This window comes from Rhinopithecus roxellana, chromosome 10, assembly GCF_007565055.1.
Source record: "Rhinopithecus roxellana isolate Shanxi Qingling chromosome 10, ASM756505v1, whole genome shotgun sequence".
Lineage (NCBI taxonomy): Eukaryota > Metazoa > Chordata > Mammalia > Primates > Cercopithecidae > Rhinopithecus > Rhinopithecus roxellana.
In genome coordinates this window covers 1,741,225-1,802,172 of record NC_044558.1, presented here as the reverse complement: position 1 = coordinate 1,802,172, position 60,948 = coordinate 1,741,225, and the positions used below count along the sequence as shown (strand labels likewise).

The window sequence follows — 60,948 nt, the reverse complement described above, 5'->3', positions numbered from 1 at the left end:
AGCATGGAGAGAGGGTCTGTGTGCTTAGGGGAAGAAGAATGAAGTGAGTATGAGACTTTGCATTGGAGCTCAGTGCCACCCTCTCACAGTGGACCTCAACACCAGGCAGCATTCTATCAGTGCCCACTTACACCAGCACTGGGCCAGAAGGGAATCCTCAATCCCAATGGAAGAAAACTGAGTCCCAGCTAGGTTCACCACTGGCTGACTACAATGGCCTGGGAACCCTAATAAATTCAAGTGGCAGTCAGGCCACAGTGACTGCAGTCTTTGGGCAAACCTTGGTGCTGTACTGGTCTTGGAGGCAGTGGGCTTGGAATATGACCCAGTGTGACACAAGCTGTTGTGGCCATGGGAGTGCCTGCATCACCTCTCCCTCAACTCTGCAGACAGTGCAGTATGTGGAGAGACTCCTTCCACTTCGGGGAAGAAGATGGAGGAATATGGAGGACTTTGGCAACTCGGGTACCTGTTGAGCCACAGTAAAATAAAGCACCAGACAGATCCTTGAAGACCTCAGTTCCAAGTCTTTCCTTCTGAATAGCATTTCTAGGCCCACCACAGGACAAAAGGGAATCCACTGTTCTGGTGGGACAGACCCAACCCTAGCAGAATTCCCCACATCCTGACTACAGGTAGCGGTGGATTTTAAATAAACATCAGTGGTAGCCAGGTAGTAGTGTCCTCAGACTTTGGGTGAGCCCAAGTACTGTGTTGGTCTGGGAGGCCATTGGCCTCAGGTGTGACTCAGTGTGGTGCCAGCTGTGGTGGCCATGAGAGTGCCTCAATCATACCTTTCACAACTCCAGGCAGCCCAGAATCCATCTGGGAACCGAGGGAATTCTCTTTTATCTTTCCCAAGTCCACCAAGGCTGTGTATCTGAGTCTGCAAACATTGTAGCATCCTGAGGCTTAGGGTGCCCTCTAGTGCTCAGAGGCTGCCATGACCACAGGCTTAGGTAATAATCCCATTTGAATTCTCTCTCTCTTTTTTTGTTTAACTTTTATTTTAAGTTCAGGGGTTCATGTGCAGGTTTGTTACGTAGATAAACCTGTGTCATGGGGGCTTGTTGTACAGATTATTTCATCACCCAGCTATTAAGCCTAGTACCTGTTAGTTATTTTTCCTGATCCTCTCCCTCCTCCCACCTTTCACCTTCCAAAAAACCCAGTGTGTGTTGTTCCCCTGTAAGTGTTCATGTGTTCTCATCATTTAGCTCCTACTTATAAGTGAGAACACGTGTCATTTGGTTTTCTCTTCTTGACTTAGTTTGCTAAGGATAATGTCCCTGCAAAGGACAGTCTCACTGCATAGAATTCCTTGGTGCATATGTATCACATTTTCTTTATCCAGTCTTCCATTGATGAACATTTAGGTTGATTCTGTGTCTTTGCCATTGTGAATAGTGTTGCAATGAACATACACGTGAATGTCTCTTTATAACAGAATGACTTGTATTCCTTGGGTATATACGCAGTAATGGCATTGCTGAGTCAAATGGTATTTCTGTCTTTAAGGTCTTTGAGGAATCGCCACATTGTCTTCCCCATAATGGCTAAACTAATTTACACTCCCACCAACAGCATTCTTTTCTCTCCACAACATTGTCAGCATCCGTTATTTTTTGACTTTTTAATAATAGCCGTTCTGACTGGTGTGAGATGGTATCTCATTGTGGTTTTAATTTGCATTTCTCTAATGATCAGTGATATCAAGTTGTTTTCATATGCCTTTTGGCTGCATGTATGTCTTCTATTAAGAAGTCTCTGTTTATGTCCTTTGTCCGCTTTTGCATGGGGTTGTTTTCTTCTTGTAAATTTAAGTTCCTTATAGATGCTGGATATTAGACCTTTGTTGGATGCATAGTTTGCAAAATTTTTCTCCCATTCTGTGGGTTGTCTGTTTACTCTCTTGATAGTTTATTTTGCTGTGCAGAAGCTCTTTAATTAGATTCAATTTGTCTATTTTTGTTTTTGTTGTAATTGCTTCTGGCATCTTCATCATGAAATCTTTGTCCTGCCCTTGTCCTGAATTGTATTGCCTAGGTTGTCTTCCAGGGTTTTTATAGTTTTGGGTTTTGCATTTAAGTCTTTAATCCACCTTGTGTTAATTTTTGTAAATGGTGTAAGGAAGGAGTCTAGTTTCAATCTTCTGCATATGATTAGCCAGTTATCCCAACACCATCTTTTTTTTTTGAGACAGAGATTCACTCTCTTGCCGAGGTTGGGGTGCACTAGTGCGATCTTGGCTCACTGCAACATCCGCCTCCTGGGTTCAAGTGATTCTTTTGCCTCAGCCTCCCAAGTAGCTGGGATTACAGGCACCCGCCACCATACCTGGCTAATTTTTGTATCTTTTGTAGAGACAAGGTTTCACCATATATATTGGCCAGGCTGGTCTCGAATTCTTGACCTCAAGTGATCCACCCACCTCAGTCTCCCAAAATGCTGGAATTAGAGGCCTGAGCCACCACACATGGCCACAGCACCTTTTATTGAAGAGGGAATCCTTTCTCCATTGCCTGTTTTTATCAGGTTTGTCAAAGATCAGATAGTTGTAGGTGTGTGGTCTTATTTTTGGGTTCTCTATTCTGTTTCGTCAGTCTATGTGTCTGTTCTTGTACCAGTACCACACTGTTTTGGTTACTGTATCCCTGTAGTATAGTTTAAAGCCAGATAGCGTGATACCTGCAGCTTCATTCTTTTTACTTAGGATTGCTTTGGCTATTCAGACTCCTTTTTGGTTCCATATGAATTTCAAAATAGTCTTTTTCTAGTTCTGTGAAGAATGTCAATGGTAGTTCAACAGAAATAGCATTTAATCTATAAATTGCTTTGGGCATTGTTTTAGTTCATTCTGACACTGCTATAAGGAACTGCCCAAGAGTGGGTAAGTTATAAAGAAAAGAGGTTTAATTGACTCACAGTTCTGCATGGCTGGGGAGGCCTCAGGAAACTTACAACCATGGTGGAAGGGGAAGCAAATACGTCGTTCTTCACAGGGTGGCAGGAGAAAATGAGAGCAGAGCAAAGGGGGAAGCTTCTTATAAAACCATCAGATCTCAAGAGATTCACTCATTATCAGAACGGCATGGTGGAAACTGCCCCCATGATTCAGTTATCTCCACCTGGTCCCACCCTTGACACGTGGGACCAGGTGGAGATAACTGGTCCCACATATCACCTTATTGATAGGTGATATATCAAATATCACCTTATTACAATCCAAGGTGAGATTTGGGTGGGGACACAGAGCCAAACCATATCAGGCACTATGGCCATTTTAATGATATTGATTCTATGCATGAGCATGGAATGTTTTTCAATTTGTTTCTTTCATCTCTGATTTCTTTAAGCAGTGGTTTGTAGTTCTCCTTGTAGAGATCTTTCACCTCCCTGGTTAGCTGTATTCCTAGGTATTATATTCTTTTTGTGGCAATTCTGAATGGCAACTGTGTTCCTGATTTTGCTCTCCGCTTGACTGTTGCTGGTGTATAAGAATGTTAGTGATGTTTGCACATTTTGTATCCTGAGACTTTGCTGAAGATATTTATGAGCATAAGAAGCTTTTGGGCTGAGACTATGGGGTTTTCCAGATATAGGATTATGTCATCTGCAAAGAGAGATAGTTTGACTTCCTCTCTTCCTGTTTGGATGCCCTTTATTTCTTTCTCTTGCCTGACTGGCCTGGCCAGAACTTCCAATACTATGTTGAATAGGAGTGTGAGAGAGGGCATCCTTGTCTTGTGCTGGCTTTCAAGGAGAATGCTTCCAGCTTTTGCATAGTCAGTATGATGTTGGCTGTGAGTTTGTCATAGATGGCTCTTATTATTTTGAGGTATGTTCCTTCAATAACTAGTTTATTGACAGTTTTTAACATGAATTGATGTTGAATTTTATTGAAAGTCTTTTCTGCGCCTATTGATATAATCATGTGTTTCTTGTCTTTAATTCTGTGTATGTGATGAATCACATTTATTGATTGCATATGTTGAAGCGATCTTGCATCACAAGGATGAGGCCTACTTGACCGTGGTAGATAAGCTTTTTGATGTGCTGCTGGATTCAGTTTGCCAGTATCTTGTTGAGGACTTTGGCATCAATGTTCATAAAGGATATTGGCCTGAAGTTTTCTCTTTTTGTTGTATCTCTGTCAGTTTTTGGTATCAGGATGATGCTAACTTCATAGAATGAGTTAGGAAGGAGTTCCTTCTTCTCAATTTTTTTGGTAATAGTTTCAATGTAAATAGTACCAGCTTTTCTTTGCACATCTGGTATAACTCAGCAGTGAATCCCTCTGGTGCTGGGCTTTTGTTGTTGTTGTTGTTGTTGTTGTTGGTTGGAAGGCTATTTATTACTACCTTAATTTCAGAGCTCATTATTGGTCTGTTTAGGGAATCAATTGTTTCCTGGTTGTCTTGGGATGGTGTGTGTGTTCAGGAATTTATCCATTTCTTCCAGATTTTCTAGTTTATGTGCATAGGGGTGTTCATAATATTCTCTGATCATTGTTTGTATTTCTGTGGAGTTAGTGGTAATATCCCCCTTGTCATTTCTGATTGTGTGTGTTTGAATCCTCTCTCTTCTTTATTTGTCTAACTAGTGGTCTATTTTATTAATTTTTTCAAAACGCCAACCCCTGAATTTCTTGATTTGTTTTGGATGTTTTTTCATATCTCTATTTTTTTTCAGTTCAGCTCTGACTGGTAATTTCTTGTATTCTGCTGTCTTTGGAGTTTATTTGCTTTTGGTTCTCTAGTTCTTTTAGTTGTGATACTAGGTTGTTAACTTGAGATCTAAGTTTTTGATATGGGAATTTAGTGCTATGAATTTCCTTCTTGATACTGCTTTAGCTCTGTCCCAGAGATTCTGGTATATTGTATCTTTGTTCTCATTAGTTTCAAAGAACTTCTTGATTTCTGCCTTAATTTAATTATTTACCCAAAAGCCATTCAGGATCAATAAACATGTCCATCAAAAAGGTAGAAAGACTTCAAATAAGCAACCTAATCATGCATCTTAAAGAACTAGAGCGAAAACAAGAGTAAATCAAAGCCAAAATTAGAAGATGAAACAAAATAATAAAAATCAGAGCAGAAATAAATAAAATTGAAATAAAGAAAACAATACAAAAGATCAATGAATCAAACAGTTGGTTTTATGAAAATTAAACAAAATTAACAAGCCTTTAGTTTAGTAAGCTAGACTGAAAAAGAGGGGGAATCCAAATAAAGTCAGAGATGAAAAGAAAGACATGAAAATTGATACTGCATAAATTCGAAGGATCATTAGTGGCAACTATGACTATAAGCTAATTAATTGGAAAATCTAGAAGACATGGACAAACTCCTAGACACATACAACCTATGAAGATTGAACAATTAAGAAATCCAAAACCTGAACAGATCAACAACAATAATAAGATTGAAGCCATAGTAAAAAATCTCCTATTTAAAAAAAAAAAAAAAAAGTCTGGGATCCAATGGGTTTAATGATGATTCTACCAAGCATTTAAAGAAAAGAACTAATACCAATCTTACTCAAACTATCCCCAAAAATAGAGGAGGAATGAATACTTCAAAACTCATTGTATAAGGCCAGTATTGCCCTGATACCAAAACCAGACAGAGACACACACACACACACACACACACACACATGTATATATATATAAAACTACAGGCCAATATCACTGATGAATATTAATGCAAAAATCCTCAACAAAATACTAGCAAACCAAATTCAGCAATATCAAAACCAGACAAGGACACATCAAAAAAAGAGAAAACTACAGACTAGTATCACTAATGAATATTGATGCAAAAATCTTCAATAAAATGCTAGCAACTCGAATTTAACAATACATTAAAAAAATTATTCATCATGATCAAGTGGGATTTATCCCTGGAATACAAGGATGGTTCAACATATGCAAACCAATCAATGTGATACCTCATATCAACAAAATGAAGTATTAAAACTATATGATCATTTCAATTGATGCCGAAAAAGTGTTTGATAAAATTCAATATCCCTTCATGATGAAATTTTAAAACTTCATGATAAAAACTTTCAAAAACCTGGGTATAGAAAGAATATATCTCAACATAATAAAAGCCATATATGACAGACCCACAGCTAGTATCATAGTGAATGGGGAAAAACTGAAAGCCTTTTCTCTAAAATCTGGAACACACAAGGATGCCCACTGTTACCACTGTTATTTAACATAGTACTGAAAGTAACCAACTGGAATGTTCATACACTGCAGATGGGAATGTAAATTAGTACAGCCACTATGCAAAACAGTATGGAGGTTACTCAACAAGCTAAAAATAGAACTACCATATGATCCAGCAATCCCATTCCTGGGTATATAACCAAAAGAAAGGAAAGCAGTATATTGAAGAGAGATCTGTATTTCCATGTTTATTGCAGCAGTGTTCACAACAGCCAAGATACAGAGTTAATCTAGCTGTCCATCAGTGGATTAATGAACAAAGAAAATGCCATCCAATGAAATATTATCCAGCCATCAAAAGAATAAAATCCTGTCATTTGCAGCAACATGGATGGAACTGGAGGATATTATGTTAAGTAAAATAGGCCAGGCACAGAAAGAAAAAATGGTATATTCTCGCTCATATATGAGATATAAGCAAATGGATCTCATAGAGATAGAGAGGGTGGAAGGGGAGGGGGGAAGGGGGATAAAGAGAGATTGGTTAATGGGTACAAAACTACTTTTAGATAGAAAAGATAAGATCTAGTCTTTAGTAACACAATAGTGTTCCTGTGGTTAACAATAACATTGCATGTTTCAAAATAACAAATTATATAATTGATTTTAATCAATTACATTTTAAAGACTATAATACATTTATATATTTTTAAGAATATAGTATAATTATATATAATATAATTAATCAAATATTAAGAAATAATATTCAAGGTGATACATATCCCAATTACCTTGATATGATTGTTATATGTTGTATGCATGTATCCAAATATCACGTGTATCCCATAAATATGTACAACTATTATATATCCAAAAAAAAAGACTTTAGTGTAAGAAGTGAAAGTGTAGGGGGCGGATCCAAGATGGCCGAATAGGAACAACTCCAGCCTCCAGCTCCCAGCACGAGCGACACAGAAGACAGGTGATTTCTGCATTTCCAACTGAGGTACAGGGTTCATCTCACTGGGGCATGTCACACAGTGGGTGCAGCCCACTGAGTGAGAGCCAAAGCAGGGTGAGGCATTGCCTCACCTGGGAAGCACAAGGGGGAAAGGAATTCCCTTTCCTGGCCAAGGGAAACTGTGACACATAGCACCTGGAAAATCAGGTCACTCCCACCTTAATACTGTGCTTTACCAAGGGTCTTAGAAAACAGCACACCCGATGATTATATCTCACACCTGGCTTAGAGGGTCCCATGCCCACGGAGCCTCCCTCATTGCTAGCACAGCAGTCTGAGATCTAACTGCAAGGTAGCAGCGAGGCTGGGGAGGGGTGCCCACCACTGCTGAGGCTTGAGTAGGTAAACAAAGCGGCCGGGAAGTTCAAACTGGGTGGAGCCCACCGCAGCTCAAGGAGGCCTGCCTGCCTCTGTAGACTCCACTTCTGGGGACAGGGCATAGCCAAACAAAAGGCAGCAGAAACCTCTGCAATTTAACTGTCCCTATCTAACAGCTTTAAAGAGAGTAGTGATTCTCCCAGCACAGACTATGAGATCTGAGAACAGACACACTGTCTGCTCAAGCGGGCCGCTGACCCCTGAGTAGCCTAACTGGGAGACAGCCCCAACTAGGGGCAGACTGATACCTCACACTTCACACGGCCAGTTACCCCTCTGAGATGAAGCTTCCAGAGGAACGATCACGCAGCAACATTTGCTGTTCAACAATATTCACTCTCCTGCAGCCTCCGCTGCTGATACCCAGGCAAACAGGGCCTGGAGTGGACCTCCAGCAAACTCCAACAGACCTGCAGCTGAGGGTCCTGACTGTTAGAAGGAAAACTAATAAACAGAAAGGACATCCACACCAAAACCCCATCTGTATGTCACCATCATCAAAGACCAAAGGTAGATAAAACCACAAAGATGGGGAAAAAACAGAGCAGAAAAGCTGAAAATTCTAACAATCAGAGCGCCTCTCCGCCTCCAAAGGAACACAGCTCCTCACCAGCAATGGAACAAAGCTGGATGGAGAATGACTTTGACGAGAGAAGAAGGCTTCAGACGATCAAACTTCTCAGAGCTAAAGGAGGAAGTTCGAACCCATTGTAAAGAAGCTAAAAACCTTGAAAAAAGATTTGACAAATGGCTAAGTAGAATAACCAATGTAGAGAAATCCTTAAATGACCTGCTAGAGCTGAAAACCATGGCACAAGAACTATGTGACAAATGCACAAGCTTCAGTAACTGATTCGATCAACTGGAAGAAAGGGTATCAGTAACTGAAGATCAAATGAATGAAATGAGGTGAGAAGAGAATTTTAGAGAAAAAAGGTAAAAAGAAATGAAGAAAGCCTCCAAGAAATATGGGACTATGTGAAAAGACCAAATCTATGTCTGATTGGTGTACCTGAAAGTGACGGGGAGAATGGAACCAAGCTGGAAAACACTCTGCAGGATATCATTCAGGAGAACTTCCCCAACCTAGTAAGGCAGGCCAACATTCAAATTCCGAAACACAGAGAACGCCACAAAGATACTCCTCAAGAAGAGCAACTCCAAGACACATAATTCTCAGACAGACCAAAGTTGAAATGAAGGAAAAAATGTTAAGGGCAGCCACAGAGAAAGGTCGGGTTACCCACAAAGGGAAGCCCATCAGACTAACAGCAGATCACCAGCAGAAACTCTACAAGCCAGAAGAGAGTGGGGGCCAATATTCAACATTCTTAAATAAAAGAATTTTCAACCCAGAATTTCATATCCAGCCAAATTAAGTTTTATAAGTGAAGGAGAAATAAAATCCTTTACAGACAAGAAAATGCTTAGAGACTTTGTCACCACCAGGCCTGCCCTACAAGAGCTCCTGAAGGAAGCACTAAACATGCAAAGGAACACCTGGTACCAGCCACTGCAAAAACATGCCAAAATGTAAAGACATCGATGCTAGGAAGAAACGGTATCAACTAACGAGCAAAATAACAAGCTAACATCGTAATGACAGGATCAAGTTCACACATAACAATATTAACCTTAAATGTAAATGGGTTAAATGCTCCAGTTAAAAGACACGGACTGGCAAATTGGATAAAGAGTCAAGACCCATTAGTTTGCTGTATTTGGGAGACCCATCTCACGTGCAGAGACATACATAGTCTCAAAATAAAGGGATGGAGGAAGATCTACCAAGCAAATGGAAAACAGAAAAAGGCATGAGTTTCAATCCTAGTCTCTGATAAAACAGACTTTAAACCAACAAAGACCAAAGAGACGAAGAAGGCCATTACATAATGGTAAAGGGTTCAATTCAATAAGAAGAACTAACTATCCTAAATATATATGTACCCAATACAGGAGCATCCAGACTCATAAAGCAAGTCCTTAGAGACTTACAAAGAGACTTAGACTCCCACACAATAATAATGGGAGACTTTAACACCCTACTGTCAACATTAGACAGATCAACAAGACAGAAAGCTAACAAGGATATCCAGGAATTGAACTCAGCTCTGCACCAAGCAGACCTAATAGACATCTACAGAACTCTCCACCCCAAATCAACAGAGTATACATTCTTCTCAGCACCACATCACACTTATTCCAAAATTGACCACATAATTGGAAGTAAAGCACTCCTCAGCAAATGTAAAAGAATAGAAATTATAACAAACTGTCCCTAAGACCACAGTGCAATCAAACTAGAACTCAGGACTAAGAAACTCAATTAAAACCACTCAAGTACATGGAAACTGAACAACCTGCTCCTGAATGACTACTGGGTACAAAACAAAATGAAGGCAGAAATAAAGATGTTCTTTGAAACCAATGAGAACAAAGATACAACATACCAGAATCTCTGGGACACATTTAAAGCAGTGTGTAGAGGGAAATTTATAGCACTAAATGCCCACAAGAGAAAGCAGGAAAGATCTAAAATTGACACCCTAACATCACAATTAAAAGAACTAGAGAAGCAAGAGCAAACACATTAAAAAGTTAGGAGAAGGCAAGAAATAACTAAGATCAGAGCAGAACTGAAGGAGACAGAGACACAAATATCCCTTCAAAAAATCAATGAATCCAGGAGCTGGTTTTTTGAAAAGATCAACAAAATTGATAGACTGCTAGCAAGACTAATAAAAAAGAAAAGAGAGAAGAATTAAATAGATGCAATAAAAAATGATAAAGGGGATATCACCACTGACCCCACCGAAATACAAACTACCATCAGAGAATACTAAATGCCACACCTTTATGCAAATAAACTAGAAAACCTAGAAGAAATGGATAATTTCCTAGACACATACTCTCTCCCAAGACTAAATCAGGAAGAAGTTGAATCCCTGAATAGACCAATAACAGACTCTGAAATTGAGGGAATATATAATAGCCTTCCAACCAAGAAAAGTCCAGGACCAGACGGATTCACAGTCAAATTCTACCATATGCACAAGGAGAAGCTGGTACCATTCCTTCTGAAACGATTCCAATCAATGGAAAATGAGTGAATCCTCCCTAACTCATTTTATGAGGCCAACATCATCCTGATACCAAAGCCTGTCAGAGACACACACACAAAAAAGAATTTTAGACTAATATCCCTGATGAAGATCGACACAAAAATCCTCAATAAAATACTTGCAAACTGAATCCAGCAGCACATCAGAAAGCTTACCCACCATGATCAAGTGGGCTCATCCCTGGGATGCAAGGCTGGTTCAATATACACAAATCAATAAATGTAATCCAGCATAAAAACGGAACCAAAGACAAAAACCACATGATTATCTCAATAGATGCAGAAAAAGCCTTTGACAAAATTCAACAGCCCTTCATGCTAAAAATTCTCAATAAATTTGGTATTGATGGAACGTATCTCAAAATAATAAGAGCTATTTGTGACAAACCCACAGTCAATATCATACTGAATGGGCAAAAACTGGAAGCATTCCTTTTGAAAACTGGCACAAGACAGGGATGCCCTCTCTCACCACTCCTATTCAACATAGTGTTGGAAGTTCTGGCCAGGGCAATCAGATAGAAGAAAGAAATAAAGGGTATTCAATTAGGAAAAGAGGAAGTCAAATTGTCCCTGTTTGCAGATGACATGATTGTATATTTAGAAAACCCCATCATCTCAGCCCCAAATCTCCTTAAGCTAGTAAGGAACTTCAGCAAAGTCTCTGGATACAAAATCAATGTGCAAAAATCACAAGCATTCTTATACACCAACAACAGACAAACAGAGAGCCAAATCATGAGTCAATTTCCATTCACAATTGCTTCAAAGAGAATAAAATACCTAGGAATCCAACTTACAAGGAAGTGAACGACCTCTTCAAGGAGAACTACAAACCACTGCTCAATGAAATAAAAGAGGACACAAACAAATGGAAGAACATATCATGCTCATGGATAGGAAGAATCAATATCGTGAAAATGGCCATACTGCCCAAGGTAATTTATAGATTCAATGCCATCCCCATTAAGCTACCAATGACTTTCTTCACAGAATTGGAAAAAACTACTTTAAAGTTCATATGAAATCAAAAAAGAGCCTGCATTGCCAAGACAATCCTAAGCGAAAAGAACAAAGTTGGAGGCATCACGCTACCTGACTTCAAACTTTACTACAAGGCTACCATAACCAAAACAGCATGGTACTGGTACCAAAACAGAGATATAGACCAATGGAACTGAACAGAGGCCTCAGAAATAATACCACACATCTACAAAAATCTGATCTTTGACAAACCTGACAAAAACAAGAAATGGGGAAACGATTCCCTATTTAATAAATGGTGCTGGGAAAACTGGCTAACCATAAGTAGAAAGCTGAAACTGGATCCCTTCCTTACACCTTATACAAAAATTAATTCAAGATGGATTAGAGACTTAAATGTTAGACCTAAAACCATAAAAACCCTAAAAGAAAACATAGGCAATAGCATTCAGGTCACAGGCATTGCCAAGGACTCCATGTCTAAAACACCGAAAGTAATGGCAACAAAAGGCAAAATTGACAAATAGGATCTAATTAAACTAAACAGCTTCTGCACAGCAAAAGAAACTACCATCAGAGTGAACAGTCAACCTACAGAATGGGAGAAAATTTTTGCAATCTACTCATCTGACAAAAGGCTAATATCTGGAACCTACAAAGAACTCAAACAAATTTACAAGAACAAAACAAACAACCTCATCAAAAAGTGGGCAAATGATATGAACAGACTTCTCAAAAGAAGACATTTATGCAGCCAACAGACACATGAAGAAATGCTCATCATCACTAGCCATCAGAGAAATGCAAATCAAAACCACAATGAGATACCATCTCACACCAGTTAGAATGGTGATCATTAAAAAGTCAGGAAACAACAGGTGCTGGAGAGGATGTGGAGAAATAGGAACACTTTTACACTGTTGGTGGGACTGTAAACTAGTTCAACCATTGTGGAAGACAGTGTGGCAATTCCTCAAGGATCTAGAACTAGAAATACCATTTGACCCAGCCATCCCATTACTGGGTGTATACCCAATGGATTATAAATCATGCTGCTATAAAGACATATACACACATATGTTTGTTGTGGCACTATTCACAGTGGCAAAGACTTGGAACCAACCCAAATGTCAATCCATGATAGACTAGAGTAAGAAAATGTGGCACATATACACCATGGAATACTATGCAGCCATAAAAAAGGATGAGTTCATGTCCTTTGTAGGGACATGGATGCAGCTGAAAACCATCATTCTCAGCAAACTATCACAAGAACAGTAAACCAAACACCGCATGTTCTCACTCATAGGTGGGAATTGAACAATGAGAACACTTGGACACAGGAAGGGGAACATCACACACGAGGGCCTGTTGTGGGGTGGGGGGAGGGGGAGAGATAGCATTAGGAGATATGCCTAATGTAAATGATGAGTTAATGGGTGCAGCACACCAACATGGCACATGTATACATATGTAACAAACCTGCACATTGTGCACATGTACCCTAGAACATAAAGTACAAAAAAAAAAAAAAAGTGAAAGTGTAAAACTACTAGAAGAAAAGATGGGAAAATTTTAATGACATTGGTCTTGGCAAGGATTTCTTCCATATGACCCCAAAAGAACTGGCAAAAAAAAAAAAAAGCAAATATAAAGAAATGGAATTGTGTCAAACTAAAAAGCTTCTTTACAGCAAATACAATAATTAACAGAATGAAGAGAGAACCCACAGAATGTGATAAAATATTTGCAACCATGTATCTGTTAAGAGGCTAATATCCAAAATTTATAAGGAACTGAACAAACTCAATAGCAAAAAAAAAAAATTTTTTTTTAAAACAAATAATCCAATCAAGAAATGGGCAAAGGTCCTAAATTGACATTTCTCAAAAGAAGATATACAAATGTCCAACAGATATATGAAGAAATGTTCATTGTCACTGATCACCAGGGTAAGGCAAATTAAAACCACAATGAGATATCAATTCACAGCTCTTAGAATGACTACAATCAAAGAGATAAAAGATAACAAGTGTTGGTGAGGGTACAGAAAAGGGGATCCCTTGTGCATTGTCAGTGGGAATGTAAATTAATGCAGCCATTACGGAAAGAAGTATGGAAGTTTATCAGAAAATTAAAAATAGAACTACCGTATAATCTAACAATACCACTTCTGAGTATACATCCAAAGGAAATGAAATGAGTATGTGAAAGAGATATTTGCACTCCAGTTTTTATTGCAGTATTACTCACAATAGCTAAGATATAGAAGCAACCTAGATGTCTATCATCAGATGAATGGACAAAGAAAATTTGGCATACTACTGGAATACCATTCAGCCTTAAAAATAGTAGAAATCCTATCATTTGTGACAACATGGATGAATCTAGAGGACACCACGGTAAGTGAAATAAGCCAGTCACAGAAAGACAAATGACATGTAATCTCACTTATATGTGGAATCTAAAAAAGTTGAACTCATAGAAAAGTAGAATGATGGCTACCAGACACTGGAGGAGAGTAGTAAATGGAAAATAGAGGGATATTGATCAAAAAGTAAAAGGTTGCAGTTAGACAGAAAGAATAAGCTTTACTGCTCTATTAACAGAATAGTCACTCTAAAAAATATTAATGCATTGTATATTTCAAAACTGCCAAGAAAATAGATTTGAAATGTTTTCACCACAAAAAATTGTGTGAAGTGATGAATTTGTCAGTTGGCCCAATTTAATCATTCCACATTGTAAACATGTATGAAAACATCACGTGGTACTTAATATAATATCAAACCAAATTCAACAGCATATTAAAAGGATCTATCGCCATGATCAAGTGGAATGCAAGGATGGTTCAACATATTCAAATCAATAAATGTGATATATCACATTAATAGAAGAAATGATAGAAAAGAAACCTGTATAATCATCTCAAGAGATGCAGAAAAGGCATTTGACAAATCCAATATCCTTTCATAATTAAAAGTCAACAAACCAGGTACATCAGGTATGTACCTAAACAAAGTAATTTTTATGCCATATATGACAAGCCTACAGCTAATAACAGATTCAAGGTTTGAAAAAATTATGAAGTTTTTTCCTCTGAAATAAGGAAAGAATAAGAATGCCCACTCTCCCCACTTCTAGTCAACACAAGAAGATCTAGTTAGAGCAACTAGGCAAGAGAAAGCAATGAAAGACATCTAAATGAAAGAGAAAGAAGTTAAATTGTCTCTTTTTACAGATGACACAGACAGACAGACAGACACACAAATACACACATATAATAAAGACTCCACCAAATAACTGTTAGAACTAACAAATTTAATAAGGTTGCAGAATACAAAGTCAACACATAACAATCAGTGGTGTTTCTATACACTAATGATGAACTTTCTAAGGGAGAAAATTTAAAATCCCATTTATAACAACATCAAAAAGTATAAAACACTTGGGAAGAAGTTTAACCAATGAGGTGAAATGCCTACTTGTATACTGAAACCTATAAAACATTGATGAAAGAAATTGAAAACACAAATACATGAAAAGATTTCCCATATTCATGGATTAGAAAAATTGATATTGTTAAAGTATCCATACTACCCAAAAAGATCTACAGATTCAATGCAATCACTGCCAAAATTTCAATAACATTTTTTTCAGAGAAATACAAAAAGTAATCCTAAAATTTGTATAAAACCACAAAATACCCTGAATAGCCAAAGCAATTTTGATCAAAAAGAAAGTTAAAGGCATTGGTTTACCTTATTTCAAAATATATTACAAAGCTATAGTGATCAGAACAACATGGTCCTGGCATAACAACAGATGTATAGAGCAATGGAACAGAATAGACAGCTTGGAAATAAATCCACTCATTTGTGGTCAATTAATTTTCAAGAAAGTTGCCAACAACATAGACCAGAGAAAGGGCAGTCTCTTTAATAGACAGTGTTGAGAAAATTGGATATCCACATGCACCAGAATAAAATCAGAGTCTCATCTCACACTGTATATAAAAATCAACTCAAAAGATTAAAGACTTCAATATAAGACTGAAAATTTTAAGTCTTACAAGAAAACATAGGGGATACCTGTAATCGCAGCACTATGGGAGGCTGAAGGGAGGATTACTTGAGACCAGGAGTTTATGACCTGCCTAGGCAATAAAGTGAGGGCCTGTCTCTATTAGAAAAAAATTTTTTTTTAAATTGCCAAGCATGGTGGCACACATCTAAAGTCTCAGCAACATGGGAGGTTGAGGCAGGAGGATCACTTGGGCCCAGGAGTTCAGGGGTGTAGTGAGCTATGAAAAAGCCACTGCACTCCAGCCTGGATGACAGAGCAAGGGCCTGTCTCAAAAAAATAAAATAAAAAAAAAAAACACAAAACAACACTAACACAACAACAACTTGGGAGAGTGTGTCTAGAAATTTATCCATTTCTTCTAGGTTTTCTAGTTTTTTTGTGTAGAGGCATTTATAGTATTCTCTGATGGTAGTTTGCATTTCTGTGGGATCAGTGGTGATATCCCCTTTATCATTTTTTGTGCATCTATTTGATTTTTCTCTCTTTTTGATTTTATTAGCCTGACTAGTGGGCTATCTATTTTGTTGATCTTTTCAAAAAACCATCTTCTAGATTCATTGATTTTTTAAGGATTTTTCATGTCCCTATCTCCTTCAGTTCTGCTCTGATGTTAGTTATTTCTTGTCTTCTGCTAGCTTTTGAATTTGTTTGCCCTTGCATCTCTTGCTCTTTTAATTGTGATGTTAGGGTGTTGATTTTATATCTTTCCTGCTTTCTCTTGTGGGCATTTAGTGTTATAAATTTCCCTCTACACACTGCTTTAAATGTGTCCCAGAGATTCTGGTACATTGTGTCTTTGTTCTCATTGGTTTCAAAGAACATTTTTATTTCTGCCCAATTTCTTTATTGACCCAGTAGTCATTCAGGAGCAGGTTGTTCACTTTCCATGTAGTTGTGCAGTTCTGAGTGAGTTTCTTAATCCTGAGGTCTAATTTGATTACACTGTGGTCTGATAGACTGTTATATTTCCAATCTTTTGGATTTGCTGAGGAGTGTTTTATTTCCAATTATGTGGTCAATTTTAGAATAAGTATGATGATGTGCTGAGAAGAATGTATACCCTGTTGATTTGGAGTGAAGAGTTCTGTAGATGACTATTAGGTCCACTTGGACCAGAGCTGAGTTCAAGTCCTGAATATCCTTGTTAATTTTCTATCTTGTTGATCTGTCTAATATTGACAATGGGGTGTTAAAATCTCCCACTATTATTGTGTGGGAGTCTAAGTCTATTTGTAGGTCTCTAAGAACTTGTTTTATGAATCTGGGTGCTCCTGTATTGGGTGCATATAATTTAGCACAGTTAGTTATTCTTGGTGCACTGATCCCTTTACCATTATGTAACACCTTTCTGTGTCTATTTTGATCTCTATTGGTTTAAAGTCTCTTTTATCAGAGACTAGGATTGCAACTTCCACTTTTTTTTTGTTTTCCACTTGCTTGGTAAATATTCCTCCATCTTTTTATTTTCAGCCTATGTGTATCTTTGCACATGAGATGGTCTCTGAATACAGCACACTGATGGGTCTTGACGCTTTATCCAATGTGCCAGTCTGTGTCTTTTAATTGGGGAATTTAGCCCATTTCCAGTTAAGATTAATATAGTTATGTGTGACTTTGATCATGTCATTATCCCTGACTAGACCAATAACAAGTTCTGAAGTTGAGGCAGTAATTAATAGCCTACCAACCAAAAGAAGTCCAGGGCCAGATGGATTCACAGTCGAATTCTACCAGAGGTACAAAGAGGAGCTGGTACCATTCCTTCTGAAACTATTCCAATCAATAGAAAAAGAGGGAATCCTCCCTAACTCATTGTAGGAGGCCAGAATCATTCAGATACCAAATCTGGCAGAAACACAACAAAAAAATTTCAGACCAATACCCCCGATGAACATTGATGCAAAAATTTTCCATAAAATACTGGCAAACTGAATCCGACAGCACATCAAAAAGTTTATCCACCACAATCAAGTAGGCTCCGTGCCTGGGATGCAAGGCTGGTTCAACATAAGCAAAGCAATAAACGTAATCCATCATATAAACACAACCAATGACAAAACCACATGTCCCAATAGATGCAGAAATGGCCTTTGACAAAATTCAACAGCCCTTCATGCTAAAAACTCTTAATAGGCTAGGTATCAATGGAATGTATCTCACAATATTAAGAGCTATTTATGACAAACCCACAGCCAATATCATACTGAATGGGCAAAAACTGGAAGCATTCCCTTTGAAAACCGGCACAAAACAAGGATGCCCTCTCTCACCACTCTTATTAAACAGAGTATTGGGAGTTCTGGCCAGGGCAATAAGGCAAGAGGAAGAAATAAAGTGTATTCACATAGGAAATGAGGAAGTCAGATTGTCTCTGTTTGTAGATGACATGATTGTATATTTAGAAAACCCCACTTTCTCAGTCCAAAATCTCCTTAAACTGATAAGCAACTTCAGCAAAGTCTCAGGATACAAAATCAATGTGCACAAATCACAAGTATTTCTGTACACCAATAACAGACAAACAGAGAGCCAAATCATGAGTGAACTCCCATTCACATTTGCTACAAAGAGAGTAAAATACTTAGGAATACAACTTACAATAGATGTGAAGGACTTCTTCAAGAAGAACTACAAACCAGTGCTCAAGAAAATAAGAGAGGACACAAATAAATGGAAAAACATTCTAGGTTCATGGACAGGAAGAATCGATATCATGAAAATGGCCATAATGCCCAAAGTAATTTATAGATTCAATGCCATCCCCATCAAGCTACCATTGACTTTCTTCACGGAATTGGAAAAAAGCTACTCTAAACTTCATATGGAACCAAAAAAAGGCTGCATAGACAAGACAATCCTAAGCAAAAAGAACAAAGCAGGAGGGATCATGCTATCTGACTTCAAACTATGCTACAAGGCCACAGTTATCAAAACAGCATGGTACTGGTACCAAAACAGATACATAAACCAATGGAACACAACAGAGTCCTCAGAAATAACACCACACCTCTACAGCCATCTGATCTTTAACAAACCTGCCAAAAACAAGCAATGGGGAAAGGATTCCCTATTTAATAAATGGTGTTAAGAAAACTGGCTAGCCATATACAGAAAACAGAAACTGAACCCCTTCCTTACACCTTATGCAAAAATTAACTCAAGATGGGTTAACAACTTAAACATAAGACCTAAAACCATAAATATCCTAGAAGAAAACCTGGGCAATACTATTCAGAACATAGGCATGGGCAAAGACTTTGTGTCTAAAACACCAAAAGCAATGGCAACAAAAACCAAAATTGACAAGTGGGATCTAATTAAACTAAATAGCTTCTGCACAGCAAAAGAAACTATCATCAGAGTAAACAGGCAACCTACAGAATGGGAGAAAATTTTTGCAATCTATCCATCTGACAAACTGCTAATATCCAGAATCTATAAAGAACTTAAACAAATTTACAAGAAAAAAACAACCCCATAAAAAAGTGGGCAAAGGATATGAACAGACACTTCTCAAAAGAAGACATTTATATATGCAGCCAACAGTCATATGAAGAAAAGCTTGTCATCGTTGGTCATTAGAGAAATGCAAATCAGAACCACAATGAGATACCATCTCACACCAGTTAGAATGGTGATCCTTAAAATGTCTGGAAACAACAGATGCTGGAGAGGATGTGGACAAATAGAAACACTTTTACACTGTTGGTAGGAGTGTAAGTTAGTTCAACCATTGTGGAAGACAGTGTGGCAGTTCCTCAAGGATCTAGAACTAGAAATACCATTTGACCCAGCAATCTCATTACTGGGTATATACCCAAAGGATTATAAATCATTCCACTATAAAGACACATGCACACGTATCTTTATTGTGGCATTATTCACAATAGCAAAGACTTGGAACCAACCCAAATGTCCATCAATGATGGAATGGATAAAGACAATGTGGCACATATACACCATGGAACATTATGCAGCCATTAAAAAGAATGAGATCATGTTCTTTGCAGGGACATGGATGAAGCTGGAAAACAACATTATTAGCAAACTAACACAGGAACAGAAAACCAAACACCGTGTGTTCTCACTCCTAAGTGGGAGTTGAACAATGAGACCACATGGACACAGGAGAGCAATGTCGCACGCAGGGGCCTGTCAGGGAGTTGGGTGCAAGGAGACGGAGAGCATTAGGACAAATACCTTAAAACCTGCAGGGCTTAAAACCTGGATGACAGGTTGATAGGTGCAGCAAACCACCATGGCACATGTATACCTATGTAACAAAACTGCAGGTTCTGCACATGTGTCCCAGAACTTAAAGTATAATAATAATAATAATAATAATAATAATAATAATAATAATAAAGGGCGGGGCATGGGGGAAATTTCATGACAATGATTTTTTGGAAATAAAACACAGACAACAAAGATGAATGTAAACAAATGAGTTTACATCATACTGATAATGGGTTAATATCCAAAATACAGAGAGAACTCAACCCAATATTGAGAAAACAACCTGATTAAAAATGGGCAAAACAACAGATATTTCTCAAAAGAAGACATACAAATGACCAACAGGTATATGAAAAAAAAATGCTCAACATCACCAATCATCAGGAAAAGGCAAATTAAAACCACAATGAGATATCACCTCACCTTATACCTATTAGATAGCTATAATCAAAAAGATGAAAGATGAGGATTGATGAGGTTGTGGAGAAAAGGGATCCCTTGTAAACTAGTGGTGAGAATGCAAATTAGGACAGCCTTAAAAATTAAAAATAGAATTACCATGTGATTCAGCAATTCCACTTCTGTGCACATTTCCAAAGTAAAGGCAATCAGTATGTTGAAGAGACATCTGCATGCTCATGTTTATTGCAGCACTATTCACAATAACCCACATATGGAATCAACCTAAGTGTCCACTGATAGATGAATGAAGAAATGTGGTACATATACACAATGGAATACTATTTAGCCTTTAAAAAGAGGGAAATCCTGTGCCTTGCAACAACACAAATGATCCTAGAGGACATTATGTTAAGTGAAATAAGCCAGGCACAGAAAGACAAATGCTATATTATTTCATTTGTATGTGGAATGTGAAAAAGTTGAACTTATAGAAATAGAGAGTAGAGTGGTGGTTACCAGTAGCTGGGGGAAGGTGTCGGGAGGATGTTTGGTCAAAGGGTACAAAATTTCAGTTGGGTAGGAGGAGAAAGTTCAAGAGATCTATTGCACAACTGTAGTCACAACTGGTGACTACAGTTCATATCCCGGTATTATATTCTCGAAAATCACTCAGAGGAGTAGGTTTTAAGTGTTCTCCACCAGAAAAAAATAAGTATGTTAAGTAATGCATATGTCAATTAGCTTGATCTAGTCATTCCACAATGTATACATATTTCAAAATATCATATTGAACATGATAAATATGTAAATTTTTGTCACTTAAAAAATAACATGAAGGATATATGCTTGAGGTGATGAATACCTCATTTACCCTGATGTGACAATTACACATTGTGTGCCTTTATCAAAATATCTCATATATCCCATAAATATATACACTTACAGTGGACCCACTGAAATTTAAAAAAAATTAATTGCATAGAAAACTACGATAGTTAGCAAGTTAGTGGACCCTAAGTTTAGTGTTGTACTACTTTAAACGCCAACTTTTCTTTATGTGAATATGTATCATAAGTAACTTTTAGTAATATACAAACTTACTTTATGACCATTATGTTTATACAGAAAAGACATAGCTTATGTATTTATTTCAGCTTTAGTTATAATGTCCTGAGGAATGAGAAACTAAACCACTGAGTCTTTGTGCCCTTACCAGGTGTGGCTATGCATTTCATTCCAGTGAACAGAATTACAGTAACAAAAAGCAGTTAAAGAACTGTTGTGAGTCATGCCTTATAAAATTAACCATATATTATTTACAGACCCTTCAATACCATTAACTTTTCCTTTATTAGAAAAACTAAAGTAAAAATAAACTTATTTTTATTTGGTAATAGAAAAATTATTCAAACCAAGTAAGAAAAAATATATATAGTACTCTATATGAAAATTGAAACACTGTCAAATAAAACACATTATAATACGCCTAGGAAACTCTACAAAAAATTAGGAAGCTCATTTAGAAATTAATAGAATTAAGGACAAGTAATTAAAGCAAACTCAAATCAGTAATATTCTTATTTATTTACTTATTTAATTCCCTTGAAAGTCTCATATACACTATTAAGTAGTCACATTCACAAACTTAATTTTTATAAAGTCAGCAGCAGTCTTAGGAATACTAGGAGAAGAAGAACTCCATAAAAATGCAACTGTAATAGTCAGTGAGGGAGGTGAATTTCTGCTCCATTGAATAGTCCAGGTCTTCATCAAGGTATCTTCAAGGCTGAACCAAAACCATAAATAGAAAATTGTCATTTTCCTCTTCATATGCATATAAGAATTTATTACATTATAACACAGAGACAAACTGACTTGTGTTAAAAATTATACTACTTTCCTGAGCAGAAATTTTAAATGCTATTTTTTTTTGAACTTCAGTGTGTGTAAGAATTACTTTTATTCCATGGAAATACAGTAAAATTAAGAAATGTCATTTTTAGAAGCTGGCAAGATGGTTGAATAGGAACAGCTCCAGTCTGCAGCTCCCAGTGAGAACAATGCAGAAGTCGGATGGTTTCTGCCTTTCCAACTGAGTGGCGCCTGGAACCCCAGGGAGACAGAACCGTTTGCTCTCCTGGAAAGGGGGCTGAAGCAAGGGAGCCAAGTGGTCTCACTCAGCAGGTCCCACTCCCACAGAGCACAGCAAGCCATGAACCACTGGCTTGAAATTCTCGATGCTAGCACTGCAGTCTGAAGTAGACCTCGGACAATCAAGCTTGGTCAGGGGAGGGACATCTGCCATTACTGAGACTTGAGTAGGCAGTTTTCCACTGACAGTGCTAAAGAGGGCAAAGAGGCCGTGGCCAGAATGCCTCTCTAGATTCCTCCTCTCTGGGCAGGGCATCTCTAAAAGAAAGGCAGCAGTCCCAGTCAGGGGCTTATAGATAAAACTCCCATCTCCCTGGGACAGAGCACCTGGGGGAAGGGGCGACTGTGGGTGCAGCTTCAGCGGACTTAAACATTCCTGTCTTCTGGCTCTGAAGAGAGCAGCAAATCCTGACAAGGAGAATTCTCCCAGCACAACACATGAGTTCTGCTAAGGGACAGACTGCCTCCTCAAGTGGGTCCCTGACCCCCATGCCTCCTGACTGGGAGAGACCTCTGAGCAGGGGTCAACAGACACCTCATACAGGAGAGCTCTGGCTGGCATGAGGCCAGTACCCCTCTGGGACAAAACTTCCAAAGGAAGGAGAAAGCAGCAATCTTTGCTGTTCTGTAGCCTTCACTGGTAATATCCAGGCAAACAGGGTCTGGAGTGGACTTCCAGCAAACTGCAGTAGAACTACAGAAGAGGGGCCTGACTCTGTTATGAGAAAAATTAACAAACAGAAATCAGTAACATCAACATCAACCAAAAGGACCCCCACACAAAAACCCCAACAAAGGTCATCAGCCTCAAATATCAAAGGTAGATAAATCAATGAAGAAAGAAAAACCAGTGCATAAATGCTGAAAATTCCAAAAACCAGAATGGCTCTTCTCCTTTAAATGATAACAACTCCTCTCCAGCAAGGGCACAAAACTGGACAGATAATGAGTTTGACGAACTGACAGAAGTAGGCTTCAGAAGGTGGATACTAACAGACTTGTCTGAGCTAAAGGAGCATGTTCTAACCCAATGCAAGGAAGCTAAGAACCTTGATAAAAGGTTACAGGAACTGCTAACTAGAATAACCAGTTTAGAGAACATAAATGACCTGATGGAGGTGAAAAACACAGCATGAGAACTTCATGAAGCATACAGAAGTATCAATAGCCAGATCAATCAAGCGGAAGAAAGGATAACAGTAATTGAAGATCAACTTACTGAAAAAAGGAATGAAGACAAGATTGGAGGAAAAAAGAATGAAAAGGAACAAACAAGGCCTCCAAGAAATATGGGACTATGTGAAAAGACCAAACCTATGATTGATTGGTGCACGTGAAAGTGATGGGGAGAATGGAACCAAGTTGGAAAACACTCTTCAGGATATTATCCAGGAGAACTTCCCCAACCTAGCAAGACAGGCCAACATTCAAATTCAGGAAATACAGGGAACACCACTAAAATACTCCTTGAGAGGAGCAACCCCAAGACACATAATCTTCAGTTTCGCCAAGGTTGAAATGAATGAAAAAATATTAAGGACACCAGAGAGAAAGGTCAGGTTACCTACAAAGGGCAGCCCATCAGACTAACAGTGGATCTTTCTCCAGACACCATACAAGCCAGAAGAGAGTGGGGGCCAATATTTAACATTCATAAAGGAAGTAATTTTACCCAGAATTTCATATTCAGCCAAGCTAAGCTTCATGAGTGAAGGATAAATAAGATCTTTTACAGAAAAGCAAATGCTGAGGGATTTTGTCACCACCAGGCCTGCCTTACAAGAGCTCCTGAAGGAAGTACTAAATATGGAAAGGAAAAACCAGTACCAGCCATTGTAAAAACACACCAAAATATAAAGACCAATGACACTATGAAGAAACCGCATCAATTAATGTGCAAAATAACCAGTTAGCATCATGATGACAGGATCAAATTCACACATAACAATATTAACCTTAAATGTAAGTGGGTGAAATGCCCCCGATTAAAACACACAGACTGACAAATTGGATAAAGAGTCAAGATCCATTGGTTTGCTGTATTCAGGAGACCCACCTCATGTGCAAGACACACATAGGCTCAAAATAAAGGGATGGAGGAAAACATAACAAGCAAATGGAAAGCAAAAAAAAAAAAGAAAAAAAGAAAAAAGGGTTGCAATTCTAGTCTGTGATAAAACTGACTTTAAGCCAATAAAGATAAAAAAAGACACAGAAGGGCATTACATAATGGTAAAGGGATCAATGCAACAAGAAGAGCTAACTATATTAAATATATCTGCACCCAATACAGGAGCACCCAGGTTCATAAAACAAGTTCTTAGAGACCTATAAATAGACTTAGACTCCCATACAATAGTAGTGGGAGACTTTAACACCCCATTGTCTAATATTAGACAGATCAATGAGACAGAAAATTAACAAGGATATTCAGAACTTGAACACAGCTCTGGACCAAATGGACCTAATAGACATTGACAGAACTCTCCACTCCAAATCAACAGAATATACATTCTTCTCAGCACCGCATAGCACTTGTTTTAAAATTGACCTCATAATTGGAAATAAAACACTCCTCAGCAAGTACAAAAGAATGTAAATCATAACAAACAGTCTCACAAACCACAGTACAATCAAAGTAGAACTCAAGATTAAGAAACTCACTCAAAACCTTACAACTACATGGCAACTGAACAACCTGCTCCTGAATGACTACTGAATTAAGTAACGAAATTACAGCAGAAATAATGAAGTTCTTTGAAACCAATGAGAATAAAGACACAACATACAAAAATCTCTGGGACACAGCTAAAGCAGTGTTAAGAGGGAAATGTATAGCACTAAATGCCCACATCCAAAAGTGGGAAATATCTAGAATCAACACCCTAACATCACAACTAAAAGAACTAGAGAAGTAAGAGCAAACAAATTCAAAAGCTAGCAGAAGACAAGAAATAACTAAGATCAGAACAAAACTGAAGGATAGAGATATGAAAAACTCTTCAAAAATCAATCAATCCAGGAACTGGTTTTTTGAAAAGATCAACAGAATAGACAGATCACTAGCCAGACTAATAAAGAAGAAAAGAGAGAAGAATCAAATAAATATAATAAAAAATGATAGAGGAGATATCACCGCTGATCCCACAGAAATGCAAACACCTCTAAACAAATAAACTAGAAAATCTAAAAGAAATGGACACATTCCTGGACACATACACCCTCCCAAGACTAAATGAGGAAGAAGTCGAATCTGAATAGACCAATAACAAGTCATGAAATTGAGGCAGTAATTAATAGCTTACCAACCAAAAAAAAAAAAAAAAAATGACCAGATGAATTCAAAGCCGAATTCTATCAGAGGTACAAAGATGAGCTAAGAACTAATACCATTCCTTCTGAAACTATCCCAAATAATAGAAAAAGAGAGACTCCTCCCTAACTCATTTTATGAGGCCAACATCATCCTAATACCAAAACCTGGTAGAGACACAACATAGAAAAGAAAATACCAGGCCAATATCCCTGATGAACATTGATGCAAAAATCCTCAATCAAATGCTGGCAAACCAAATCCAGCAGTACATTAAAAAGCTTATCCACCACAATCAAGTTGGCTTCATCCCTGGATGTAAGGCTGATTCAACATATGCAAATCAATAAATGTAATCCATCATATAAACAGAACCAATCACAAAAACTAAATGATTATCTCAATAGATGCAGAAAAGGCCTTCAATAAAATTCAACATGCTTCATGCTAAAAACTCTCAATACACTGGGTATTGATGAAACATATCTCAAAATAATAAGCTATTTATGACAAACCCATAGCCAATATCATACTGAATGGGCAAAACCTAGAAGCTTTCCTTTTGAAAGCCAGCACAAGACAAGAATGTCTTCTCTCACCACTCCTATTCAACAGAGTATTGGAAGTTCTGGCCAGGGCAATCAGGCAAGAGAAAGAAATAAAGCATATTCAAACAGGAAGAAGAACTCAAATGATCTCTTGTTGCAGACGACACAAGTGTATATTTAGAAAACCGCATCATCTCAGCCGAAAAACTCCTTAAGCAGATAAGCAACTTCAGCAGAGTCTCAGGATACAAAATCAATGTGCAAAAATCACAAGCATTCCTATACACCAATAATAGACCAGCAGAGAGCCAAATCATTAGTGAACTCCCATTCACAATTCCTACAAAGAGAATAAAATACCTAGGAATACAACTTATAAGGGATGTGAAGGACCTCTTCAAGGAGAACTACAAACCAGAGCTCAAGGAAAGAAAAGAGGACACAAACAAATGGAAAAACATTCCATGCTCATAGATAGGAAGAATCAATATTGTGAAAATGGCCATACTGCCCAAAGTTATTTATAGATTCAATGCTATTCCCATCAAGCTACCATCGACTTTCTTTACAGAATTGGAAAAAACTACTTTAAATTTGATATGGAACCAAAATAGAGCCTATATAGCCAAGACAATCCTAAGCAAAAAGAACAAAGTTGGAAGCATCAAGCTATCTGACTTCAAACTATACTACAAGGCTACAGTTATCAGAACAGCATAGTACTGGTACCAAAATGGATATATAAACCAATGGAAAAGAACAGAGGCCTCAGAAGTAACACCACACCTCTACAACCACCTGATCTTCAATAAACCTGCCAAAAACAAGCAATGGGGAAAGGATTCCCTATTTAATAAATGGTGCTGAGAAAATTGGCTAACCATATGCAGAAAACAGAAATTGGACCACTTCCTTACACTTTATACAAAAATTAACTCAAGATGGATTAAAGACTTAAACATAAGACCTAAAACCATAAAAACCCTAGAAGAAAACCTAGGCAGTAACATTCAGTACATAGGCATGGGCAAAGACTTCATAACTAAAACACCAAAAGCAACTGCAACAAAAGCCAAGAATTGACAAATGGGATCTAATTAAACTAAGGAGCTTCTACACAGCAAAAGAAACTATCATTTAGGGTGAACAGGCAACCTACAGAATGGGAGAAAACTTTTGCAATCTATGCATCTGACAAAGAGCTAATATCCAGAATCTACAAGGAACTTTAACAAATCTACAAGAAAAACACAAACAACCCCATCAAAAAGTAGGCAAAGGATATGAACAGACACTTCTCAAAAGAAGACATTTATGTGGCCAATGAACATGACGAAAAGCTCATCATCACTGGTCATTAGAGAAATGCAAACCAAAACCACAATGAGATACCATTTCATGCCAGTTAGAATGGTGATCATTAAAAAGTCAGGAAACAACAGATGCTGGAGAGGATGTGGAGAAATAGAAATGCTTTTACAGTGTTGGTGGGAGTGTAAATTAGTTCAACTATTGTGGAAGACAATGTAGCAATTCCTCAGGGATCTAGAACCAGAAATACCATTTGACCCAGCAATCCCATTACTGGGTATACACCCGAAGGATTATAAATCATTCTACTATAAAGACACAAGCACACGTATGTTTATTGCAGCACTATTTGCAATAGCAAAGACATGGAACCAACTTAAATGCCCATCAATGATAGACTGGATAAAGAAAACGTGGTACATATACACCATGGAATACTATGCAGCCATAAAAAAAGAATGAGTTCATGTCTTTTGCAGGGATATGGATGAAGCTGGAAACCATCATTCTCAGCAAACTAACACAGGAACAGAAAACCAAAACAGCATGTTCTCACTCATAAGTTGGAGTTGAACAATGAGAACACGTGGACACAGGGAGGGGAACATCACACACCAGGGCCTGCCGGGGGGTAGGGGGCAAAGGGAGGGAGAGCATTAAGACAAATTTAAGCCCCTAATGCATGCAGGGCTTAAAACCTAGATGGCGGGTTGATAGGTGCAACAAACCACCATGACACGTGTATACCTATGTAACAAACCTGCACGTTCAACACATGTATCCCAGAACTTAAAGATTAAAAAAAAAAAAAAAGAATCATCATTTTTTAAAAGCACCCTCATGTGATTCTGAAGCAGTTATTCAGTGGTGATTACCCTTTAAGGGAAAAGTAGTTCAATTATTATTTATCACATCAGAAAACATTCATATGCTTCAGATTATAAATCAAATATTATTCATGGTTCTCAGTTTACAACACTAGAATTTTTAGCTTCTTTATGCACATACAAATGCATAATTTTATAGATGTAAACATTATATTTCATTATAGCGAATACATAAATGGAATCATATTATTATATTTTATACATGATTTTTTATTTTTTAGTTGTCTAAACCATAATATTTCCAGCCACTACTCCGTCAACTGGCATTCACTTTGTTTCTAGTTTTTTGCCACTTTCAACAACATTGCAAAAAGGAATCTTTGTGTATTTCTCATTACATACTAGTGACTTTATTGGTATGGAAGAAATTCTCAGGGATAGAATTGTTGGGTCAAAGGCTCTGTGAATCTTTGAAAATAATTTTTAATAGAAGTTGCCAGATTGCTTTCTCCAAAGGCTACCTACCATATCTCACACTTCCAAGAGCAGTGTTTGAAATGGCCTTTTTCTCTGTATTCCAGCCAGTAATAAATATTGATGGTATTTCAAATTTTTGTTAGTCTGATTTGTATAAAGTGATACCTCATTGTTAATTATAATTTCAATCCTCCAGACATTTAAAAATGTCCGTCATTTGAAATTCATTTTGTCTGAATTGTCTTTTCATAGCTTTGCCCAATTATCTATTGGACGTTACACATACACATACATACACACAATTTACATTCACATATATTAACCCTTTTGCGCTCTGTACAGTTTATAAGAACTCCATGTATCTATGTGTGTATATATAGTATGTAAAATCAGCTGTGCATTTTATAGATATTCACAATTTACATTTCATTTGCTTTAAGAATTCCAACTCTTATCCTTTGTCTCAATCTATATTTCATATATATAATATATAATATTTCTATAAAAAAACTTTTTCTACATTTCATTTCTAGATATAGTCTTCCCCAAATTGTTTTAGAAACAGAAAATGTATCTAGTAACTCATTTCACAAACTTTTTCTCTTGATGTGTAGCTTAACTATACATCTTGTTCACATTTGAAATTTTTTTTATGTTTTTCTCATGAAAGCAAGTTGTGAAAATGCAATTCTAATCATCTTCTCTCATCTGAAACTTTCAAAGCTCATCATCACCTCTTCAACAGACCCCCAAATGAAAGATGAACATGAAGTATAGCAGGTAAGACCATTCATTACAGGGCTCTATGCAGCCTTTTCAGCTTAGATTCTAACCACCTTGCTTCTCTCTATATGGCCTCTTCATATTGCCACCTATAGACTATGACATCTTTTATTAAACAATCATGTCTTTGCCAATGGTATCTTTTATCTCTGTATCTTCAGTGCTCGAGGTACTACTTGTTACCATAAATATGTTCAATATATGTTTTTGAATAAGAAACTTCTAATAGTTCCGTAAAGGCATGGTTCTTTTTTCTGCCTCTAGTTTGCACATATTGTGAACTTTCTTTGGAACTGTCTATTTTTCAGTCATTTTTAAAGTTTACCTTCAATATCACATCACCTTACAACAACCCCAAAGTTTCTTAGGCAAACTTTCTGTATTCTTGTAGTGTCTTGTACAGTCTTTACCATAGCATGTATTATACAATGCAGATGTATAATATGTCTTATCTTTTTCCTGAAATGATACATGTAATGTCTTCAAAAGATTAATTTATATTTGTTTACTCAGTTTCTCCTTAGCTCCATGGATGTGTTGTTATTATTTCTTACTATATATGTGTGTGTATAATTAAGAGATGAATCAGTCATATTTATAAGCTTTTACATATTCTCAATATAGATATATATATACAAACATATGCACATAAGCATATAAAATATGTATATTACATTCTTTCTTTCTAATGGCAGAAGAGCTCTCAATCCTCAAAAGGAATGTAGCTGTTTTGAACAATGACTGATAAATTCTCATCACTCACCTCACTGGGTTATAAATTCCCATTTTCCTTTTCAGTGTGCCTCAGAATGGCCTCCTTTTCCGTTCCAGAAATAGGAAGAAATTTAGACACAGAAATTAGTTCAGCAGCATTGAAATCAGCTGACTCATTGGAATTTTCTGAAAGGAAGAAAATAATTACTGGGAAATAAACCAGACCTCTCCTCACGTAACTGTGAGGCTCTTTGAGCAATTGAAAACACTACCCATAACTAGGAAGGCAAGCATGGGTGATTCACGGGGCAGAGAAAGTCTTTTCTATTCCTTAAATATGTTTCCTGACACAGTACATGTTTCTTATACCTTAAATATATTCCCTGACACGTGGCAGATGCATAATTCTTTGGATTGAAGAAGTGAGGCAGGCCCCTCTCAGAAGGTCAGGGACCCTTCATGGATAAAGACAATAGTTTTTGGGATATTTTTTCCAACCCAGTAAAGTTATCCTGCCCCAGAGGCACAATTAGTGCACTGGTGCTAAACAGAAGTTCAAGGACACAACGGCATGATGTGATGAGAAATAAGGCTAGTCCTGTGGATTTTGATGGCTTCTCATGCAATAAAGATATGGAAAGTTTAAGGTTTTCGACTTTCAGGGAAAAATATGATAAATATCAAGGTAGAGAAAAAAAGTGACAGGAAATGGAAATGGAATGGAAGAAACTGAGAAAGACATACGTAGGTCAGAAGATACAAAGTAGCAGCTATGTAGGATGAACGAGTCTAGAGGTCTAATTTACAACAATAGGATTACAGGTAATAAAATTGTACCGTATATAGGATTCATGTTAAGTGAGTAGGTTTTAGCTGCTCTTGCCACAAGAACAACACAAAAAAGGGTTACTATGTCAGATGATGGATGTGTTAATTTGCTTTGCTTTAGTAAGCTTTTTACTATCTATATATATCCCATAAAATCATGTTGTATGCCTTAAATATACACAACAAAATTTATTTAAAGAAAAAAGTTAAACTGTGAACACTTATGACAGTCTTTCATAAGATTAATTTCTGTTATAATAAAATGAGGTCCAAGTCATAATATTCCGCTGCATGGTTCTTTCCCTACCTCTATCAGGAATAATCACAGATCTCTTAAGCTAAAGGCCTCCCTATGATTGCAATTTTGATGTTCTCCAGGAATAATTTTCAGTCATTCTTGTCCATTATATGCATCTAAGCTTCCTATTACATTTTTAGAATTTTTTAGCTGTTTATCAAAGTAAAATGTCTGCCTCAATTGCAGCCCCTGATCTGAACCCCTGGGCAATAGACCCGCCAAGAACCCCACAGACCTGAGGAATTCATTAGGTCCAGATCATCTGCATTCAGGCAAGAATTCATCTCCCTGTATTGAATTTGGTGGACTAAGTTCTCTCCTCTTGAGGAAACTGAAAACAGAGATCCTAGGTTAGGGATCAGCTTCCCTTCCTGTATGTGTGCTTTTTCCCAGCGCTGCAAACATACCTCGTCCTTATCCATGCTATTGTTTCTATCCCATTCTACTTCCAAGCTCTTCCCTTATAATGCCCCACACTCAAAGGAAATAGGCACGAGGCTAAATCTTCCCCACTGCCATTGTATTAATGTAAAAATCCACTATTTTTACCCAAGGACCATAATTTGGGTAAGCAGTCTTCCATAACTCACTGGAGCTTTTCTTAAGTATCTTTAAAAGTCTTTCTTCTCCCCTCCATTCTTACTGTAGTTATAGTACTTTTCATTTTTCACCTCAACTGTTACAAAATGCCATTCCTGTCAGTCATGTGGTCCTCCTTTAATCTTCATAGATCCTGTTGCCAAAAGGTCTTCCTAAAAGATATCTTGACCATTTCACTCCCCTACATAATACTCTTTAATGACTATGAATCTCATGTGAAACATAAGAACTCCATAATTTGTGCCCTTTCTCTTCTTCTGACTTAGCAGCCTCTCTCCTTGCACTCAACTTTTTCTCCCCCTGCCCCTCAGAAAAAAACATGAAATGCTTCATCCTTTAGGCTTCTCTACACTTGTATATACTCTTCTCTAGAATGTTCCTCACCCAATTCTCTGAGCGCCTATGTTTGAAATATGTCCCCCAAGCCTCTTTGAAGCCTCCAGTAATCCTCTTCCCCTTTCAGTTAATTACGCCCTTCTCTATGCCACTTTTGTTCCTTTTTCCTATCAATGTACAATGGCTACATTGTAGTATATTTGTTTACATATATATCTCTTCCACTGGACTTGAAGTTCCACCAAGATTTATTGTCCATGGCTGTATCTTCAGAGCCTAATACATTGCTCAACAGAACAGTAAAATTTGTAATAAGGAGACTGATTATAGTAAGAGAAAATAAATGTTTAAGTAAAGAAGTCATCCTAAATAATGTCTATCATACTCATTGCGAACTTTCAATTCTATAATGCTCCAATTAAGCATGTAGATAGAACACAGGAATCATCAATGCAACCTAAAGCCCCTTTTCTCCTCTGAAATCTTATTCCCTCTATTTTAAAAAAGAAAAAAATATGTAGAAATTGGAGCTCCCTCTCTTGCCCAGGCTGGTCTTGAACTCCTGAACTCAAGCGATCCTCCTGCCTCAGCCTCCTAAAGTGCAGGGATTACAGGTGTGAGCCACCATCCTGGCCCTTCCCTCTATTTTGAGAAGCTGCTTAAATCTCTTTTAGATTCCGTCTATCTGGCCATTAGACTTGAGTCTAATTTTTTTTCTTCCCAAGAACCCCCTTATTCTGCAGACATACTAGATAAACCCTAGATAAACCTGCAAGCCGCTCTCTCTGTCTTCGCTTTTGAGTCAAGAATAACGCGACGAAAATGGCCAAGAGAACAACTCCAAGGATTCCGACTGCAATAAGGGATGACTGACGGGATGTGTGACCTAAGTAAAAGTAAATATCAAGAGATATGATCATGTTTTATCGAAAAGACCAAGGTCCCTAGTTACTGACTCTCTCTTAGGTCAAATACAGGATCCCTGAGGTAAATATCAAATCCTCAGAACTTCTACCTAAAATTTCTAAACAAGAAAAATTCTATGTATGCAGATAATTGGTCTCATCGTCATAAACTCCATGATATACCTGTTGTGGCTTTTTGTGGGTTTTTGTGCGCTGAAATATCTGTGGGAGAAAAGAGAGAGAGAGGCTTAATTCTTTGTGTGATATATAGTACAAACATTTTGATTTCCTTGTCTGATCCCTTAGTACCTCTCAACCAAGTAAATGACTCTTTCCCACCTAAAACTAGAGTCCTCTAGTCTTTCTTTCTCTGCACAGGGGATATAGGTTGTATGTGTCTCCTTGGTGAAGGCCAACGTACAACAACTGTTTTCATCATTCTTTCAGTAGAGACATTATGATTCTCTAATGACAATCCCCACCAGATCCCTGTGTTGATAAGTCCGGTTTTTACACAACACACGTCACTGCCCAACCCCTCTTTGCTGCCAGAGATTCCAAGCTCAATCCAGGCTTCTGGCACTCACCTGTGCAATTCACTGCAGCGTCTTCCTTGTGTCCACACTCACTGTGGCCCCAGCGTCTGGCAGGACAATCCCACAAGGAAGACTCATTCCCTTTGCACTTCACTTCATTGAGCCATATGGGTCCAGTCCCCTGACCAAACTCTGCTTCTTTGAATGCTTTCAAAGCTGGACCACAGCCAAGTTGTTGACACACCACCTGAGCATCATTCAAGTCCCAGGAGTCATCACACACTGTCCCCCAGGAACCTCCATGCCAGATCTCCACACGTCCAGAACAGGAAGTGGGTCCTTCTTGTAGTCTTATCTTGTCTGAAAAATCAGAGACATGTAGCTTATTTCTAAGACTTCCAAAAGTTTCCAAGAGTTCACAGGTGAAAAGAGAGATTTGAAACTTAAAAAAAAAAAAACTATTTAAAATTTTACTGAATGTGCATTTTAAAATTTACATTTTTACAAAATTTATCTTTTATAAGAGGACTTGTCATTACAGCCAACTAGGTATATTTCATCCTGCACATAATATACATAATGTGACCCAGCAAATGTTAAATGATTAAAGTTAACATTATAAATATGTGATGTCAAGTTCTTTCAAATAGGCAAGATCTTGGGAAATGGGCAGGTTGACAGAAATCTCACAGTTTAAGAAGATGTAGAGGCCGGGCACAGTCGTTCACACCTGTAATCCCAGCACTTTGGGAGGCCAAGGCAGGCAGATCACCTGAGGTCAGGAGTTCGAGACCAGCCTGACCAACTTGGGGAAACCCCGGCTCAACTAAAAATACAAAATTAGCTGGGTGTGGAGGCTCATGCCTGTAATCCCAGCCAGCTACTCGGGAGGCTGAGGCAGGAGAATTGCTTGAACCTGGAAGGCAGAGGTTGCAGTGAGCCAAGATCGCACCATTGCACTCCAGCCTGGGGAACAAGAGCAAAACTCAGTCTCAAAAACAAACAAACAAACAAACAAACAAACAAACAAAACCTGTAGAATGTGGAAATACCTCAGAATTGATCTTTCTGATTTCTGACTGCTTTTCTCCTTATATTAGTGTAACAAGATAATATTTGAAAGAAAAATGGGAAGGTAAGGTAAACCATTCAACAGTCAAATATTAAATCACATATTCTCTCCTCCTCAGAGAAAGCAACTGAATAAATCTTTCAAGCCAACCATGGGGAGTATGATGTCCTTTAGAATAATAAAAGCTGATCCTGAATATCTACAGGCCAAATTAAATAAAACCAATTACACTATCCAGGTAGGATAGATATTACCCACAAGTTACCCATTCTTGCTTAATTCAATCTAACAACTTAAGCCAGTGTGAGAATAGGAAAATAAAATCCAATGTCCCTTATCAAAAGATGATAGTGGGACTGCAGAATGGAATTTTCATATGGGTCAATGGATACTCACTGTCACACGTGATCCAGGTCTCCTCCGAGGGCCTGGCCAGTCTCTTCTCCCATGGAGATGATGGGCACTGCCACAGCGTGTCAGGTCCTTTTGGACACTGAACATTGTCCACCCACATGGGAATGGACATGGCCTTGTCGAAAGATGCAGGGTTGATTTTCCCTTTGTCTGCACAGCCCAGCTGCCTGCACACCACACCCACAGTGGTTTCAGACATGCTACTCCTGCCAACACTGCCCCAAGCTCCGTTGTAAAAAACTTCTAGACGCCCTGCACAGGCCTCTCTGCTGGCTTCACTGGTCAGTCTCAGAGACATGAATTCTGCAGTGAAACATAGAATTAGTAGTTTTGCATCTTTTCTGAAGATTCAAAGACTCCTTCCCTTTACCTTGATGTAAGAATGGCTTTAAAAATAGGTACAATAGTACAATATGTCAGTTACTAATAATTTGTTAGTAGCTTCTGGATGATTTCATAGATATTATTAAAATATTTTATTTATTCTATAAATGCATTACAGTTTTTTTAGTCTTAGGTTTTGGACTCAGAGACCTCTTCAGATTGCCCTCAATGATTCTAATGGACTTTCCAGAACTCAAAGGCTCAGCCTTTTTCAATTACATAGTTTGGATTTTTTCCCAAAAATATTCTTTTTTTTTTTTTTTTTTTGCAGCTGTCTTTGATAGTTAAAATTGTTTGACACTCAGGCACTAAAATCAATGTTTTGTGTACATCTCTCAAAATGACATAGTTCATTTGCTGACACTTCACAGTTTTGCTATGCATGTCTTCTACCAGATTTATGTCATTAAAATAGGAATAAATCACTTCTGGGATACAGAGTTTTTCATTTCCTTGTTACTGAATCATAGTTCTGCTTCCCCCAATATATTATGAAATAGTACATTTTAAAACTTCAGAATGCTTTCTAAAACTCACCGTGTATACAAAGCAAGGGCAGTAACCTCACGCTAATTTTTGTTTCTATGACAAGTAAGTCTTATTTATCTGCCATGAAAAATTGCTTGGGTATGATAATTATCTTTTTTCCTGTAGAATGATGCAACATACGTATTTCTTCTTATCCCTTTAAATCTACTTGTTTATTAACACTGTAATTATCAAGAGTTGCCATTGGATCACTATCTAATATCCAGCCCAAAATATATTTATTAAAAACCTTCATTATGAACTTTGTTGTCATTTTCATGATATACAAGACCATTTCTGGTCTTTTCTCTTTACAGTGTTACACTACCTTGCTCATGAAGTACCACCAGCACATCAAACCCAGACTTCTCTTGTCCTGACTCCCACAATAGTTCCTTTTAGACCTACTTTTCAGGAAAATCTTTAAGATTAATACCCCTCACTACCCTCTCTCAGTCCTTTCTCTATGTAATTGTGACCAGAGATAATATGCATAATTTACCTGAGCAGATAACTCCTGCATCCTCCTTGTGCCTGCAGTTTTGCTGCCCCCAGCCATGTGAATGGCACTGCCAAATGCGGGATTCTTTTCCATTGCATTTCATCTCATCCAGCCAGATGGGCCCTGTTCCTTCTCCAAAATGAGCAGAACCAGTGGCATTAATGGCCTCTCCACAGCCCAGCTGTCTGCACACCACGTGGGCATCACTCAGGTCCCAGCTGTCATCACAGATGGTGCCCCAGGAGCCCTCATGATAGATCTCTACTCTCCCAGCACAGCGACCTCCTCCATTTACCAGGCGAAGTTGACCACTCTCTGCAAAGAGAAATGAAAATATTAATAACGAGCATTCCGCTCGTTATTAATATTTTCATAGATTTGTCACAGAGTCTCACCTATGCAGGCCACAGCACTTTCTTCTGGAATGGTAGGCCTTGTTGGGCCCAGAGATGATGAATTGCACGAGGACAGTGTTTGGGACTGGTTTCCTGCAAACACCAAAGCACTCAGTCATACAAGATACAAAAGGCTAGGGGAGTCAGACGAAATGTTATATGGATGAGTTGAGGACAAACATAGCTTAGAGATAGAGGGGAAGGTGAATGGTCAACAAGCTTGGAATAAATCAGGTGCTTTGAGATGGGCTTGGCACATAGTAAGCACTGGATAACTATGAAGTCCATCAAAATTAGGTTTGCTCACCCTCTGAAAGACAAATGAGGTCAACAGTCTGAAGCATGAATTAGTATTCATTCTTTTCATGACCCTTCAAAATGGATCATTGCATTTCACTTTTGTTCTTCAACCCTATGTACACCTTCTCTTAAGACGCATCACTGGCTGCCCCTCATCCTCTTACCTGAGCAAATTACAGAGGCCACTTGCCCTGAAGGACATAGTGAAGCACCCAGAGCAGTTACAGGACAATCTCCCATGTGCTGCTCAGTCCCAGTGCAGTGAAACATATGCCTCCAGACCTGACCATTTCCTTTTCCAAAATGTGCTCCTCCTGGGGTAGAAAGGGCAACTCCACATTTAAGCTGCTGGCAAAGAACGTGGGCATCTTCTATGTCCCAGTGAGAGTTGCAGAGGGATCCCCAGGCATCAAGCGTTTTGAGCTCCACTCTGCCCTCACATGGGGTCTTGCCATTCACCAAGCGAATTTCTGTGTACCCTGGAAGGAGACAGGGCCTTAGAAAAAGCTATGATTCCCTAACCCTGTCCCTTTCACAGTATGAGAACCAATTAAAGATGTTTTCTGGGTCTTACTTGAGCAGACTACTCCAACATCCCTGCTGTGGCTACAAGTTCCTTCTGGGCGTGGTGCTACTGGGCAGAGTGAAAGATGGGACTCATGTCCCTCACACTGGAATTCTTCAGCCCAGATCTGTCCATTTCCCTCTCCAAAGTGAGCTCCCCCCAGGATAGAGACGACTGTGCCACACTGTAATTCCCTGCATAGAACGCTGGCAGCTTCCAGAGAGAAGTCCGAATCACAGACGGAGCCCCATGTGTCACCATGCTTCACTTCAACGCGTCCAGAACAGGGAATGTCTCCTCCAACCAGTCTGGGTTCCCTGTGGGCTGAAAAATAAATATTATTTCAGTGAGAGATAATATGATTCCCAGGTTTCCATTCATGATGAGGGTGAGGAAGGTGGTGTGGAGTGGGAAATGGAGACGAGGGTGCTCAGTGATTTCCTACACTTGTTTGTCTTGGCTTTTCTGCCTTGAGTTGGGTATGGATAATTCTAGACCTCCCTATTCCTAGCTGAACTCATCCATCTGAGAGAATTCTGGGACTTCACCTTGTGCAGCCAACCATCCCCAGAGGCAATGATAACTCTGTTCTTCCAACATTTTGCTTACTTTATTCATAATAACATCAGAGACCACAAACAATGTGTATCTACTATCGCTATCTCTTAGTCTTGCACTCATTCCTGTATGCACTGCAATCTGGGGTCTCCTCAACCTTTTTGAATTGTTCTATGTAAAGCTTTTCAATATACTTCTCATTTTCAAAACGAACATCAGACTTCTTCCTTTTGACGTCTGTTACGTTTGGTATACGTGAACCTTCTTTGTACCATTTTCTCCTCCATTCTTTCTGATACTGCTTTATCAAAACATTTCATGTATTCCTTGAGTCAAAGTTCTGTCTGTAACCTTCTCATCTGCTCAATGGACATGTCTCAACTGCCAATAAATATATTTTCATCCATACATTTTTCTTTAATTTTAGATCCACAAACGTATCTGCTTAGACATGTGGAACTTAAAGTATTCAAAGTTGAATGAATTATTGTATGACAAGCCCACTATATGCTTTATTTAATTAATGATATGCAGACCAAATTAGAATCACCTAAAATTGAACCACCACTTTATCTCACCACAAATAATGGTAATAATGATAGCAGTGAATATTAAGTAAGCACCTATTATATTATATATATGGCATTCCAATAAGCATTTAACAAACATTATTTCATTTAATCCTTAAGATTGCCTTAGGAGACAATTGTTAATATCATTCTGATTTTACAGACAAGGAATCTGAAACATAGAGAGGTGAGATGTAGTAATTTGCTAAGGTAACACAACAAATTACTACAGAATTAGTAAGAGAACAGAATTTGAAGCCAGGCAGTATATTCCAGAGCCTAAAGTGCTGACCCTCATGAAATATTACACATGTAGAAAACCACCATATCTCTTAGTCCTCCAGCATATTTCTTCTTCTGCATATTTATTGCTATTGCCGTAAAGTGATTTGTCATCATCTGTCATGCAGACCTCTACAATAGCTTCCTAAATTGCTTCCTTGCTTCTAAGTCTTTTTTCCAAAAAATTTATGCCATGATTATAAATATATTAATAAATTTCAAATATTTTCATGTGATGTTTTTTCTTTAGCTAACTTAATGTTTCCTTAAAATTTACGCAATGATCCCTTACATACTTTCTTATGATTTCTGTAATAATCAGGCATGCAGTAATTAATCCAAAAGTATCAATGTAATGACCTATGACATAACAACCTATAACGTTGTCTGACTATTTTAGGCATCTGATGATGGGTGGGTTAAAAAGGCTGCCACAGAGCTCAGTCTGTCAGTAAAGATAGATAATACTAAAAATAATCATCATCATCTTATTAGCTAACATGTACTTCTAGCTCACTGTGTAATTCCCGTGTGGTAGGCCCTGTTACCACTCCCATTTTTCTTCTGAGCAAACTGCAGCACAAACAGCTTTCACAGATTCCCTAATTTCATCCAGCTATTAAAATTAAGGAGAGGTGATAAACACTATTTCTTTAGTACACTTTAAAATAGTATGCTGTTACCTTAAAAGCTTTAATATCTATTATTTTATCAACCAAATTTGATGCTCCAGCCTAAAGATGCTTGGGCATGCCATAATTTTCATACTTCTGTGCTTCTGTAGAAACTTTTCTCTCTACTTAAAATGTATTTCCCTACCTTATGTACCTAGGAAAAAGCTACTTCTTTTCAAAGCTATTCAATTTCTCACTAACAGCCTTCTCCTCCACGAACACAGTTCACTACAAGATATACATATTTTAATAGTGACGAATCCAAAAATAGAAATATGTATTAGACATAAAACTAACAAATAAAGGAGTCATCCGCTCTGTTTTAGACTATGTAGGAGAGAATACCATAGATCTAAACTGGATCTTGAAAAAAGATGAGGAGTTTGCCAAATACAGAGTGTGTGAAACAACCTTTAAGGAATATACTCATTAAATAGCATGGTGTCACTGAAGAATTATAAGTAACTTACTGTAGCGGAAATTTAAAATATAAAGAAAAGACACATCAGAAATAATAAATGGAATTTATATTATGAAGATGCTCTTTGTCAAGTTAAGAAACACAACCATCAACATAAGTGAGTTTCTTTGAAAATACTCAGATGCAATATAAAGTACTTAAGAAATACAAACTATTTCTTTTAACTCATTCTTTAAAAGAAATAAAGGAACTGGAAGCATTCCCCTTGAAAACTGGCACAAGACAGGGATGCCCTCTCTCACCACTCCTATTCAACATAGTTTTGGAAGTTCTGGCCACAGCAATCAAGCAAAAGAAAGAAATAAAGGGTATTCAATTAGGAAAAGAGGCAGTCAAATTGTCCCTGTTTGCAGATGACATGATTGTATATTTAGAAAACCCCATCATCTCAGCCCAAAATCTCCTTAAGCTCATAAGCAACTTCAGCAAAGTCTCAGGATACAAAATGAATGTGCAAAAATCACAAGCATTCCTATACACCAATAACAGACAAACAGAGAGACAAATCATGAGTGAACTCCCATTCACAATTGCTTCAAAGAGAATAAAATACCTAGGAATCCAACTCACAAGGAATGTGAACGACCTCTTCAAGGAGAACTACAAACCACTGCTCAATGAAATAAAAGAAGACACAAACAAATGGAGGATCATTCCATGCTCATGGATAGGAAGAATCAATATCGTGAAATTGGCCATACTGCCCAAGGTAATTTATAGATTCAATGCCATCCCCATTAAGCTACCAAAGACTTTCCTTCACAGAATTGGAAAAAACTACTTTAAACTTCATATGGAACCAAAAAAGAGTCCGCATTGCCAAGACAATCCTAAGCCAAAAGAACAAAGCTGGAGGCAGCGCACTACTGACTTCAAACTATACTAGAGGGCTACAGTAACCAAAACAGCATGGTACTGGTACTGAAACAGAGATATAGACCAATGGAACAGTGCAGAGCCCTCAGAAATACTACCACACATCTACAACCATCTGATCTTTGACAAACCTGACAAAAACAAGAAATGGAGAAAGGATTCCCTATTTAATAAATGGTGCTAGGAAAACTGGCTAGCCATAAGTAGAAAGCTGAAACTGGATCCCTTCCTTACACCTTATACAAAAATTAATTCTAAATGGATTAGAGACTTAAATGTTAGACCCAAAACCATAAAAACTCTAAAAGAAAACCTAGGCAATACCATTCAGGACATAGGCATGGGCAAGGACTTCATGTCTAAAACACTAAAAGCAATGGCAACAAAAGCCAAAATTGACAAATGGGATCTAATTAAACTAAAGAGCTTCTGAACAGCAAAAGAAGCTATCATCAGAGTGAACAGTCAACCTACAGAATGGGAGAAAATTTTTGCAATCTACTCCTCTGACAAAGGGCTAATATCCAGAACCTACAAAGAACTCAAACAAATTTACAAGAAATAAGCCCATCAAAAAGTGGGCAAAGGATATGAACAGACACTTCTCAAAAGAAGACATTTATGCAGCCAACAGACACATGAAAAAATGCTCATCATCACTAGCCATCAAAGAAATGCAAATCAAAACCACAATGAGATACCATCTCACACCAGTTAGAATGGTGATCATTAAAAAGTCAGGAAACAACAGGTGCTGGAGAGGATATGGAGAAACAGGAACACTTTTACACTCTTAGTGGGACTGTAAACAGTTCAACCATTGTGGAAGACAGTGTGGTGATTCCTCAAGGATCTAGAACTAGAAATACCATTTTCCCCAGCCATCCCATTACTGGGTATATACCCAAAGGATTATAAATCATGTTGCTATAAAGACACATGCACACGTATGTTTATTGTGGTACTATTCACAATAGCAAAGACTTGGAACCAACCCAAATGTCCATCAATGACAGACTGGATTAAGAAAATGTGACATATACACCACGGAGTACCATGCAGCCATAAAAAAGGATGAGTTCATGTCCTTTGTAGGGACATGGATTCAGCTGGAAACCATCATTCTCAGCAAACTATCGCAAGAAGAGAAAACCAAACACTGCATGTTCTCACTCATAGGTGGGAATTGAACAATAAAAACACTTGGACACAGGAAGAGGAACATCACACACTGGGGCCTGTCGTGGGGTGGGGGAAGGGGTGAAGGATAGCATTAGGAGATATACCTAATGTAAATGATGAGTTAATGGGTGCAGCACACCAACATGGCACATGTATACATATGTAACAAACCTGCACATTGTGCATATGTACCTAGAACTTAAAAGTATAAAAAAATAAATAAAGAAAATTCAGTTGAAAATGAGGCCTTCTAAAAGTCTTAAGTCCTTTATAGATATCTGCTATCGAATATCAACAATTTTTGTAATCTGTTGATGTTACTATCACCATGATATAGATACACCGTTAGCCCATGCCAATCTACATACTCTGATTTACTTTCATCTCTCATAAACCTTTCACCTGATACTGAAATGTCTTAGCAAATGTTTTGAATATGACCATATTCTGTACTATAGCAATATAGAATACCTCAGCATGTCAAAATTTCACCAATTATCCATTAAATCTGCACAAAGCAAATTCCTATCCAAATTTGAGATGAAAAACATGTTATTTTCTAAACATAGGTCAGAGTTTAAAGCAAACAACACCTCTACAACACATCCCACCCTTGAGTGGGATGGTCTTTCATTTCTTCTTTTTGAATCTTTATTCAAGAATGAAATTTCTCTAAGACATCATTAACTAGTATTCATATGATCCCAACCCCTTTTGGACAGCCCTAAATCTTTAAGTAAAAGTAATTTCCTAGATCAAGTCAAATTCTGGTTTGTTGTAACTTCTTACTCTTTTGTTTGGATCCATCTTGAACAAAATAAATCAAAAGAAAACCAGTTAAAAAGAAACAAACAAAAAAACAAGTATTTTGTTTTCCATTGTGAAAACTCATTAAGCAATTGAAAAAAAGTCCCTTCTATAAATATCCTCTTGTTTTCTTTGTCCTAACATATTTGAGTCAGGGCAGAGGACAAATTCTCCTACTCAGAAAGTGACTTGGAGACTCCATCCTCAGCCTTTATTTCGTGAATCTGCTAGTAACATGTTAATCTATCCTATGGGTCGCTTTGCTTGTATCATTACTCTTTAGACATGGTTAGAATATTGGAAATTTATCCCTTTAATTGATTTTTTTCTGCTAAATCTCTGACTGTGTTTTTACATAAAAGCAATTAAGTAAATTTTTGCACCTGGATTTAGTGCCATTCTCAACAACTTTTCCCCTGGCATAGGTGACTGAATCTGTTTTCCTTTCTTTCTCTAGAAAGATGAATAGATCTACAAAGAGCTTTGCTGAGGCAGGAGAATGGCGTAAACCCGGGAGGTGGAGCTTGCAGTGAGCTGAGATCCGGCCACTGCGCTCCAGCCCGGGCGACAGAGCGAGACTCCGTCTCAAAAAAAAAAAAAAAAAAAAAAAAAAAAAAAATATATATATATATATAAAACATAATTAGAGATATAATTAACTAGAATTACTTCCTTTTGTTTAGTGATAAATAAAATATACAATTATGATTTAAAGAAGCATTAATGTATTTTCAACATTTAATGCTTTTCAGACTCTGAAGAAGTATGGAGATCATCATAATCTCAGAATTATTTCTCAATCCTAAGTTGAAATACAGCATAGCTCAAATGAACTGTTTCTTAAGGTCAGATGTCCTCTCTAGTACATACACAGACATCACAAACAAAATGTCTGAGATTCAAAGTAAGTTTATGACCAAAATTTCCTAGACCTTTTTCTGTCAACAATTTATCTTAAATTGTTTCCAATTCTCCTGCTTAGTTGAATTCTTCTGGTTCTTTTCAGCTATATAGCCCTGTGCTATATAAAAGTTAAAGAATTTAAACAGATTATCAAATTCGTAGCTTGTATTTGGCAGGCACAGAGACAGCATGTCCATTATTGAAAGAGACAGCATGTCATCATTGACAGAGACAGTATCAGTATGTCATCATTGAAAGTATCAAGTAAATCAAGAAACAAAAGTATAAAGTATATTACTATCAAAACATGTAAAAAGCTAAAAACCAAGGCCCCCAACATAAGTAGAAGAACTTCCAAAGCCTACAGAAATATAACAAAGGAGTTTGCAAAAGGAAATAAAAAGTGCACATGGCAAATAGCAAACAAAAATACAGCTCTGTAAAGTACGGAGCCCATCTTAAGTTGCAAATGTATATTATTTATGATTTCTATTATACACATCTCAATAGAATCCTGAATAATTTAGAACACGTTACCATAAGTAAGGGATTCTAGTAATGCAACCTAAAATATGGGTGTGGTTGAATGGAGTTGATGGGCAGAATGGATTAATGACTCAGGTATGAGAGGCTAAAAAGCTAATGAGTCTTACACATGGTAAAATATTTGGGCAAACCTCACTTTGAAAAGAAAACCGTGTGCTCACTGATGCTTAAAAAATGCAGAATTTATTGGGCAAAGTACAAGAAACAAAACTACAAAAAAATCAGAATATTTGCATGACGTGGATTCTTCTTGCCACTTTTAGCATTTACAAGAAAGATGAATTCAGACTACAGTAGTCAGAATGCAAGCAGAAATGGGAGGAGGAATATCAATTTTATAAGGTGGTATGGTCTGCCTGCAGGTGTTGTACATAGTTAATCAAGAGTCCCATAATTTGGAATTGAAAAATTGAAGATAAAACTCTAAGTATCCTGTCCCCCAAATTGAGATGGTGGTAAAACTATAGCCTTATCAGAAGATAAAACTGATGCTCCAGATACGAAGGCAATGAGTCCACTGGCAAAGACGGAATTTAGGTCTTGTCCTTCCTCCCAAACCCACAGTTTCAAATGGCCTTAAGGCAGTGGTCAATAATTAAAGAGAAGGGCTGGTCATAGCATAGATCAAAGTATATTTATATGCTCTTGGACTATAGCTACTTTCAGATGGCATTGGGTTATAAAGCAAGTAGACTAGAAGCTTAGTAACCTTGTAAAGAACTTTTTTTGTTGAATTTGAGAGTAGCTGACATCAGCCCTTAATTAGCCAATCTTTAAAGTAATCCAAAGGTCCCTAAACCAATATTAGCAGAAAGTGGATTGTGAAAGGTGTGCTGTCCTTAGCTAGAGATACTCTCCAAACCAAACTTGGATGTAACTGTGAAGAATAATGTGCCAGGAAGAACTACCCGGAGAGCAACACTGGGGCCCATGAAGGAGAGTGGACAGAAGACACCTTCTCAGAGGCCAGCACGTCATTTACTAGATTGGCTTTCCAAGGAACTCTCTGAGCTGCAGGATGGCTCATCCTTCCTGTCCAGTAGCATTTGATAATCACTTCAGCAAATCTATTCTGGATGTTTCTTGGTGACAACAGAGACACCAAAACAGCCTTAAACTGCTTACCTATTTGACTAATTTTAAATGAGAAAAAGTAAACACTGTCTTTCTTTAGCCACTATTATTTGTTTCTCTTTTACATACAGCAGAACTTAATGCTAATCAATGTAAAATACAGTTAATAAGAAAATATACAAACCATTATAAATTTAGAAGAAAAACCTATAACCTAAAATATTTATATTAGTAAAACAGAAGAAATAAAACTTAAGACTCAACTCAAGAAGTTAGGGGCCAAAAAGAAATCAAACTTTAGGAAATCTGAAGAGAATTATTAGAAAAAAAGTAAATTTTAATGAATTCGAAAGCAAATAAAGGTAACATTAATTTTTTAAAATCCAAATAATGATTTTCTAAAAAATTTAGCTAAGAAAATGGCTAATCTTGTCAGGTAAAATAAATTAAAAGAATAAATGAATACACGCAGTAATAAATGATAAGAAATGTTATAGATATGGAAGTAATTTCAGACAGCTCTTTAAATACTGATGTGAAATTTGATCAAGAAATTTTACTAAGTGAATACTTAAGGTACAAAACAATTTATACAACATGTCACCCTTTGGATAATGAAAGCAAATGATAGCTATATATAGATTTGTTTGTATTTTCTTGTATTTACCTGAAATATCTCAAATAATATATAAATATTCCAACCACATAAGTTGACTGTGAGGAAAAGAATTGGATAGTAGTGGGGGAAGAGTTTACACTTTTTTCTTTTGAAGTTTAAACCATGTGATTATACTGCCAGGTCAAGAACATTTTTTAAAAAGTAATATAGCAATTCAAATTTACATCTTAAATGATTGCCTTTTTTTCAATTGGAGGATAATTTCCACTTAACTAGAAGTAAGCACCATTTGTTACATCAGGGAAATGTCCCTCGCTGCATGCCTAGGTTGGGAGGTATCTGGAGTCATACTGTTGGTTAGAGGACGTGCAACACGTACAAGTTTCCATTCTGTGAGGTCTCTACATGTTTAATGGTTTTCTTGTACACTGTGTTTTCTAAAGTCTTTCCATTGCAGAGTAAAAGTTACATTTACTTTAGAATTATTTTTAAAGCATCACTTTTCAACAAAGTTAGCATTTGTATAAATATAATTAGCATAAAATACTAAAGATTATCCACAAACCCAACCAGTTTACAACTCATTTTTGAGCTTTTTAAAGAGGTTGCAGTGAAATATCCACAGGTTTTCAAAAAAAAGACAATTCTTTCACAGTACAATAGAGGGAGCTGAAGGTTATGTCAGTTTATCCAACATGGTTATTTTTAAATCTTTTGGTGACATCCTGTGAAAGAAATATTGAATTCTCTTTTTTAAGTTTCAATCCTCCTTAATCTCTTATACCTCTATTGATTTAAAAATTACTCAAAAACCAAAGTGAGCAAAACCTAAACACTTCTATCTAAAGTGCAATGTGAATTGTAAACTTATCTGTCTCTCCCAGTGGAATTTGTATAGATATTTTCTGGTTTCTTGAGAATGATCTAGTCATAAGGACCAATGTTTCTTTTCAATGTCAAAGGCAGTACTGGAAATTTACACCCTTCTTCTTAACAAGTTGATTGAAACTCATACCTGAGCAGGTAATTTTGGCTTCTTCATAGTGATCACAGGTAAGTCCACCCCATTGCCAGTTCTTGCAGTCCCAAAGAGAAGTTTCATTTCCATTACAGCTACTTAGAAACAGCCACGTGTTTGTTGCCTGGATTTTGGAGTATACTTGATAGGATGTTTTGAGTGCAGATCCACATCCCAGCTGCCTGCAAACCACATCAGCTTCTTTCAGTCCCCAGCCTCTGTCACACACCTTCCCTAACAGTCTCTGAATCTCCACCTCAACTGTCCCAGCACAGCGGCTGCCTCCACCTCTAAGTCTTAGCTCCAGATCTGATCCATCTGCAAAAGAAACATAAACTTAAACCATCGATACATATGGAGGTTAGCTTCCAGAGGATTTTTTTGTCTTTTTTCTTCTCTGATACTGATACACTGGAAATTATAGCTTACTTATTTCCTGACTTTTTAAGAAACAATAAGATAGACCACAAATTTTTGTTAGAAATGGGACTGCAGTTTCAAGGGTTGATAAAAATTGTCAGTGGCAGAAAGATATGAGCAAAGCAATTCTGCTTTAAAAGAGATTTCTCAAAAAGTGGGTGAAGGATATGAACAGATACTTCTGAAAAGAAGGCATTTATGTGGACAACAAACATGAAAAATAGCTCATCATCACTGGTCATTAGAGAAATGCAAATCAAAATCACAATGAGATACCATCTCATCACAGTTAGAATCGCGATCTTTAAAAAGTCTGGAAACAGATGTTGGCAAGGATGTGGAGAAATAGGAATGCTTTTACACTGTTTGGTGGGAGTGTAAATTAGTTCAACCATTATGGAAGACAGTGTGGTGATTCCTTAAGGATCTAGAACTAGAAATACCATTTGACCCAGCGATCCCATTACTGGGTATACACCCAAAGGATTATAAATCTTTCTACTATAAAGACACATGCACATGTATGTTTATTGCAGCACTATTCACAATAGCAAAGACTTGGAACCAACCCAAATGCCCATCAATAATAGACTGGATAAAGAACATGTGGTACACATACACCATGGAATACTACGCAGCCATAAAAAAGGATGAGGTTACGTCCCTTGAAGGGACACGGATGAAGCTACAAACCATCATCCCCAGCAAACTAACACAAGAACAGAAAACCAAGCACCTCATGTTCTCACTCATAACTGGGAATTGAACAACGAGAACACATGGACACAGGAAAAGGAACATCACACACTGGGGCCTGTCAGGGGGTGGGGGAAAGGGGAGGGAGAGCATTAGGACAAGTACCTAATGCATGGGGGGTTAAAACCTAGATGACAGGTTGATACGTGAAGCAGACCACCATGGCACATGTATACCCATGTAACAAACCTGCACATTAAACACATGTATCCCAGAACTTAAAGTTAAAAAAAATAAGTAAATTTAAAATTTTACAAAGAGATTCCTATGAAATTTTGTCTCTCTGCGCTCCAGGTAGATTCTGAGTTTGAAGTGTGCTCCATAACAGTAGTCTGAGTAATTATTACAGAGAATGACGTCAGACAACTCTCCAAACTAGTTGAATAAATAACATGTCAAAGATTACAAGTATAAAGGAATTCCCAGCAAGGAATCTACTAGGCATTTCTACTTCTTACATCTATTCCTACTCCTAAGGAGCACAGGACTTTCTCTTTCTGCTTTTCTTTTTGTTTAGTGTTTTGGTTTGGGTTTTAACGTACCAGAACATGTTACGCCAGCATCTTCATTGTGATTGCAATAATGCTTTCCCCATTCATGGTGTTTACATTGCCAGACCGCAGGTTCATGTCCCTGGCAAGAAACACTGTCAAGCCAGATGTGTCCAAATCCCTCACTGGCGTTAACTCGACCAATGGCGGTGATAGCAGTTGGACATCCCAGTTGCTTGCATGCCACAGCAGCATCATGACTGTCCCAGCCGTCATCACATATTGTCCCCCATTCTCCTTGGAATCTCACTTCTAATCTTCCTGAACATTCAGTGACTCCATCTACCAGTCTCAGGCTCAGATCTGCTCCCTCTGTAACAGAGATACACAACAGGTCTGCGATAAGGAAGTAAGAACATGAGACTATAAATAGCTGTACCTAAGATGAGTTAAGGAAAACGGGAGAGATGTAAGTGGAGACAGAGAAAACTGTGATGTACTATACTAGCACTGGAAATCATTCAAGATGGAAGGAGGAGTGGATCAGGCAAGAAGATGGACATCTCAGTATAGATAGCATATACTACAGGAAGTGTTTCTAACAGGAGATCCAGGGACTGAATTTCATCTAGGACCTGCTATTTGACCACCACAGAGTTCTTGTTAGAACTGTTTACTTTTTCTGGTTAATATATATTCGCATGTGTTTAACTGGCACCCACATCCTTCAGTTTGCCTCCATACTTAGCAATCCCTTTTGCCTCTGACTGCATTCTCCATTGATACTACCTAGGCTGTGTTGTATACCTGAACCTGTTGTGTCCACTTCCTTAGTTTAAAAGCAGAGCAAAGAGAAAGGAGGCTTCAGTACTACAATTTTCACCTTCCCCAAATCAATATTCTTCAAAGAATAGACGTTGATTCTGAAGAATATTCTGTAATAAATTAAACTGGTTTTTTCCTCTGGCAGTTTCCATTTTCATTCTCACAACATTATTTATTGTGATTCCTCAGCATGTGCTAACTGGGGGCCTAGAGAAATTTTGATGGGTAAAAGAGAATGGAAGGTATAGTCTGTGATTTTTCTACTCCAAATTCTTCACATTCTTTAGCTAACAAAACCTATCTTTCTTGTAGGAGTTCCATTCATTGTGGTTCAGGCTATAGCTGATCACATTTTTCAACAAGAAAAAGCCTGTTCAAGACATGCAGAAAGAGATAGAACCCAGATGACATTGTTCAAGAACCTGAATCCAGCCATGCATGAGGCTAACTATACCCTCTGAATTTCCCAGTTTTGTGAGCCAGTATTCTCTTCGTTTTAAATGAGTTTGAATGGAAGTTCATTTATTTGCACAGAGAGAGAGAGAAAGAGAGAAAGAGAAAGAGACCTGGTGAAGATAGGGATTTTTTACTCTTATTTTCCTAAGTGTTCTCTGGGGTTCAAGACACACTCAATCTCCTTTTATACTAAGAATTCAACAGAAAAACGAAGAGTGGTTCTCTGCACACACAAACCATTGTACCTGCCCCCAGTCTGAGTATCAACGTGAAAGTCTCTAGACAGATACAATGCATATCTAGTATAAATAAAATTTTAATGGGAAACCAATATTGATTTTTAAAAAGTGATTTGCTTCTGTGAATTTGAAAAATGATTTGGGAAGGAGTGGGTTAATGAGGCTAATGAGGAGGCTTTTGTGGATTAGATGATAACTGGAGTGGTTTCGTCTTAAAACTTCATAGTGCAAAATTTCCTAGTAAAGCCCTTCCTTCCTTCCTTTTTCCCCTCTTTTTCTTTTCGGTCTCTCCCTTTCTTTATGGGCTTTTCCTAAACACTGTCTTCTTTTCTTATGACCTGGATCTCAGTTTCACTATACACCCTTCTTCCCTAACCTATTTCTCCTAATTTCAGTTAAGGTAAAAAGTCCACAGGTATCAGAATGAAACCTGAAGTTAGGTTAAAATGTGGTGACAAAAGAAACAGACTTCATTATGTTCTTAAGAGTTCAGGCTTTTAAGATTTATTACCCCTTTCTTTTGTCCTCTCCTGGAGAATAGAATGAGCCAAGATCAGTCCTTACTTGAGCAAATCACTCCAGCATCCTCAGCATGATCACAGTTATGCTTTCCCCATCCTTGATGTTTGCAGTTCCAGAGAGCTGACTCATTTCCGTTGCATATAAGATCATCAAACCAGATTGGTCCAGAGCCTTCTCCAAAATTAGCTGAACCAGAGAAACTGACAGCACTTCCACATTCAAGTTGTTTACAAACCACAGATGCATGATCGATGTTGAAGTTATCATCACACACTGTTCCCCACTGTCCTTGGAATTTGATCTCTATTCTTCCAGAACACATATTCCCTCCATTCGTCAGCCTCATTTCCAAATTGGATCCATCTGGAGCAGAGAAAAGACCAGAGTTCAGAAGTTACATTCATTTAGAAGTGACTTTAGAAAATAAGTTTCCTCTGGACACTTGGGATTTGATGTTGTCCTTAAAATGGTGCCTGATTTTGGATGTTGCCCAGCTCCACACAGTGGAGAATTTTAGTATGTTAAAATCTAGGAAGCAATTAGGATTTTTATCTGTATCTACTTACAAAGGAAAATATTTACAGATTAAAGTTTTTAAACTTTCTGTTTTGTTTTGTTTCCTTCCATTACTAGGATAGATGTAAATACTCTTTCTATATAGAAATAGATAAATTCGACTCAACTTATTTAAATTTGACTCCAGTTAAAGCTTTAGGTGTATAAATTTCAAAAAGCAAATTGATTAACTCCACTGGTAGTTATAAAACAACAGAAAATAAGAGCTAAAAGTACTACACTGATGTTTTAGCTAAACAGCTCGTTCTATAGACAGCAATAATTATGATAAGAGCCTGCTAAAATTTATGATAATTTTAAACTTTGCAGTAGATGTTACTTTTGTTATTCTCCATTTCACACCTCCCATAGTGATTAAAAATAAGAGGAAAGAAGGAGGAGACGGAAGAGGAAGAGGAGAAAGAAGAAAGAGAACTGAGTCACCAAGAGAACCATGAGGATCTTCAGCACCTGTTATGTACCAAACAGTATGCCAGTAGTTTTACATGTATTATATCATTGAGTCCTCAGAGACTGAAGTTTAAAGAGATTTGACAACTTCACAAAATCATAGGATATTAGCTATGGAAAATTTATTTCAGCATTTTTCTAGATGCTACTGTGTGTTTCTCTTATCACGTCACAATGCCTGGACAGAGATAAGTCCTTTCTATAGTCGGTCTTCTGGGAGAGAAAGAGGCTGGGAGGTGAGAGGGTTGCATAAAAAATTAATGAAACAGGCCAATCATGGTGGCTCACGCCTGTAATTCCAGCATTTTGGGAAGCCAAGGCAGGCAGATCACCTGAGGTCAGGAGTTCGAGACCAGCCGGGCCAACATGGTGAAACCCCGTCTCTGCTAAAAATACAAAAATTAGCCAGGTGTGGTGGCAGGTGCCTATAATCCCAGCTACTCAGGAGGCTAAGGCAGGAGAATCGCTTGAACCTGGGAGGTGGAGGTTGCAGTGAGCCGAGATCGTACCATCGCACTCCAGGCTGGAGAAATGGGGAGCCCAGGAATCTGAATTGGGTCAGAAATGTGCCCTTGGGATTTGCCAGCAGAAAGTCTTGACACATGGCTTTCTCAGTTATTGTGGGGCCAATTGCAATAAAACATATGAAGATGTTTTATAAATTAAAACCACAACATAAATGAAATGAATAGCACTGCACACTGGATCAAGCAATTATAGTTTCAAAGAATCCTTCCTACAACAAGAAATGATGTATTAAAGCTAGAAATAGTTGATTTTTGTTCACTAAGTTGATTGTCAGTTAATGGACAAAAGGGTAATAATTTGTGGGTCAATACATCAAAACAAGTCACTGGGAAACAGAACAAGGAAATAACTTAGATGTCATGATATTTTTATGATATAGGAATAGTAGGTTACATTAAGCTTACTGAATATAAAATTTAAGCCACCACTTTTTGGCTTTTTGGCTAAGATCACGTATAAAATTGAAGCCAGTCACTTCCTCATTAATCACAGTGTTCAGAATTATTTTTATTTAAAAAAAAAAAATGACCTTGTGTTTTGTGGTTTTTCTAGCAATGGATTGAGTACTTTTATACAAGAACTAGATTGCTTACAGGAAAGTGGCTTATTCTAGGTTTTAACCCATCTGCATATTTCTTCCCCACCAAGGATTTTGTGTTGAGGCTTTGACTAATGCAAGTCTTACCTGAGCAGGTCACTCCAGCATCTTGTTGGTGAGTACAGTTACTATGCTTTCCCCATCCATCATGTTTGCAGTCCCAAAGAGCTGACTCATTCCCACGACAAGAAACATGATCCATCCAAATGCGTCCAGAACCTGCACTGGAATTAGCCCATCCAGTGGCTTTGATAGCAGTTGGACATCCCAGCTGGTTACAAATCACAGAGACTGCTTCCATGCTCCAGCCATTATTACACACCGTTCCCCACTCCTCCTGGACTTTCACTTCCACTCTCCCACTACACTTGTTTTCACCATCCACTAGCCTCAGCTCCTTGTCTGCTCCTCCTGCAACAATGGATTAAGACAGTCATTGGCCAAGGTCGCAAAAAGCAGGTAAAAAATTATTTTTTACATAAATTATTGATCCTTCAAACTCAGATTTGAGAACCATCCTAGTTCTATACACGGTAAAATAGAAGAATGTTACTTCACAGTCATTCAAATATAAGTATCAGTATCACTGGTTTCAAATTAAGCAGTGCTATATAACCAGTAAAGGCAAGTAACACAATAGTGTTTAATAGCTTTATTTTATGGTTGGAGAGTCTTAATAGTGGCAATTTATATAATTTCCATGAAGCGTTTTCGAGTTAAATACGATGCTACAAAATGTTATGGGGATGAACTTTTTACATTTCTCCAAAATCGTAAGGTTGATAGAAAGAAGGCTAATAGAGAATTTATGAAGATGAAAAGACTAGTTGTAAGAAATTTAACCCTTATTTCATACAAATATGTAAAATAGCATAAATCTTAAAAACACTAGACTGAAACTTATCTACTTAAATAAAAATTAAGATGGATATATTTTCCTGCTATTTTCTACCAAAAAATAAATCTCTTTGTACTCTCTTCCCACCCCCAGATGATAGATGATCTCAGTTGCCTCCTTGGCATTATTTTAGCTTTATTTAGGAATCCAGTGGTCCCAACAACCAGGCATCTCTCAATACATTTTTAGATAAATTTTGGCATTTGAATTTACTAATGTGTTTCCCAAATTCACTTTTGTTCTAATGATTCTGAAGTTTCTCCTCCTTTGTATTCTTTCCTATTTTTTAGCTCAACATTATTTCTAATCTTTAAGTAAAATTCATTTTTCTGCTGTGAGTTTATTTTATTTGGTGAGGAACCATGCTAATATTTTGGTGTCGCATGGTTAGATTTTTATTGTGTGCTTTTAATAATATCTGATCCTTTGAATACATGGAGCATGTCACCTAGTTTTTAGATGCTACTCAGCCTTCGGAAAAATTGTTTGCCTTTTAACTGTTCTTGTCAGAGTGGGCAAAGCCTGTAAGTAAATTTGACAGAGTACTCACCAAGAGAACTGGTGACAAAACAGGCACTGAGAAGTAAGATCACAGCAATAGTGAAGGGACTCAAGTTGACAAAATGTCTTCTGACGTCTGTGAAAAAGAAGAGGGCAAAAGTAGCATCTTCCCAAAAAGAGACTTTGGAGAAGACAGACGGTTTCAGAGGTTAATTAACAAAGCAGGTCAAACCAAGACAGAAAACCCTTCCTTTTAAATTGCAAGGCAGGCAGGAAACATTCATACCCAGGCTCATATAGTTTCAGTGAAATAGCTTTGAAAATGTTCATGTTTATAGGCAACCTAGAGGTGAGGGACTAGAAGAAGGTTGGTGGTGGAAATGAGAATTGCAAGGGCAACCCTTAAAACCTGGAAAAATGAGAACAACATCAATGAAACTTATAGCAGACAATTCTCCCAGCAGGCACAGGGAAGGTATCCTGAGATTTCTCTATTCCCTAACCACCTCGATATTCAATTACGGATGCCCCCATCTTCAAGACTACCTGAGCCACACTGATAGAGGATAAGTTCCATGAGTAAATGAATTATATCTATCATGTTCACCATAATTTCACCAGTACCTGGCTTGATGCTTGCCAAATAGTAGCTAGCTGAACAATACCTTGATGGAATAAAGTGATGATATTCATATCTGAAAAGCTCAAATATTAAATCTTGTCATCTTTACCTGTATCATTATCACATAATACACTCTTTAATACTGTTATTACTCTCATATCTTCTTATTACTCTAACCCAACACTAATTTAAAACTAAAAATGCTAAATAATTTTAACATGTCCAAATAACTCTCGAAATAGATAACTCACTTATCAGAGTAGATAATCTTCTTTATGTAATTAACTCTCTATCCATATTCATTTCTGCGTATTCCATCTTTTCTAACAACTATTTTTTCATACTCAATACATTTCAGTTAACTTTAGTTCCTGACTTAATTTCACCTCAACAGTTTTACAAAATTAATGCCAACTCTGATTCCTATATCACATCTTCAATTTTGAATCTATGGCAGATCAAAGATGCTGCCATATAAGCCTATGTCCTTTTTCCACTCCTTACTCTTCTCATGCCAATCACTTTTAAATCACATCCATTGACTGTCATAATAATATACCCCATTAAAGGGGAAATGTAGAATAAATGAGAAGCTTTTACCAGCAGATCCAGAGTCTTCAAGTGGCACCATTCTGAGTTTGTTCATTCCAAAGTTTTATAACTTCAATGATTCTTAAATCTTCTTGTATTGTTCCGTAGAAATGTTCTTCTAAAGAAAAGGACTAAGAATTCTAAAAATCACTTCACTCTCATGAAAATGAAAAGGCTACATATGGAGGCGGAGTCAACCCAAAAAGAGAAGTCATTGAAAGAGCTGAGGTTCCCTTTCATACTCATGTTTTCTTCAATATGGGACATGAAACAACCAAAGGAAATTGGGAAACACTTCCCACAGATTTCGAAAAATTAGAGGAAATACTAACTCATAGGCTGCTGTTGCTGAATTAAATATTTTACATTTTTGAACTTCATTTTGGACAAATAGATGAGACACAAAAAGGTACTGTCATGTTGAAAAATTATGTAAAAAAACTAAAGCAAAACAGGTAAAACATAATTAAATAATTAATGTTTTATTATATCCACTTTTAATTTTATTTCCATAATCAAATGTGCCTAATGAGTAATTTTGTGTAAGTTGTTGAGACACAGCATTTGTCATTTCTTTTCTAATGGGATGAAGTACACCAAGAGAATTAGCCATGACTATTACTGATATTACAAATGGTGAAACAAAAATTAGCAAAACATGGTTTTAGCTCTATATAACTCAGATTCAAGTAAGAGAAACACATATGATAATAACAATGAACATAAAGTTAAAGTGTGGGGGTAAAAATAATGGATGAAGTAGTCCTATCTATTGAGAGAAAGGAATGAACAGTCAGAAAACTCTTTTCTCTGAGGAAAGGCTTAAATTGTGTCCTAAAAGATGAGAAAAACATTGCCAAAGGGACAAATGATAAAGGAGTTTAAGGCATAAGAAACAGCACATACAAATGAATATTTATATATAAAAACATATCAGCTCGAAATAACTACTAATAGTTTGTCATGGCATACATATTGTCAGGTGTTAGTGATGGGCCTGAAATGGGGAATTAAAGTAGCATCTCCAGCCTTCCAAAGAGACATTCACTAGAACTCAGTCAACAAAGGCACCTTGCTTTCTTCCATTTCTTGGGCATGCAAATTTCTCCCTGCCTCATAGTATGTCATACATATTGTTCCTTCTGTGTTTACTGCCTCCCTACCAGTACCTTTCTCTAAGATAACTCTTTATTTCTCAGTTAAACATCCCTTCACTAGGAGAAATAACTCCAACCCTGAATGACCCCAGAAAATAAACACTCAAGATACCCTGTACTTATGAGGACTGTTGATTATGTTTTTATATTTATTGTTTATCTTACTTGCTAGTCTTAAGATACCAGGATAGGAACTGCCTTTTTTTCAAAAAGACATCTACCAGTCCCTGCCAGATGGTAGGCTCAATATTACCTTTTTGTTGTTGTTGTTGTTGTTGATAATGTTGTTATTATTGCTGAGGTAAACAAGGACTACATGAAGAGGAGTTTTATATACCAAGTTAAAGAATTATAATTTTACACTGCAGGCAAGTAATGACATTAAATAGTTTGAAACATGAATATTAAAGTGATTTGTCTTTTACGTATCTCATCTTGCTAGCAACTTTGAGGATGATTGGTGGCCAGGGTAAAAATGGAAATAAGAGCAAGACTAAATGCAGTGAAAGTGAATATTATAGCAAAAACCTAGTAGAATAAGAGCCTAATTGAAAAGATATAGTAGAAAAATGGAAGAAATAGATTGGTGCAAAATTAAAAAGCTAGGTGAACAAGACATTTTTGCTTTTATTCAAAATGAAGAAACAGGAAGTGTGTTTACCATCCCACCTGAAACAACTAAAAGCCAAACCAAACATGTGTAGCAGTGATTTTCAAGACACTGAAAATGAGGCAACAAGAATAGTTTTTGCCTGGATCTCAAGGATTGTGATCCATGAGCGATGAGAAACTAAGCTGAGTTTACTGCCTTGAGGTAGTTTCCAAGCTACCGTGGAGTAGGAAACCCAGAGAATGATCAGAGGAGTACCAGAGTTGGGGAGAAGCAGCTGAGAATCTGGGAGACTAAGGTGGCTAGAATTCACAGGAAATAGCCTCATAGAGGAGAAAGTTGCAGGGAGAGAGAGCGAGAGCGAGAGCGGGAGCGGGAGCGGGAGCGGGAGCGGGAGCGGGAGCGGGAGCGGGAGTAGGGAGGAGGCAAGGAGAGAGAGCTGAATATCTGTAGAGTCCCCTTTGAGTATTCAGCTGAGTATTGTTAAGTGCATGCATGTGAGAAAATTACCTGAGTCTGGGGAAAGAATAATGAAAGGATTAGAGTTACACACAGGGCCAGGAAAAGCGACCATTCACATGGAAAACTCACAATTCATGGGGTATTGGGTAGAGTTCACAGATGAGTCTTACCACAGTGGTGGGAAAGAATTAGCCCTAGCTACTTGCTGATTGGATCCCACCTAACAAATTTTAAAGACAAGACCCAAAGAATCAAATTGTTTCCAAGAACATAACAGTGTTCTAGACTAAACCTTGAAATATCTAAAGCAATAAAAATAATTTAAAACTCAGCAAAGTTTAGTTTACAATGTCTGGAATTAAACAAAATATTACTTAGTGCTATGGTCTAAATGTTTGTGTCTCCTCAAAATTCATATGTTGAGATCCTAACCTCCAAGGTATTAGTAGGTAGGGCCTTTGGGAGACAACTAGGTCATGAGGGCTCCGCCTTCATGAATGCGGTTATTGCCTTCATGAAAGAGATCCCTGAGAGACGACTGATCCCTTTTGCCATGTGAAGTACAGCTTAAAAATGGTAATCTATAACCCTGGAAGTGGACTCTCACCAGACACTGAATCTGACAGGATCTTGATCTTGGACTTCCCAGCCTCCAAAACAAAGAAATAAATTGCTGTTTACAAACCTCTGAGTCCATGTTGTGTAGTTTCTTTTTTGGGGAGTCGGGGGGAGTGCTGATTATAATCTCAAAACACGCAATTAGAAATGCCATAATCCTAAATGTTAAAATCCCAAAGTTCAACATCCCTAAAGATCAACATCTCTGAAATCTAAAAATTCCTAACATCAAAAACTGCAGAAATTACAATTCAGAATGTTGAAATTCTGAAAGTTGAATTCTGGGGAAGACATCGGTACATTTTTGGTTGCATACAGGATAGTTGCATTCTGTTAATTACAACATGTTAGGCAGAACTATCCCCTTGGTATTGCCTTTATTTGGAAATTAAGTATAGTTTAAGGAGATGCAATTAAGTATGGGTGCCAAGTTGACAAGGGGTGCATTTATAGACATAATTTTAGGTGTCAACTTGATTGGATTAAGGACTATCTAGACACTTGATAAAGCATTATTTTTCATGGGTCTGTAAGAGTGCTTCCAGACACATCCAAAATAATGGATAAGATTAGTGTGTGAGTCTGAGTGGACTAGGTGGGGAAGATCTTCAGTGCTGGCCTGCATCAGGGAACCAGAGAGAACAAATGCAGAAGGAAAATTGATCTCTCTCTCAGAGCTGGGACAGACTTTTCTTGTGCTACTTTGGACAGCAGAACTGCAGGTTCACTGGCCTTTCAACTACAGCAATTATATCTGGAGTGGCTCCAGAATGCTAAGGCTTTTAGCCTCAGACTGAGAGTTACACCATGGGCTTCCCTGGTGCTGAGGCCTTCGGACTTGGGCTGAGTCATGCTACAGTCATCCCATGGTCTTCAGCTTACAGACGGCCTATCATGGGACTTCTCAGCCACCAAAATTATGCAAGCCAATTCCCCTAATAAATTCACTCTCAATGTCTATATATATCCTACTGGATCCACCTCTCTGAAAGACCCTGACTAATACAGATTTGGTATTGGGGAAACTAAATTGATTCCTTCTTACTGTATTTTATGACACAGTGAAAGAGATCTGTGAAATTTTACTCTTGTAAAATGTGATTAACTGTGCAAGGCTAGTTAATGGCAAAAGATAAAGTTTAAAAGCTAATTGTTATTTGTGCTGTAAAAGCAGAAAATAGATTAATTTCAATAGCAGTGTTGGGCAGTATATTCTTACAAATCTTATACTGCGTGATTCTATTTATATAGAATTCTGGAATGTGAAAATCAATCGACTGTGACTAGAAGCAGTGGTTGCTTAGAGATGGATGGGAAAGAGTTCAAGGGAAGAATCACAATAAGGGATAATCATGATGTTTTTTGGAGTAATTGATATGTTCATTGTCTTGATTGTGTTGGTAATTTCACAGGTATACACATATATCAAAACTAAACAAATTGAACATTTTAAATATGGGCAACTTAGTGTATATTAATTATGCTCCAATAAAGGTGTTTTTAAAAAACTTTGTGAGCTATCACTGGTGGAGGACAAAAGAAAGAGAGAAGTCCACCAGCAGCTCAATCTTTAAGGTTTACAACAATAATGGTACAGGTCAAACCCTTCAAAAAGGGCCAGGCTTGGGGGTAGGTGAAGATACCAAAATGTTGAGTGGACCTGGAAGTTAGCAGATGATTTGCTCAGAAATCTGTGACATTTTTGTGTGGGCATATTCATGGGGAATGAGAAAAAGAAGAGGAATAAATAAAGGGAGTGGTATCAGATTTTGAAACTTGTTCTGAATTTTGGAATAGATTTGAGGCTTGTTAGTAATCTCAATGTGTCCCTTTTCAGAATAAA

The 60,948-nt window shown here is 37.5% G+C and overlaps 1 protein-coding gene across 7 annotated transcripts; it reads right to left on the bottom strand.

Annotated features, from left to right (window-relative positions):
• Positions 1 to 21,974: 21,974 nt before the first annotated feature.
• CD163 (CD163 molecule) lies at positions 21,975 to 56,613 on the bottom strand. Of its 7 annotated transcripts, none has more exons than XM_010388029.2 (17): positions 56,268 to 56,611; positions 55,095 to 55,181; positions 53,734 to 54,057; positions 51,537 to 51,857; positions 49,504 to 49,824; positions 47,783 to 48,103; positions 38,206 to 38,520; positions 37,796 to 38,110; positions 37,332 to 37,424; positions 36,937 to 37,251; positions 35,505 to 35,825; positions 34,088 to 34,396; positions 33,684 to 33,722; positions 33,365 to 33,481; positions 31,895 to 31,990; positions 30,583 to 30,719; positions 21,975 to 22,195 (listed from the first exon to the last, which is right to left on the bottom strand). In XM_010388029.2, exons 1-16 carry the CDS (start codon positions 56,311 to 56,313, stop codon positions 30,592 to 30,594), a joined length of 3,468 nt encoding a protein of 1,155 aa, XP_010386331.2. In that variant the 5' UTR covers positions 56,314 to 56,611; the 3' UTR covers positions 21,975 to 22,195; positions 30,583 to 30,591. The 7 variants fall into 7 exon arrangements, with proteins under 7 accessions (XP_010386331.2, XP_010386333.2, XP_010386334.2 ...); XM_010388031.2 differs by having other exon boundaries at positions 30,583 to 30,636; positions 56,268 to 56,608; XM_010388032.2 differs by lacking the exon at positions 33,365 to 33,481 and having other exon boundaries at positions 56,268 to 56,613.
• Between the last annotated feature and the right edge of the window lie 4,335 nt (positions 56,614 to 60,948).

Bases quoted from the DNA above. Each gene is read 5' to 3' on its own strand.
- CD163 (XM_010388029.2), bottom strand. From the start codon at position 56,313: ATGAACAAACTCAGAATGGTGCCACTTGAAGACTCTGGATCTGCTG. The intron at 55,182-56,267 runs GTAAAAGCTTCT...TCTTTTTCACAG, and splicing joins TGAAGACTCTGGATCTGCTG to ACGTCAGAAGACATTTTGTC. The intron at 38,521-47,782 runs GTATGAGTTTCA...TTTATTTTTCAG, and splicing joins AGCCAAAATTACCTGCTCAG to CCCACAGGGAACCCAGACTG.